Genomic DNA, 71,061 nt, shown 5'->3' with positions numbered 1-71,061 from the left:
GACACAGTTTGAGAGTAACACATTTCTTTTCATTAGTATATTTTTTCTAATAGATGTACAAGTTTTTTAAAATACTTCTCTTGCTTTTAGGGACAAACATCTCCCTTCTCAGAGCTGATTTCGGTCAGAGGTGGGGAAAGGGAAATGTGTACTTCCTTAAATAAATACCTATATGTGTTTTTAGTATTTCTGGGTGTTTTATTTTTCAAGCAGAAGCTTAACTTTATTTTATAACCATCGTTTAGTACTATGGAAAGTGTACAGAGTTGTTTTGGCTGGATGGAGCAAAAACAGCGGGTTAAATTTTAGCACATTTAGTAGCACAGAGATCTCTCTCCTGTGAAAGACAGGATTGTATTATGTAACAGTCCGGCTGCCAAATACTTCTGCTGGCAGCGGTCAGCCTTCTATGCACCATTGACATCAAAACCTAATGAGGTTTGATCCAGAGAAGGGATTTGAAAGGACGTCTTGTTTTTCTTCAGTCTTCACAAACTGAACTTGTTTAAAAAGAGAGAGGAAAAAAAAAAAGATACAGAGTCTTGTTTGATAAATGAGGAAAAATAGTAGTTTTTCTCTGAAGTTTTGGCTGTTTATTGCTTTAACAGCTATTGCTCAGAACAAGTCGTTTCTATTTACAGTGTTTATCATATCAGCTAACCTTGTGTGATGGATTGAGGGGCCTGGAGGTTGGGCCTGCATGCGTTCCCTCCACAGGGGCTTCCTGACAGCTTGCCTTAGTATCTCCCGTGCCTAATATTTATACATAGTCATATTGACCATTCAACAAACATAGGACCAACCAAGTGTCCCACTCCCTCTAATGTGCACGCTAAATAAAATATATCAGCAAGTTAGTGGGGACAATAAACACAGGAACATAACAAGACAGTGTGCAGGGTGCCCAGCTTCATGAAGGCTGCCACACTGCTAGAAGCAATATAGCATGATATTGTGTCAGTGATAATAAGCTCTTGCTGAAAATCAGGTCTTACTAGTTTACCTAAAAATGTAAGGGATATGCTACTGGGTGAGAACAAATGTTTATCTAGCCTGACACACACTCTGATAATGGCTGGTAACAAAGACTGAAAGGAAGAGATCAGGAAGCAGGCCATGTGTTGAGTGGTCTGTCCCCTGATACAACACCGACCGGCAGGTTAGCCGTATCCTGAGTTGGAGATTTAATAGACTGTGATTCTGTGAATATGCTTAATCCCATTTTGAACTAATATCATGTGGTCACAAGCTCCACAGTTTGTGTTGTGTGGAAAACTTTTTCTGCTGGTTTGTTTCAAACCTGCTCTCAGCTTACTTGGACCTAGGCTACTTTCTCTACGTTGTCGTGTACAGGAACATGGGAACACACCAGCTCATGCAAATGTGGAGCAGTGTTAGATCAGACGTCTCACTTCCATGTTTCTATTGCAGTGCAGACATAATACAAGGTTTCAGCTTATGAGCTTGCTTTGTCATTGTAAAATTTTAGGTGATTTTGTGGCAGAGCTGCTTTTAAGTAAGGATTTAAATCAAGAATGAGGTAGCTTTAGAGATATTTATTAGAAGCAGCTTCCCATGAGGTGTAATATAGTTCGTACATTTGTGGAAAAAGTAATATGAAGCTTCTCATTTGAAATAAATAGCAGCATTGCCAGCACTAGCAAAATAGAGGCAGGAATGAACATATGGGTATTATATTGGATGTTTTATGCAAGTATAGTGCTTGCTTTGGAAACGTATGGCAGAACATACCCACTTACCTTAGCCTCACCCAGGAAGTTCAATATCCTTTTGTTCCTTTGCCAGTAGGGAAGGCAGTGTAACCAGGGGTTAAATACCCCAAAGGAAATCACTGAACAAGTCAGTGACAGAGCTGGAATTGCAGTTCAGGAGCAAAGTCTTTCAGTTACATATTTAGTGTCCTGCCTGCATTTCTCTGGAAAACTATTTCTGGTTGCAATGCTAGAGGTGTTAACTCAGATGAAGTTTGACAGTTATGCTTGTATTTCTGCTTTCATCTTGAAAGTTTCAGGGCTTTCTTGCCTGTTCAACAAGTCCTGTCAAAGCTGTTCAAGAAAAAACTATGGAGGCCATGACTGTAGTGTAAGTTTTTTTCTTGTTCAGTGCTTCAGCTGTTGCCAGAGCTCTCTGATGATGGTTGCATGTGTAGGAATAGAAACATGCTGATAAAGTCCAACTTGAGTGTCTTTGTGTGTTACCAACGGTACAGGAGTGGAATGTGAATGATAAACAGCATTGCCACGTGACAGGCTGCATTTTGCATGCTGGTCTCAGCATCTGCTTCTCTGCCCTAGAACAGCTCCCAGTCTGCCAGGATCCCGGGCAGCTACAGAAAGCTGGTTGCTTATAAGGTAACCTGTTAGAGGAATGAGGTTGTTTTCCCCTCTCTTTTTCTCTCCCCCTAGCTTTTCCTTCTGAAGGCTCAGCATGTTTCAGATCAGTATTATGCCAATGAAAACATATCTGCCTTTTAAAGTGGCATATGGTAGAAGTAGTCTGATACCACAACACTGGAGATTTCTCCTGTTAGGAGGGAGTAATTATGCTGAAAGTTTTCTGATCTAGCATGGTAATGTAAAGAGATTTTGGGACATACACTCAGAAAGAACCAAGTAAGACCATCAAACCCTGACCTGATTTGGATTTTTTTGAAGTTGCATAAGTTTGCTTGGCTTTCACGGAACTGTAAGTCTCAGCATCTGTGAAGAAAATTTAAATTAATGAAATAGTCTTCAGACAGCATCTCGGAGGAGGGACTCTAATGATAGGCCATAGAGCAGTGACAGATCACAGAATCAATCGGGTTGGATGGGGGTAAGAAACTGCTAAGTCCCTTGGAAAAGGCAGGATGTGCAATCGTATCCATTTTGCTATCACATCTATATCTACTTTGCTATCCTAATTAAGATAGGGATAAACAGAGGGATTAGCAGGTTATACTTGTATATCCTGAAAATTTCGGGCTTAGCAAGTGTACCCTTATTTTAACAGCTCCTGCACTTTTAGGAATGGGTTGTTTTAACAATGGATATGACTGAAAGCCAAGACCAATTTATTTACCTGAAGATCAAATCTTAAAGTTTTCTTGTCCCTTGAGAAAGCTGACTGGGGACACAGTTCTTAAACCCATCCTCATTTTGAGGCTGCATTCAAAGCAGAAGATCTTGGGGTAGGGAGGCATGCTGCCATTCATGCCCTCTTTGTGTTTTTCTTGGGTTTGTGTGTGGGTTTAGTACAATCTCAAGGAATCCACTCTTGGATTGTGAGAGTTTCACAAATAAACATCATGGAATGAAATAGTTCTGTAGTTCAGTATTGTCGTCTTAGTGAAAGTAGAAGTTGCTTAGAGGATGGACTTAATAAAAAGTGTTGCTTAAAAGCCTGTTTTAGCACCCCAGTTTGGTGTGACTCTATTGATTGTGGAGGAGTTGTATTCACATCAAAACATAGTGACAAGAGGACGAATCATGTTCTGGAATTTTTAATGCAGAAAATAAAACCACACAATTTAAGTTGGAGAGATTTATAGTAAGAATCTATTCCATCAGGGGCACATTTGAAGAAATAAGGGTGTCCTCTTGTTTACAATACATGGGTCAAAGACAGAGAGCATGATGTCCAAATTGTTTATCACAAACCTGGCATGACACTGTATTTTTGATGCTGCTTGACAACTAGACACTGCTGATTGGTTATGTTAATGTATAGTAAGGCAGAAAAATTGTTGGCTTTTGCTTGGTAATTAATCCAAAAATGTTAATGTTTGTAAAGCCTTTACAAGTGGTTATTTCAATACATGTATTGCAGCAGAACATGAGAGGACATTTGCATAACACCTTGGATGTGCTCAAACTTTTCTCAAATACATATATTGATGTGGCTTGGGAAAGTGAAGGAAAAGCACCACACTTGGCAAAGCCCAGAATACAGGTTTGGTTTCCAATATCTGCAAACTAGCTTTAGACATTGCCCAATTTTCAAGCCAGGCGGTGTGCCTAGACCCCAGTATTTTGTTCTGCCCTCATTCTGGGAACATAGCACATCCCAGAAGCCAAGGCAAACATGGTGTTCACTTTTGCTAGGTTATGTTTGGCTGACATTTCCTGAAGGAAAGAGCTCAGAAAAATAAAAACTTAATTTTTATTGGGCATCATAATAAGAATAATAATAGCAACTCATTAAACAGAGCAGTTGCATTTCCCCCTTTTATTTCTGTGAGGCTAGTGGGAGAAACAGGCAATGTGCATTGTAGTGAGGAGCAGAGATTAATTCTCCATCTATCTAGCAGAAACTACTAACAGTTTATGCAAAATTGTTTTGGAAACAAACTGCATATTTACTTCAGTATCTAAAAGCCTGGCTCGGTAGCCCAGATCCTGTATAGCTTCTACAGGAAAAAACAACTTTCTGTTACTTAGTTCTGCCCTTCAACCATTTAAAATGGCCACTTCATAGCATCTGGCTTCCACAGGGAGCCAAATGCAAGCAGGGTTGTTTCCAGCACCTAGGGAAGTCAGTAAAAGGATGCCATTTGTTTTTGATTTGTGCCTCAGACAAAGCAACTGAGAGGGGTACGTTATGTGGCAGTGTGGCACCTAGATTTTGTGGTGATTTGTTTATTGTAAGTACTGCAGAATGAAAAGAATATAACAGTGGGCAAGGTCTGTGGCAGCTGTAAATTCACGTCTTTCAACAACACGGATACAGTAGAACAGCTGGAAAGGACCATGTGTTCCACTAGCAAGATCTGTCTACCTAAATGTGGGGTGCAGTGTATCAGTCAGCCTACATCTCATCAGGTGAATTCTCAAGATCAGTTCAGCAGCTGGAATTATCTGCCCATTGCCCCAGATGTGCTCTATGTTTGCTTTTGCAGTACTATCTTTGTCATTTAGATGCCGCCAGTTTTTACACAATAGACTTACCTCTCTGAATTCTTTGTGCCTACTATGTGAGGAATCCTGGATGCAAAATGAAAACCAATGAAAACAAAATTGAGTCTTCAATAATTAATGAGTATTTTGAGATATTTATTGCTATGGTGTCTCTAGAAGCGTTTGCACAGAAAAGGGATTGGGAGCTAAATCCAGTAAAAGATGCAAACACCTTTGCATCTTGTAAGTGTCCTTGTAGCTATTTAAATCCAGTATTAACAGCTCCCTAAGGGACAAAAATTAAGTAGTTATGATTTCCTATGAGCTAATGTAGGCAATTCTGCACTGAGCACGGTGGCTTTCATAAATCTCACTCTTGTATGTGCATCCATCTAACATCTACCCATAAGGTCCCCAAAGGTAGGCACTACAGTGCTGGCCTTTGGTGTTGGGAAACAAAAGGTAAAATCTTCAAGTTTAGCAAATGTAAAAATAGGCAGGATAGTAGAACTGCATTCTGGCATTGTGTATTCTGAAAGGAATCACAAACTGATTAGGAAAGCTGGTTTTTTATTATTCTGGGGATCTGCCTTTAGCAGTTAAATACTATGCATTTATTCTTGGAAAGGGTGCTCTGTTATGATGTTTCAGGTTAGATGCACTGAAATTAAGTCACACTTTCCTCAGCCATATCTTGTAATTTTCAAATGAAATATCGATGTATTTATAGTTGGGGGAAAAAAAACCCAAACCCAGCAGCAAAAATTGTTCCCTTCATGATACAATGAAGGATAAACTTTTATTGATTTATGGGTTTGCTTCCCCCTTGTCACTTGGCTGCATCTCAGAGTTGTAATCAGTACCTTTTAACACCAGAATGAAGCAGATTTGCTCCATATGTTTCAAACTGTACATTGCTACGCTATCTGCTCTAGCTGTGCCCATAGGCCAGTGACTCCCATGTCATGCTGCAAGAGCCAGTAAATTGCAAGCTCTTGGCAATAGCAGCAACTGTTCCCCCTGAAAATATTGCATTATATTCCCTGGCAAAAGAGAACATCTAATGGAGTACAGATGATGTGAATTAATCTTTGAATAAGCATTTAATTTGTTGGCCAAGATCTGATTGCCCTTTTTTTGTAGTATTCTCATAATGAACATAAAAAGATTACAAGATTTGTGAATGTAGTCAGTCCTCTGGAAGCTCTGGCAGCTGGCTCAGCTGACTTCATTTTTTTTCCCGTAGTAATTAAAAACACTTCTACAAACTGAGAACACAACCATCATTAAGGGCACTTCCAGAGCAAGACGTAAGATTCAGAACTCCATCACCTCACTTAGCCCCTTCTAGCCAGAGATGCTGAAGAAAAGTATCCTGCTGAGAATTTGTTTGAAAAATGTATTTCTTGCACAGGTCATTAGAATTGAACAGGTTGGCTTGTCTACAAACATATGGATTAAAAATATTGCTATAGCTGAGATCGAGGACACTTAAATTAATCCCTCCTCTTGGGTAAACCCTGCTTTCATTAGGCTCAACAAAGAGCACACTGCAATAGCTTATAATAAATCTCGCCCCCAAACCATTTCCAGAATGAGGTACAGGATGGCAGAGAATAGATGCTGATAATTACATAAAGCTTTGGTTAAAAATACACAGAATATATTTGAATATTCACAAACACATTAGCAGAAGATGAGAAGAAGACCCTGTGTCTTCCTGGACAATGGAAGAGTCTTGCACCAGCAGTGCATTTGCATCATGACAGAGAGGAACTAAGAATAGAGGGAGTGATGAGAGAGAAAGAGGAGTAGAAAAAATCCCAAGGGATTATTTTGAACTGGATTCCCAGAAAAACAGTGAGATAAGATATTGTGGGCAAGGCTTGTCTTGGATCAAAGATTTACTGGTGAAATCAGGAAGTTATGGGTCCTGGCCTGGATCCCACTAGCACTACATTAGGTGCCATCCTGTAGCATATGGGATCTCACATTCCTGATGCAGTTGAATCTACAAGGCTACATGCCTGCTCTGGTCATGATGGGTCTAGCCCTTGTCTTGCCCTTCTGCATGGGGCAAGAAGGTGGGAAATTACATGCTGCACCTGATGGGGTTGGTGTCATGGGCAACTAGGGAGGGTCCATGAGAGAAGGTGAGTTTGCTGTTCTCCATGGCCAGCAGCAATTGTGGCATGAAGGAACGGGGATGCAGTCCAGGCCTTGGCATTTAAAAAAGGAGGCGGTGACAGGAAGATTTGCAGGCAACAGATGTGGAAGGAGAAGGAGAGTTCAGGGACAAGGAGGATGGTGCAGTTGGTTCAGGTGCAGAAAGAAGGTGGCTGGAGACAGGGTGGCAGGCACTGGGCCACATTTGAAAGTGAGCTGCTCGAATGGCTGTGGCTTTTTTTTTTTTTTTTTTCATTGTTAGCACATGTGGCAGGTTGGCACAGCTCAGAGCTGCGTTTCCAGCTGGGGGCTCTTGGTTGCAGGGGAAGATCTATTCTTGAGCATGTTTTCCGCAGGGTTTTGTGTTAGGGAGGAAAAATATGGTCTTGGGCTAAAGCCAAGGAGTGGAGCAAAGATAGCTGGGGTTTTATTTCTGATCCCAACACAGGTGTAAGGTTTGCAGGAGACACTTACCTTGCATTTTCCCTTAATGTAAAACAGAATAAATAGCCTCATTCTTATCTAAAAGGATATAGGAAGGCTTAATTCCTTAGTAAAGCCACTTCTGAGGTAAAAGGTGCTGGTGAGAGGTAGAAAAACATTGAAAGCAATGTTCACACATCTAGGAGTTCTGTCTTTGACTTTTAAATCTGCCCCAAAGGGCATCCCCCTTTTGGCATCTATACTTCTGTTTTACAATGTTTGTGCTAGTGTTGTGTTTGCTGTTTTCCTGGTTAAACTCACGTGACAAGGTCAGATGGCTTCTTGTCTGATCCAGAAATGTCAGACTGACTTTGACAGCAAACTGCAGTGGGGCCCAACCATGGACATCAGGTGCCTTGTTACAGATTTCCCTGCTTTGTTAGCAGAGTGCTCACAGATGACAGAGGTAGATCTGGATTTGGGGCAGTTCAGCTGACAGGTAACTGAAAACACTGTAGAAAAGGAAAACAGAGCAACTTCTTTACAGCAATTAGAGTAACAATTTACCCATTCCCCCTGGGATTCTCTTATGTCAGAAAAATTCCCAGAGCATATGCTGCATGTTTTCAAGGATGCTGGCACACTCGTGTTTCCTTTTCTTTCCAATGGAGGATCAAGCCATTAATTTGTTTACTGATAGACTGACTTCTAGTGCGAAACTACAAGGAGGAGAAATGCAATGAGACCGTGACTTTCACAGATTGACATGATACAGGAAAACCTTAAACCTTTTGAAGACCTTTTTTTCTGTTAGAATCAGCCTTTTTCATGTTCATTAGTGTCCTCTTCATTCTGCAGCATTGTGGGCAGGAAAAAGTAAGGTCAATCCTGTTTACATTATGCACTTTGCTTTGTGTACCTTGCAATGTTATGTTCACCGCATAGAGTCTCGCAGATGGCTATCCTCTCCTAAATGTAACAGCTTCAAGTACTAACTAGGCACTGTTGTGTGTTCAGGAGTGGTCAGTGTCCTCCTGGGCTGTTAAGTTCAATAGATAAGAGAAGCAAATTGAGCCAGAAGGAAGTACTTTTGTTCTCATTATATAAATGGGAGAGAGAGGCCCAAAAAATGGTGTGACTTCCTTGGGATTGTGCTGGATGTATGTGGCAGAGCTGCACTGTAACCAACTCAGCCACTGAACTGTACCTGTTCCTCTCTGAGATCTCAGCAGTGGCTGATAGTTTTAAATTATTACTTAAAAGGTTGATTAAATTCCAGCTGTAAGGATCTATTTTGCTATTAGTAGAGCTGGTGAGTGTTTCTCTGGGATTCCTCTCCTCTCTTCACCCCACTGGGGTTTGCTGTGTGCATTTTTGTATCCCTTAAGTTTTCCTTGAAAACTCGGATTCATTCAGTTCCATGAATGCACGATTCACAGTGGAGCTGACACATTTCATTAAGCTCAGCACATTGCATAGAGGCTTGGCAAAGGGTTCCTGGGCTTTATTCAATCCAGACACACCGTGTGACCAGCTGTCACAGATTGTGTTGTAAAATTAGAATAAAACCATAAAACACAGTTGAGGGAAGGGAAAAAAAATGTCTCTCTCCGGAGACAGCGCTTTGAGCTGTGACAAAAGAGTCAGAGAGCACATCAGACAGACACACACAAAAGCTTTGTGCAAAATTTGTCTGGTTTCATTTTTCATGCTTGAACATTAAACCATGGGTAGGTACCACTGTATATAGGATTCACCTTGTTCTAGTTTCAGCTTTTAACTTTTCTGTTCAGAGCACATACAGTTTTTGGTGGAACAGTGTATCCTTTTAACCAGGCCACAGGATTAAAAGCAACCTGTAAAAACATTGTATGTTGCTGTGCTACGTTAGAGAACTGCATAAGAATGGAGAGTTGTGCAGCCCTTTTCTGTAAAGGAACTATAATCTCTTTGTATTCATTAGATCTGCCGGAGTCTGTGTGAGGTAGACACACATACTGGTTGTCCCTGTTTTGCAGAGCTCTTTTCCCCTGCCCCATTGCATGAGGCAGCACACTGTGAGATTCTTTACCGTACAGATATATTGGGGTATGTCTTTTTGGGGCTCCTCTGGCTTCAGGGCTGTGTCGTGGTTTAACCCCAGCCAGCAGCTAAGCCCCACACAGTCGCTCGCTCGCTCACTCCCCTCACAGTGGGTTAGGGGAGAGAATCAGAAGAGTAAAAGAGAAAATTCGGGGGTTGAGATAAAGACAGTTTAATAGGTAAAGCAAAAGCCACACGTGCAAGCAAAGCGAAACAAGGAATTCATTCACTACTTCCCATCAGCAGGCAGGTGTTCAGCCACCTCCAGGAAAGCAGGGCTCCATCACGTGCAACGGTTACTTGGGAAGACAAACGCCATAACTCCAAACGTCCTCCCTTCCTTCTTCTTCCAGCTTTATATGCTGAGCATGATGTCATATGGTATGGAGTAACCCTTTGGTCAGTTGGGGTCAGCTGTCCTGGCTGTGTCCCCTCCCAACTTCTTGTGCATCCCCATCCAACTTGCTGGTGGGATGGTGTGAGAACCAGAAAAGGCCTTGGCTGTGTGTAAGCACTGCCCAGCAGTAACAAAAACATCCCTGTGTTATCAGCACTGCATTACCAACACTGTTTTCAGCACAAATCCAAAATGTAGCCCCATACCAGCTACTATGAAGAAAATTAAGTCTATCCCAGCCAAAACCAGCACAGGCTGTTAAGTGGCCCAACCCTAAGCAGTGCAAAGCTGTGACCTCTCCTCTTGACTCCACATAAGAAATGTAGCTGGGTGGCTATCACTGTGCATTTAATTCCTGGGGTGCTGAATCAGGAGAGAAGGATCTGCACTGCAGGTGTTTCAGGCATCTTTTTGGGGAACATCAGGCAGGGATCAGCTGGTGCCTGAAGCTTCTTGTAGCTGATTAAACAGCTAAAGAATCATTGCCGAATTGAATTCTAGGACTCTACTGCATTTGAGGGCTCACTTGGAGGCACTGAAGGATTGATTTGTTGAGTATCTGTGTTTTCTCTTGTCAGATAGAGATCTTGATTGTCTGAAACAGGACTCCACAGATTAGTGGAAATGAGGAAACTGTGGCCTAAGTGAATTGGCCACAAACAGCGAGTGAGTAACAGAGCTGGGACAAAACTCCTATTCCCTGACTTTTACCATTGCAGTTTAACTGCCAGGTGTCATTTTTATTGTCACTGTTAGGTAATTGAATGATGTATAAGTAGGCCATAACTTTGGTAGAGAAATAATTTGAGACCTCAAGGCACTGATAGATGACTACTGTAGATGCTAACAAAATTAGTTAATCAACAGTGATGAAATTATATCATCATCCAGTAAGTGAAGCATGTAACACTGCGACTGGAATCTCTTCAACGCCTGCTGTTTACCTTGATTCATGCCAATTTACAAAATGGGTTAAGCTATTTCAATTCCAGCATCATGTTCTCCATGTGGGAGAAAGCTTGCCTAATGAAATGCTTCCAAGTGAAAAATTCTGTTCTGAGGCTCATTAACCTCTTTCCTCTGTGATAATGGTTTTAAACTGAAAGAGAGTAAATTTAGATTAGATATTAGGAAGTAATTCTATACTGTGAGGTGGTGAGACACTGGCCCAGGTTGCCCAGGGAAGTGTGGATGCCCCCTCCCTGGAAGTGTTTAAGGCCAGGTTGGATGGGGCTTGGAGCAACCTGGTCTAGTGGAAAGGTGTCCCTGCCCATGGCAGGGGGGTTGGAACTAGATGATCTTTAAGGTCCCTTCCAACCAAAACCATTCTATGATAAGGAGGTGCAGTTCTATGTCCATGCTGAATCCTGACCCCTCTGGAGCAGAGTTGGTAGCAAAAATGTATACAATGTGGAAATTAAATATATGTTAAATTCTCATATGTTTATATTTAAGAGCCGCATATAATCTTGGCTAGAACAGCTCCTTGAGGGCATTTACAGGCATCTGCAATGACTTTTCCATGCAATGCCATTAGTTGCATTCATCTCTTAAAATCAGGTCAGTATGTTGAAAAGGCAGAAAGATGAGGCTGCTGAGGTGCATCAGCACAGCAAATGAAGTTTTCTGTTCAGGTCTGTGACTCTGACTCAGAGTCACATCAGGTCCCTGTTCTGGACACTGACATAGCCCTAGTACTGGAGATGGAAAGCTCCCACAAGCTTCATGATAGCACTGGCTGTGCTCTGGGATGGATGGATTTGGGCCTGGAAAAGGCCAGGCAGCTCAGTTTCTGTGGGTGTCCTGCATTTTGCTCTTCCTAAGCATAGTACAGATGCTTTGAGTCTGATTTACAGCAGAGCTTATTTGGCTAATCCTGCATGATGCACTGCGTGGGAATAGATGTGGTTCTTTGCAATATATAGACAGAGATTCCACTTGCAGCATTATTTTGTTCTTAAATGTGTAAAAAAAAAAAAAAAACAAAACCCAAAACCAAACCTACCTCTGATATTGGGAAGCAGTAGGCTGGTACCTGGATCCAAAGAGAGCATCTTGAATGTGAATGTGGGGCTGATAATATGAGGAAAACTAAATTATGATCTTGGGGTTTTAACTGCTTTATTCATAAGGAGGTGGCAATGTTCAGGGTTTCACAGGATTTAACCCAGGAAGGCATATCTGGCATTTCCCCTTATATATACACTCTGCTTCTATAAATCCGCAACATAAGATTTTTTTTTTTTAATGTATTTTTTTATGGCCTTTATAAAAATAAATGTCAGGTACAGCCCTTCTGCAAGTCATGAGGCACATTGACACACACAGAGACACTTTTCCATGAGGAGCTATGGGATTTCACAGCCCTTTTTATTTTTTCTTTTCTTTTCTCCCCTCCTCCTCCAGCTGGGGATCTGAGGAACAAGGCTGTTTGTCAGGCAGCATTTTTGTCTAAAGTGGAATGTGACCAGCCTTCCCAATGAAAGGCTTTCAGATGGGCTGCCTGGGGGGGATCTTACAGCAAACTAGCCCTCACTGCAATAGTAAAAGAGGGGCTCTGGTATAGCTGGCCTGGCAAGGCAGATACAGAGGAGCGAAGGCCTCTCGAGGGAGCAAAGCCAGCTGGAGTGTCCTCTTGACTGAGCAAATTGTAAAGGGAGTCCTTATTCTGCTGGGAAGAAGTTGACGGATTGGCTTTACTCCCAGCCTCTGGCAAGAGGGTCGTGTCTGTGGCAGGGAAAGGATTTTGTCCCTAAGCACTGTGTGATATGGCCATGCTCTGTCCTCAGGATAGGGCTTTCTTGGTCCTGTAAGGAGACTAGGGGAGACAGACTTGAAGTGAGAACTGTCCTAAAATTGCTTCAGTGGTAACATGAGCTCAACCAGGCCCCAAATCTGAGGAGGATGAATGTACCTTTATGCTATTCTCTCCTTTGCCTGTTCTTTGCTCTCCCAGCATTTGCAGAAAAGCCCTCAGGCTTTGCATCTTACTGTCCATTTGCTGCTCTTTATTTTTCCAGGCAGGTGTTTTATATTAATTCTGATATAATCAAGTGGATATTGTCATCCTCAGGCCTGCTATTAAGCAGTTTTAAGTGCATAAAACTGCCTGCCTGATGGATGCAGTATTGCATCGCATGTAGATTCAAGCATTTTGTTTGCAGCTTCTGAAGCATCTTCACCAAACAGGTGATAGACACGTTTTTCCCTTTAAACAAACAATACCTTAAAGAAAAAAAGAACATGCTAGTCCTGCTGTTTCCTTGGGTTTTTATATCCTGAAGGGCCCCTCACCAAATAAACTACTACCAGGCTGGGCAGTAGGGTTGGATCTTCAGAAATGTGATGGCTTAGGCCTTTTTAATGCAAACCCAAGTTTCTGGGAGCTTATTTAACAGAAAGAGCTCATATGGAAGCAACATCTTTAAGTGCGTGCAGGTTTTTAAAATGTATTAACTTGAAAGGTAGTTTAGCTTTGGTAAATGGCTGTTGATATGACAATTATCAGGTTTTCCATGTTAATGGCTATTTTCTTCAGACTGAAAAAAAAAAAATCATACTTCTGTTAAGCAGGGACACCCCAGACTCAATCTAGTATATGTGAACTTACTGATTTTTAATGGACTTTAGAAATGGACTGCCTTCCGAAGTAAAAATTATCACTAGCATTAAGAAGTACTTAAGATGAAATTCTGCTCTCAGTAAATTCAAGGTTTGAATATAGAGAATGACAGATAGCATTTGACTTACCAATTGCTGTCTAGGTAATAATCCCACAGGGCAAAAATCATAGGCACAAAAGCATTTGCACAGGCCTGCTGTGGGAGTGAGGCATCCCTAGATATGCAAATACCCCTGTAGCCCCCTAAGGTGAGAACACAAATCAAGGTAGGGCAAATGCATGGGAAGCCATGAGCTGCATCCATCATTTTGCTTACTGTTTCTGTACCTCAGTCTTCCCATCTGCAACCTGGGAACAAGTAGCTTTGTGCTTCTCAAAACTGTTGTGAAACTTCATGGATGAGAACTTATAGAATGATTTGAGGCCCTCTGGCAGTGGGGCAGGATATTATTAGAGTCAGAACTGGGTGAGATATTGAGTTCATACATGGAACCTGGGGATCATAGCTTGACTCAGATACTGTAGGTAAATTTAAATCCATGCCACAGTCGCTATGTCTGCAGAGAATGGCTGTTTTCCTTTTAATCTGCTGTTCTTCAATGGGTTTCCAGCCTTTGCTAGCCTGTCTTTGTGAAATGAATTTTCTCCATTCAAAAGCAGCAGTGTTTTATTTTTGTTTTAGCTGTGCTTGGGAATGCAGAGCAATTCAATCAAGAGGAAAATACACCATGAAAAGCTCTGAAAGCCCTGAGGTCAAGGATCTGAAGTTACCCACAATATTAATGACAAACCAGTGGCTGCACCACGGCAACGGACAGAAGAATATGTGGCGTGGAAACCATAAGTAGTGTGGGGCTTTGAAAGAGCACAACTGGGAGAAAAATGGAAATTACATGATGTACTCTCTGTTCTGTGCTAGGACAGCCATGTACAGTCTAATCCCTAATGTTGGCAAGTCCAAAACTTTCAAGAGGGCCCTGTAAGAGATGGGGAAAGAAGTTGGAGCTGGAATTAAACTGCTGAAAGGTTATATTTAAAGGGCGAAAGGTTTGGGTGGGAGCAAGTTAGATGAAGTTACTTTAAAAAAAAAAAAGGATGCTGATGCTATGGGATCTCCATGACTGGATTCTCCTCTGGGGTTCCCTGCTGGGTCCAAGTGAGTCACTCAAACCAAACGTTGGTGGTGGACTTGATTAGAAATATGAACCTCAGCTCCTTTGCCAGAGCTGGGAATTAGTGGCAATAGGTTGTGCTGTTGACTTCAGAGGGTGTTGAGTTTCCTAATTAAGAAGTGAAGGGATTGTTTCCAAAAATGTCTCAGAAACAATAGCTTGTTATTATTTGCTTTTGCTAAAAGGTTATGTTGCTGTGACCATCTCTGCTGGCTTGTGGTATGTGAGGCAATAAACAGCTGAAGACATGGAGGGTTGAACTGTCCAGCTCTTGCATCATATGGCAGTGCTAGGGAGCAGGGAATGAGGCAGGGAGAGACGCAACTGTCTTCTCCTGGGGGGCCCGGTGAAAACTGCAGTTCCTGTGCTTGTATGTGTGGGAATTAAACCAGAAAAAAAAAGCCAAATAACCTCTCTAATGGTGGCCCTGCAGTAGTCCTGGTCCTACTGTCACCACCTTTCTTACTAGCTGATGAGGCACTGATGGAAGAGCTCTCTCTCGAACATGGGATGCTGTTTTATCTTGCAGAAACTTGCTTCTACGGACTGAGCAGTGTTACACCCATGGTTAGTCCACACGAATTTGTACTGGTTTAGTTCAGGCTTCGACAAACGTTGTTCACTCGGCAGCAGTGATGCAGCAAGTAGTTGGCAGTGGTGAAACCAAGATCCACAAGCCGGTGGTGATCCACATTACCACGGATTGGCTACCCCAGTCTAGAGAAAGCGTGTTTTTGTCATTGTATTGCACCGTGTGCTGAACCTCTGCCTAATCCTCAGGTGGCATATGTTAGCATTATGGCTTGAAATCAATGCTGGCAGTTGCAGCTCTGCATATTATTTTGCACAAATGCCTTTTTTGCCCTTTTCTTTAGCTGTGTGAGCACTTCAGCCATATAACTATGCACTGAGCTTTGTATACATGTGGGTTTTTTCTTTTTTTAAATCAAGCCCCTACTTTTCAGTACACCAGTGGCATAGATAGCAACTCAAAACCGGGTCATGGTAAACTGGATCACTGAACAGCCTGCAGTTCTGTGTTGCTGTAGCATCTGTTGCTGTAGCATTTGTTGTGTACACTTGCAATCAGATGACCTAATTCTCTTTGTGTGAACAAGGAATGCACTTGAGCAGGGAGAGGGGCTGAGATTTGAGGAGAACCCTATGCAGGAATCTGTCCAGTGAATCTAGTTGGCTAGAGGAACTCAATTGCAACAACCGAATGAGAAAAGGGAAGAGAAGCATATAAGGCTTAGGGGGGAAAAAAGGAGGGTAACTTCACTTGGAAAAGGAAATGAGCAACAGAGGAGGGCAGCATGACGTTGTGGAAGAACACTAAACATCAATGAGGGAGTGGGCAAGGGAAGGAAACCATCTGAAATCAGAGAAGGTTTTTAAAATAAAAAACAAAGTTCCCTGGATAAAGGTGAGAACTGGAGAAGCAGTGAGCTTGTTGCAGTGAATGCTGCAAAGGATTGCTCAGCGCCTAAAATATGCCCATAAGACCCTTTTAATAGTATGAAAATCAGTAGCTCAGGAGGGGTTGAATTTGGAACAAGAGGGCTGTGCATCTTCTGGGCACTCTGGTGAGCAACCTCCTTTGAAGCACTCTGATTACTTGGGAAAAGCTGGGATTAAATGACAGAAGGGAACAGAAAGTTCAGCTGGGGCACGTGGCTGAGAAATGTGACTGTGTTTTCATCAGTTGATTGGCATTTCTTGGATACCTTTTAATTTCTTGTTCAGCAAATTGTTCAGTGGCTACTCAGCTGACATTGAGTGTTTTTACTTCTGAACATGTGAGAGCTGCATCTTTCCACATCTTCTAATGCTTGTGGTGTTGCAGCTCCAACCATATGGCAAACAGAAATGTGATGAAACTGGCTAGTCATTAATACTGTTATTTCCTGAGGGCATTCTGATTTCCAAAATAATCTTAACTGTACCAATTTAGCTAATTTTTAAGTTAATTTTTTAACTGCCTCCTTTGCATGGATCCTTTTCTCCTCATAAGTAGTTTAAATGTTTAACACAGTTGTAAATAGAAACGGCGACGAAGAATAAGTGGAAGAGTGATGGTGAAATGTGTGTGCATGCACTAAGTGTGATCCAGACTTCAATTTCTGTGGAATCATTTTGTTGACTAGTGTCTCCAGGGCAGGGGCATGCTCTGGGTTCCTTCTCCCTTTATAGGGTGGCCAGAACTGGCTGGCAGCAGACTTAGTGCCATGGAAGATCTGCAGGAATTTAGCATCTGCCTTAGAGTGAATGAGCAGGACAAGGCTGATGGTCAGGTTTGGTGCAGAAAAGAAGTGTTTTCTCTCCTGTTTACTGATGGAGGAACCTGTGTGGGTTTTGAACTTTTGTTGCTTCCAAAAACTTTTAACAAAGAGATCTGCTAGGAGAATTTGGTCCCATGCAGGGGACCTGGTGGCAGAGGTAGGTGGAGAGGAGGAGTTGGGTCTGTCCATGCAAGACTGGTCTCTCTGCCATTGCATGTGGTTAGTGTGATGGATGTCCCTATCCTTTGGACACTCTTAAGATGGTCTTGAGGTCTTTGAGAGGTATTTGGACATTCCTGCAAAGCTGGGAGTTGTACAAATATCTGGCTACATTGAGGGCTAAATGCACTGCTGATGTGATGGAGGGAGGAAGGTAGCAGTAGTGGGTGTCTCCCTAGACAGTCATAGCAGGCAAAGTGGGGAGGAGGTTTGTGTAGCATCCTTGTCTTCTTGTGCTAGTGCTTTGTCCGAGGGCTATTTTGCTAGTCAAAACAGATATTGAAAACTCTGAGCTACTTTCCCCTCAAAAATGTCCCAGATGTTGCACTTGGACTAAGGAACTACAAATCTGCCTCTCTCTGGCTGCTATCTTGACTCCCCTCATTAATGCCTTGATATTTCGCAAGGTGGCTGTGTGGTTCTGGAGCCACAGCTGCCTCATAAGTACAACTCCTCACGCACTGGCTATGTCACATAACCAGCAGTGGGGGCCTGTGGGGCTATGGAGGCTTCTCTGTGACTTCAGATATATCTGGAAGTAAACCAGGAGGGGGCTAATCCTGCTATCACTGCACGCACAGCCTGGTGCCAACACGCACTACAGCAGTAAGACCCCAGTGGAGCTGCTATCCTTGACTGTGTGTTGTATTCCCAGGCTTGCAGAGTGATATGGTGTGTCTTGTGGGTTTTGGCTGTGCAAAACTTTCAGTATGCAAAGGAGGGTTGGCCACTGCTCCTCCAGCTGTTCATGAAGTGATACGTGTCAGTGGTAACCCTGCGTGTAATATCAGAAACAGCAGCTACAGATGGAAAATCACCAAAGTGCAAGTTGTACTGACATGCTCAACGCCTGACATCAGATTCCTCGGAAAAGATCCTGAGGAATCTGGGAACTGTGGCACATGATGGATTATTTCTGGTTTGGCCTGTCTCCTCCATGCAGCTTATTTCTGTCAGTCTCTGCTCCTCTTGACAGCTGGAGGGTTGTGGAAATGCAGCTCATCTCTCGCTGCCTTTACTATTCCTGCTCTGCTAACAGGCTGGCATTAAGTCTGAGTGTGACACACATGAATGTTGATCATATGTCCTAAGGTGACGAAGTCCTGGAGTACAGTCTGCTCTGTCCTTTCCAGCAAGGATGCAAAAAATAATAGCACATGTTTGCTGGAAGCAAAAGACATGCTAAAACTCCAGCCGTTATGTTCCGTCAGAGTTTGTAAGCAATTATGCACCAAGAAAAACAGCTTACCATGGGTTATAGAGAAGAGGCAGATTTAAATCCCATGGCTATCTTCTGATCCCTGCCAATACAACCTGCAAAGACTGCTTCCAGCTCTTGCTAGCTCACCAGGGGGCATATTCCAAGCTCTTCCATCACAGTTTTTGCACTGACCCTGTTGTTGCAGAATCAGATGTTAATAGTCTGCCCAGGCAGAGTTGAACAGGACTTGCAAATCATGGAGCATGGCGTCCCCTGGATGCCAAGCCCTGTGCAAGGCTCTCAACACTGTGCAAGTGTGGGGTGAGACACAGGGAGAGATGTTCTGTGTAATCACGAGCATAGGGCCCAGCCTGTCAAATGCTAAGTGCTCCCGGCTCCTCGGTGTTGCTAGTGGGATTCAGGATATTCAGTACATGGTGCACAGAGTGACTTGCTCAGATCTGACAAGAGAGGTTTTTACTCCAGGCTTGGGTGATCCTACTTTAGTGCGGGAGACATGGCTTAAGAAAGCTTCTTTTCTTTCAGCCTGTTTCCAAAAGCTCAAAGAACAGTACTACCAACTCCATGAAGTTCTTGATATTTCAGCTTTCTCCCTCTAAGGATGTCTAACAACGGGGAATAACCTCAACCAAACCTCAACCTGAAGCACAGATTCAAAAAAAAAGCAGAGCCCAAGCAAAGCTGCTGGATGATTCCACATCTGTAACGGGTCAAAAACCAAGGCTGAAACCAAGTTTGTAGTGGCATTTCCACTCCGGATCCAAGTTTTCTTTTAGAGACTTACGTTTGTATAACCCGAGTACGCTGGTGGATAGACTCACACAGTCTGTGCAGTAATATGTTACTGAGTAGCTATTTTGTATAGTTAATGCTGGTATCAATATTAACTGGTCAGTCCTCTTTAACAACACTGAACTCCCATTTTACTCTGCCTAGTAATTTATGTCAGGGTCTAGGCTCAACTAAGGAGTCAACCCCTCTTTGGGCTCATTCTCTGTATGACAGTGCTTTTCTAGTAGAGATCCCAGGGAAACAATGGCACTCGTGGGAAGGATGGTTTCACCCTCAGGATTGTATGAATCCCACTCACACAGGTAGAAGGAGCAGAGCAAAAGCTACGGTGGCTTCCTGCCTTGGAAAAGGAGGGGAGCTCACTGCAAAGACTCTTGTTTTCTGGGCACTGGGGCCAAATTTGTTCTGTTAGGAAATGTGTTCTCATAACGCATGAGACCTTCTAGCTATGCAAAGGGGGCAAGATGAGCCATTAGCTCTTGCAACAGTTCCAAAAAAAGAGCGAATGTCCTGCGCTGCTTGTTCACGGCGTTCCTGGTGTTTGCACAGGGGAAGTCTAATGCCATTCCCCTGCCATATTGTTTCCCATGAGTATCTGCCAAAGAATGCCTGATGCAAAAAATAAACCATGGCAAATGCCGTCTGTTTCCATTACTGTCTGGGGAATGACTGGCTTATGTAATGTGCAGTGTGAAACCACTGCAGAGATCAAATATAAATATTGCTCTATTGTGGAATGTACTGGGAGCATAGTTGACATTTTTGTGGCTGATGAAAAATCAAAGCTCATTATCACTCCTGAGGTTCACCCTCTGTGTGTTTGTGTGTGGGTCTGTCTATTTCTGTATATTAAAGGCTCTGGGTCAAATCCTGATATTCTGAGTCTATTTTTACATGGTTGCTACTCAGGCAAAACTTTCATTGACACTAACTGGAAAGCTGCCTAAGTAAAGGGCGCTGAGGGAATTAAGAAGCTGGCTGTAACTCAGCTTGATTCTTATTTCTGAAATTTCCTTTCTTGAGATTTTTCTTCATATTATATATACTTGCTAATACAAGTTTAAGGCCAGTGCAGATTAACACTGCTCCACTGGAGCCAAACGTTGATTTTATTCAGCTGGGATCTTTTTTGCTCTGCATTTGGGATAGGTGTCCTGCGTGTCCGTGGGTCTGTGCTTTGTAGGACTTTCCCCATGGAAGGGGTGGGGGTCTGTGGGTGAAGCCAGCCAGATGGCAGCAGAGCTGTGCTGACTTGCACTGGCTGTAGATCTGGCATGCAGAATATTTATCTTTTTTTCTTTTTCCCCTTCATCACTAGAAGCATTTGGAGTTTGATGGCAGGGATTCAAACAAGTCCCCTCCAATCTTGAAGCTCTCCCTGCTTTTTTCCTTCTAACCTGCTGCTTTCAAGCTTGTTCTCTCTGAACTGCTGCTACTATCTCGCACAAAGGCCGGAGGTTGTCATTTGGCATGGAAGGCCCCACATGAAAGACACCTGGTGAAGAACTGTCTTTGTGGAGTGAAATGCATATCCAGCAGACGAATCAGTCCTCTGGCAATGTGTTGAAAATGTCTGCCAGGTGGGAAATCTGAACCGCGGGCAGTCAGAGAGGAAGATGTATTTCCTTTTATCATTAGCTTGGTTTTTGATTTTAGACTCACTAAAATCATGCACTTGCTTCTCAGGAAGAAAATGGTTTGAGGAAAGCCAGACAATTCCATCCTGGATGGATGATGCTGCAAAAAAAGGGTGGCAGAGAGGTGTTGTGATAGGAAATGGAGGAGTGGGTGTGAAATGAGGATGGAGAAGGGAGTATGTGTGATACAGGCTCAAGCAAGTCTGGGAGGAATGATGTAAACCAGCCCCTGAGGTCAGCAGGGCAGCTTGTGGTACATGAAAATCGTGTCAACAAGAAGAAACTTGTGTGATTGCACAGGGGCTTTCTGTTTCCTTCAGAGGCACTAATGAGTGTTGTCAAGTTGCAGCTACTTACTGGACACAGTCAAAAGCTTTGTTCTCTTCTTTCTTTCCGCATCCTGAGCTCCATTTTCCTGGTGCCACCACTCAAACTAGTTTAGAGTTTGGGAACCTGGGACCAACCCACCCAATTCCTTTCTTACCACCCTATGATCCAGTCTGTTTTAACTAATTGGGTTATCTTCTAGCTGTTCCTGGAGAGTGTGGGTGAGACCATGCTTTGGGCAACAATGCTAGTCATGGAAAATAAGCTATGTTCTGATTAATGCTATGTTTTGCTGTTAGGAAAGCAGTGGTGTGAGAGTTGCCAAGGGCTTATTGCTGTCTCTGCAGAGAAGAGATTCCTGAATTGCACTGTAACACTTAATGGAACCCACAGTCCTATTTGCTCACATCAGCCCTCTGAATCCCTTTCTCCAGAAAAGGGATATATACACATTATGCTCCCACACCCGTTAATCATGTGTACAGAGAGGTGACATCCTGCCAGTACAGCCTTCGAGATGAGCTAGTGAATAGGTTAGGAAGTAAACAGGTTGGTTGTTCTCAGTGGTATATGAAGCTCTCTGGGCATAGCAGAAGGAGGACCGCTATAATGAGATATGCTTCTGATGAACATTAATCAGCACTAACATAATATTCTGCAAACTGAATACACCTTAAATGAGTTGTATATAGTGGTCATTATCTGGCCCAACAGTTTACCCTAAGAAATATGTTGGGTCAACTGCTGTTCATTTCGATGCTTATCAAGTTTAATTAAGCTTAAAACGCATACCCTGTGTAAACCTCAGCTTACATTGATGATGTGAGTAGAACAAGAAATTTCCTTTTTGTCAGGCAGCTTTAAGGTCAGATGTCAGGTTTCTTACCTTCTGATATGACAGGTTACCCCAGCTATTGGCTCAGACAGCTGATTCAGCTGCAAAAAAGATAAATTTGGCTTCAAATGCTCCCCTGAACTTCTGGGGAAAGCGTGCTGCCTTTCTTGGGATAACTGCAGAGGCAGTAAAATGCAGAAATCCCTTGTAATACAAGCCTTTTTCGTGAGGTTGCTGATTGACTATTTAGGAAACCAAACGGACTGAGTAATTTGGGTAATTTTTGCATAAGAAGCCTCTCATGTTTCTCAGCTTCATTCATTACTATACTTAATATGTAATTGCAGTTAGGCAAAATACCATTAGCCATTAATTCCCTGTTACTGATGAAGATGGAATTGAGTTACTGCTTTTAAGTGTCTTATTTCATGCTTCTTAGCGCCTGAGCCTCCAGAGGAGCATCTCTGAAATATCCCTATAGAGCAAGTAAAGCATGACTTTCCCAGAGCTGGGCTGGAGTTGTGATGCAACCTGAACAATCAGTATTTAGGACTTAGGTTCAGTTTCTCATATTTTGTGACATTTGAAAATGTTTAGGAGACCTCCAGAAGGCTCCCAGGATTTAATGAACTCCCCAGCCAGGTGGTTTTCCTGGTGTGGGGTTGGTAAGCATGACTTTATATGTAGCTGACAAGCTCTAAGGGCTTTCACTGTTGCGTGATTTTGCTCCCTAGTTCAGGGGGGGAGTGATGGGCACTCCATGCAGCAGAGAGCTAAAGCGTTTCATATGGGATGATGTGCACATCACAAGGTCTCTCTTATAATCCTTGGCTTCCTTCTTTCCAGGGCATATCTGTGCAGATGGGAACAGGCAGAGCTAAGCTCTGCGTCCCGATCCCCAAGCTGGCCAGACACAAACTGGTCCTGGTCCAGGTGCTATGTAGGTGCATTAGCAGAGTGCAGTGCCACAACTAATACTCCCTGCCCTGTGGCACAAGGATGAGCAAAGACAGAATGCACTTATCTCTGTCCATAGACATTGGCACACCTAACCCCTTTGCAAGGCACAGAACTGCTGGAGAAGGGATGTCCAGGAGTGTGGGCAGCCCAGGAACATGCCCAGAACTACCTTTGCTCTGTGTTTTTACTGCAGAGTCCTGAATCATTTGATGTGTGAAAGCACCAGTAAATAAGAAGGCGTCCAAAGTGAGTTTCTTTGCTTCCCTTTAAGTTCTGGATCATTATGACCGACCTTACAGTAGTATTGAGAAGCTTCATTTCTTAATATTTACTGGCTAGGACAAGATCCCAAAAGGAAGGTGTTAGACAGGAACACCTTTGTGTGACTCCAGCTTCAAATACAGATTTTATTGTCCCTGAGGAAATGTAAGGGAAGACATGCTTTGTATTGTGGGGCAATGACTGGATAAATCACCCACAAGGAATGACTTTGCCTTTTTAAATTACCCTGTTTAAAGGGCTTCCTGATAGAATGCCAGGGAGAATCTTACTGACTGGTGCTAGAGTAATAGACTCGATATATATGCGTACATCGATGATATACTTTACACATTCAGGTGTAAGGAGCCCCATAGAGCTTCAGTATCCACTGAGTCTGAGTGCTTGTGAGCTCCTGTTCCTTGTGATTTGTCAACAGAAATCATGACTGTGTCCACAGAGAGTTAATTATGATATATTTGACATGCCTTATTATAAACCACAGCTGCAGGCCTCAAAGTATACAGCAGGCTTCCTCCAAGTCTATCATTTAGAGAGATCAACCCAACATTGCTGCAAGGTCACAGCTATTCAGGAAGCTACATTAGCTACACACTGACACTTCAGCTGAATAAACTCACTTCATCTAGTACTGGAAAAAATCACCAGTTGTCTTTGGATAATGAGGTGTACTTGATAACAGGCTTGTAACTGCCCCTCCACTATCTCATGGTCTTTTCGGCTTGGTTTTCTGTTCCTTCCATTCTGCAAGAGAAGATGGGCCCCTTGCTTTGTTTTGAAAAGAGCTAGTGACATAATGGAGAGCAGATCACAGGACTAAATGAAATGATTCATGGATTATTAGATGTTAAGGCCAGAAGGGACCATTATGACCAAATCCTCTGACCTGCATAACATAGGCCAGAGAATCACATCCAAAAATTCCTGGAGCAAGTCCTCTATTTGTATGGGAGCTATGAGGTTATCTTTTAGAAGGCGGCTCTTAATTTAAATTACTATGAGTGATGGGAAGTCTCTCTGACTACAGTAATTGACATGAAGCCATGACATCCGTCTGCCCCCAGCCAAAGTGCTCAGGGCTCAACTATAACATGATCATTTTACACTGCACACCCTTTCAGGAGAAGTTCAAAGCAGAAAGCAACAGCAGAGTTTCAGAGAGGAGACGGCTATGAATTGACTGTAGCTCAAGAAACCAATGCAAACTGCCCATTGAAAGGAAGGGAAGGAGAGGGATTAAGCCAGATTCTACGGAGATTCAGGAGGCTGTTTGAAGTCACCTAAACCAGGCTCTGATACAAGTAGAATAGCATCCTGTTGGTCTTGACCTGCAGGCAGTGCAAGGGACACTTTGAGATTGCTCCAGTCCAGCCCAAAGTCTAGCAAGTGATCCACACGGGTGCACTAGAGAGTAAACGCAATGCATAGCTCTCTGCACTGAGCAAAAAAAGGCTCTGTGTTTTGCCCTGGAGTGAGCTTGATCCTTTTTCAAACAGATGTGTGACATGTTTAAAAGCAAAAGAAGGACTGGACATCAAATGCTTCAGAGCCTGACCCTGCCAGGGCATCTGTTCCTGCAAAATACTGGATATTCTCAAGTCACTGATGAGTGTGAAAGCTCTCCAGCACGTAGCAAGCTCAGCTCCTTAATAAGAGTAGTGGTGTGTGTGTCAGGCAATCTTCCCCTGCCTGAGCAAAGAAGGAAAGCGAGCATCTTCTCTAGGCATCTCTTGTACTCTGAGACACTCATTCTGTATTTCTCTGTGCACCTACTTCGATCATCTGGACAAGAAGCTTCAGACTTAAAAGAGACAGAGCATAAGTTCCCACAGTGCTTCTGTTCACAGCCTGGTTGCTTTGCAAAGCATTTATTCCTCTCGCAGGCTGCTCAGAAGCGTGGCTTTTCTGATTGCTCATTTACTGGGAGTGCGCCTGACCTTTAAAGGGTTCATGTTCAGTTACCCCTCTGTGCCACTTTCTGGTCACCAAGCAAATATCTCAGCCAAGAAGGCAGTGCAGCTGAGGAGGATGTTTCCAGCCAAATTCCTTAGCAGGAGGGAAAAAAGAGACATGGGAGCTGCTCAGAAAGCCACATGTAAAGTAAGAAGTGATCTCTTTAGGAGTATCCATTCACACCTCCCCTCCAGCTTGCCTCTAGGTCATAACAACACCCCTTTTAAAAAAGTTTTTATTACCACTACTATTGTGGTTTGGAGATCTAGCAATAATGGAGTCTTTAGGGCAAAATAAATATAAATGTACCTATTAGCCCCATTGACTATCTTCATATGTGGCTTGCAAAGATATTGCATGAATAATTGATGGCATGGTTCATATTGTGCCATTGATTAGCTAGCTGCTGACTGAACTATCCACCCAATCCTTTGAAGATGAAGTGCTGAATATTTATCGTCATCATCATAATTCTGGCTTTCAGTTCCATGGAGAAGAGCCAGCACTGAAGCTCCAGCTCCAGCCACCCCAAACATGGGTGGTGTTTGGAAGCTGATCCACAATCGGGTTCCAAGTTTAGCAAATCTTTATCATGGAATGAATAAAACCCCAGGTGTGACCATCTTGGGGTCAATCTCTGGCCTCGCTGGAATCAGTGGGACTTTTGCCAGTGGCTAGAGTTGAAGCCAGGAGTGCAGACTTCTGAGATTACAAGACAGGATTGTATTTAGAACTTGATCTTACCTCCTTACTTATGCTTGGGCAGGAGGAGAGAGTGTTCCTGAGTTTGTACACTTTCCTAAGGACCTAAGTAGAAGCAGCTAATTAAAAATGTCTTCAGTGTCTTTTTCTCAGGTGATGGGGAAAACTTCATGATCTCCTGCCCCATCTTCTACCCCTGTGGTGTAGGACGTTCTCTCTACAAGCAGTTTAGCATGTTAGCCCAGCATTTCTGGAAACTTGTAATTAATTTTTTTCTCTGAAGGACATTTATCCCTGTAGCCAGAAATGTCCCTCAGAGAGCAGACTCTCACTCTTTTGGAAAACGCATGAGATCAGATGAGGGTGGGAGTCCTTTATGGAGCTGCTTTACTTTGAGGACCTCAGCCAGAAGCAGTTTCTTCTCTTGCTGGCTGTAGTCAGCTGTATTGGGCAGCATCGTCCCACTGAGGGACAAGTCAGGTTTCTCTGAAGAGTCTTGTATTGAGGTGAGGTGGAAAGAAAAAAAGAGCTGCTTCTTGCAGTCACCCCAGTTCTTTTGCACCTGCACTGTGGCAAAACTTAGTGTGTCTGTCAGCCACACACACTGCCAAAACACACTCTCACCTGCTGTGTGCTTGGGAACAGAGGGAGCCGAGAGCCAGCCCTGCACCAGCTGCGGAGCAGCTGCTGCCCGGAGGCGCTTTGTGCGCTGGCTGCCGTGGTGATGCTCGCTGTGACCGCAGCTCTGGGTTCTCACATCCAGCTTGCTCTCTGCAGCACTGAACCACATTAATCTGCCCTTTTCCAACTTTGTACACCATTTCCAATGTTTTTAACTTCTGATGAATTCTGAGCTTGAGAATTAGTTTCTGCAGGCATAGGTGAAGGAGAAATAATACACTGAAAAATCAGTGTTTTAACAAAGTGTCTGTACTACTTCTGGAGAGGATGGACTGCCAGTAGGCAGAAGTAGGCAGAGCACTTTCTCCTGCCTGGAACAGGGCAGGGTGTTGGGCAGATACTGGCAAGCAAAACAGCCAGGGGACAAGGAAGAGTAAGCAATCTATATTTTACTCTGGCAAACTCTACCGAGTCGTATTACTATATCTCATTGTGTGCTTTACTTTTTCCTTGCTCTAAAAGGATCTTTGGATTTAACATTGTGAGCTTGGGGAAATGAATGCTTAGCACTCAGATTTCAGTGTCTCCCTGCACAGCATCTGTTGGCACATGCACTAGACCTAGTGAGCTGAGGCACTTATTGTACAAACTTTAAGGATTAAGGTTTTAATGCAGGCAAACACTGGACAGATTTCCCTTGAGCAGCAATCCCAGTGCTGCTGTGAAATGCAAACCTACCTGCATAGCTGCAGTGCTGGGATAAGTAGTTATGCCAAAATAGTTGTTAACCAGATGAGAAGAAACCCAACTTGGCCCATAGGCACAGGCTCTGCTGAGAAGACACTTGGCTATTGTGGTCACTGTAGTCTGCAGTAAAAGCCTTCCTCATGTATGAGCAGAGAGTTGGGCAGTGGTGCTTGGCCCCATCTGGAATATTGTGTCCAGTTCTGGGCCCCTCAGTTCAAGAAGGACAGGGAACTGCTAGAGTCCAGCGCAGAGCCAAGAAGATGATTAAGGGAGTGGAACATCTCCCTTATGAGGAGAAGCTGAGGGAGCTGGGTCTCTTTAGCTTAGAGAAGAGGAGACTGAGGGGTGACCTCATTAATGTTTTTAAATATGTAAAGGGCAAGTGTCATGAGGATGGAGCCAGGCTCTTCTCAGTGACATCCCTTGACAGGACAAGGGGCAATGGGTGCAAGCTGGAACACAGGAGGTTCCACATAAATATGAGGAAAAACTTCTTTACGGTGAGGGTGACCGAACACTGGAACAGGCTGCCCAGAGAGGTTGTGGAGTCTCCTTCTCTGGAGACATTCAAAACCCGCCTGGACGCGTTCCTGTGTGATATGGTCTAGGCAATCCTGTTCCGGCAGGGGGATTGGACTAGATGATCTTTCGAGGTCCCTTCCAATCCCTAACATTCTGTGATTCTGTGATTCGTTTAGTGCTGGATATTTTTTCTAAGATTTGTATTGTCTGATTACTGCCCTTTAAAATTCAGTGTTTAAGGCAGATTCTTTCTGTAGTCAGCAGAGAAAGATAAGTGCTTTAACTGGGTCCCACCTGAAGAGAAGTGTTTAAGATGGATTGGGTGAATTGTACCCTGACTCTCTTACCTGCCTAATGTTTAATGGGTTTGATCTAGCGTGTTTCAATTTTGACATATGCAGTCAGGGGCTTTAGACATTAGTCAAGTTACGCTGAGTTAACTGTGATCACAGCTCACATTTTCCCTCTTATCTGTGCAAAGCAGAGATTTGTGTAGCTCAGCTGATGTGCAGTAGCTCAGTAAACCAGAGCAACTCAATTGAGTGTCCAAGAATGAGAACTGCAGTTAGCTGCAATTTATAAAATACCCAAGGATGTATCTCCAAGTGTTGATAGTTTGTCACTTTCAGGAGGTAACTAGCCAATATTTATCATAGCTAGTTAGCAAATTGTGGAGTGGGAGGGGAACTCTGAAAGCCATCTCATCCATCCTCTGCTGTAGCTACCTGTGTGTAGGTGTTTATGCCTTTAAAGATCTCCATTATTGGAGGCATGTTGGCCTAATGCTTCATTAGCTCTGTAGTTTGAAAGCTCTTCCTAAGCTGAAGTGCAATTTCCCATGCCTTTTCTGCTTGTTGAATACTTATTAGCATTTCAACAAAGACAATTAAACTAGTGTATTAATGGACAACAAAATAAACCAAAAATTCCCCAAGGATGTTTAAGTGGGCAAGAGAGGAGAAGGGAGGCTTATAGTACATCTGCAGACATAGCTAGATTTCGTCAGTGACAAGATAGTGACTGTCTGCAGTATTAAAGAGATGTTTTACGAGGTGCTGTGTTTGTGGAAGTAAGGTTGAAGCATTTACCTTTTTTTTAAGCTAGTTTGCTTAAAAAAACTTCATAGGACTTTTAAATGTCCCTCCCAGCTCAAGTTAATGAAAAATATTTGATTATATAGTGATTCAAAAAGTAAGAAGAACTTCAGCAAGATCTATTTTTGCACCTGTACAAGACTCTCTCTGGTCCTTTTTTTTTTAGCCTTGTGACCTGGTATTTGTTCAGCTAGAGTGATAGTCCCCTGGTGTTGTAGATGGGAAGGAAGTTGTTTTAATACTCATTCACAGCCAGAGTTTTCTGGGAGAGTGCAAATTCTCCAAAAGCTCATTAAATTATTACCTTCATCCCTGACTGCATGCTGCAAAATATTTCCCCCCGGTCTTAATGTCACCATCCGTTCAGGCTTATTATTACAGAGCAGATCACAAGACATTATGTACTACTAACATAGCTGCTGCAGGCTCCAAACAGACCGTCACAAATATGGAAAGCTCAGGGCCTACATACCTATTATGGTTCTTATTACTCCAAACCACTTTGCTGCCAGCTCAGAGTTTCCAGGAAGTGCAGGGCAGGGTTCATTCACCAGAGTGTCTCTCTCTTGTGACACAGGGCAGTATTAAACGCGTGGTGCTCAGCAGATTGGTTCTTGTTATTAGCCAGGATCTCCAAACAGAGAAACCTCTTTGTCCATCATTTCAAGGACTCTGTTTTTCTGCTTATTGCACAGATACATATATAGATCTCGACTTAAGATATCAAAGCTGGTTTGGGTCCTATTTGTGGCAGAAGCTAGCTACTAATGGAATAAAAATCCGTAAATGCAATCTCTCATGTGTCTGCAGCTTTTTTCACCCAGTGTTTCTGAAAGCTGAATCACAGACCATGCTCAGTTGTTAATTGTAATTATCCTGGTAGCATAGATGAGAAGACTGAGATACAGAAGACTAAAACACTGCTCGAACTAGCAGCACATGTAAACATAAGCTTTGCCTTGCCTCCTCCAAGCTTTCTTTTCCAACAGCTGGACCACGCTGCCTCTGAAGTGTGCAGCAGTGCCAATATCCTTCAGGGTCATATCAAAGCTTTTGGTAAACAGTTTAAATAGCTATTTAGCATGTATCACATGCTATGACTTCTCATTGTTTCTGAATCAGAAGGGCTTTGAATCTAATACGAACCACTCACTGCTAATAGAGGGAAGCAATAGTTCTGTTTATGGCCACAGGCACAGAGAGGTTTGGGTAATATTGAGGGTACAGATTCCTGAAAAGCCAAGGCATGTGATGGCTACTCTCAGCATGTTGGTATGAGACTTAGAGGCAGCACGTGGGCTGTAAGCCCATGGGCAGGCTCTGGACCCACGCTTGCAAAACTGACACGTGCACTTCTTGCATTCAGGAACCGAGCGTTTCCATGCACAAAATGAGTGGTGGCAAGCAAGCAAGAACATACTGCCTTTTCCCCTTGTCCAGGCTGCAAGTGAAAAAACACGATTTCCTAGAATGATATTTGTCTGTGGTGTTTTAATGTTACATATATACACCTGCATGTAATCAGAGTTCTAAGCTAGTTTGATGGAGTATCTGGGCAGAATGAGATCTCCTTGCATGGTGGCATATATGAACATTCCAGGTTAGAGTCTGAGCCTGGAAAGATATTCCTCATTATTAGGGAGAAGAGACTGGACAAGAAGAGATCAGGGAGTAATGGAAGGTGATACAATCTAGGAGTTACAGAATTTAAACAAGGAAGATGTTTTTCCTGCTTGGAGTCTTCTGCTGGTATGTCTGTAGCTTTGTATAAGTTAGATAGAACTCCTTGTGTCTCAGTTTCCTTAAATGTACCACAAGGGGAATGCAACTCAAGGTGTAAAGGGAGAGCTGTGTATATTTTTTAGCCAAGTATCCCCAAAGTCTTTCACAAATAGAAAGTCAGGTTCAAAACAAGCTCAGCTGGTTTGGGTAGAAGGAAGCACACAGAAATAGTGTCCCCTGCTCCTGGAATGTACCCGTGTCTGGGACTCAATGTTACAGCAGTGCTTTTTCACAGCCTGGCACAGCAGTTCACAACAGGGTAGAGAGATCAGGCACTGCATACCTTTGAAGAAGCAATGGAAATGCAAATATGAAGAATGTAATTTACGCAGGCTGGAGCTGGAACATCATCTGCATAATGAGCTTTATTCCTTCAATCTGCACCCCTGTTTGACAGCCCTCCTCTCACAGTGTTTTGTGCCTTTGTGCTATGGTGGCAGAAGACTGATTCCAGAGATGCTGCATTGCATTGTCAGGGCAGCTCCAGAAGCAGCTGTGAGTAAAGTGTCTGCCTGCGTCCAGCTGTTTTCCGCACATGGTCATTGTAGCTACTGCATCACCTGGATGGATGCATCTAGTGACTTTACAGCCATGGGAAATACTTAGACAAACCTACTTTGAAGTGTGCATCCCCCAAGAGATCTGATGCAATATTCCTAACCTTGCTGTTTAGATGGCAACATGCCCTTGAATTTGGCCTCAAAAGGCAGAAAGGTCTTGCTATAGTATCATAGGATGGGGGTTCGTCTGGTACCTACGGCTGCATCACACAGCATCAAGAGTGTATTCAAACACTGATTTCCAAAGTTAAAGTAAGACTCAGCAAAACCTTGGAAGTTCCTGTCTTCCTTTCTTCCAGACTGTACGATTCTAAGTCTGGATCTTCTGAGGGGTTGAGAATAAATTAACCCCTCTCTAAACAGTGAGTAACTGTGCTATCGAACCCTACATCTGTGGAGGATTAGACCTACATATGGTAAGTGTAGTAGTTCATACTCAAAAAAGAACCCAACAAATCCCCAAGCCCAATACTGCCAGGGTTAATCTGCTGGGAGCACTTTCTATTAAATATAGAAACCAGTTTTCCATCTCACAAGCCAGTTATAAATAAATACCTTTTTTTTTTTTCTTTTTTTTTTTTTTGAGGAGGGACTGGCATGGCCCCAAATGAACCTGATCAGCCTCTGTTGCAAAGCTATAACAGGCAGCTGCAAACCTACTTAACACATGAAAAGGCTGACAAGCTGCAGCTCAGCTGCAGAGCAGGGACACAAGTTTTTCCCCTTGATCTCTCTTCCTGTAGGTGAGATGCTTTGAGCAGGGCTGCACAGGCTAAGAATGAGCTCTGCCCAGGACTTTAGTGTTTGTCCCCTTCTCCTGCCTCTGGAGGAATATACACTGATGGTGAAAAGAAACTAGAGGGAACTTGGTACTTTGCTCGGTGTGTGGGAGAAAAAGGAGAAAAGTTGTGGCTGAAATAAAACTGAAAGTGCTGAAAAAGTTGTTGCTGGTGGTTTTCAGTAAGGAGAGTTTGTCAGATTTGGGCTTGCACAAATAAATGATACTGTGAGCAAGAGTTTGCAGGTGTGCAGGCCTACAGCCAGCTGTGAAACCCAGGGAAGGAGCATGTGAGTGCATGGTAACTAATGGGGAGAAATACAATCTCTGTGTTTGCACTGTCCTGCAGTTTAAAGGAGACTGAGTCTGGATCAATAACCTGCCTTTTTGGGCCTAATAACAGCAGAATCAGGACGTTTATGCAACATTTATCTTCTTTTCAGTACTACTTAACAAATAACCTGCTTGAGGAAGCCTGTAAATTGCTCGAGGATCCTTGGATAGAAGGTATTACTGAGGGAGAAAATATGTCTCTATTATTCTTATGCTACTAATACATCTTCTCCGCTACACAACTCACAAACAGATTCTGCTCTTACAAGCTAATCTATAACAATTCCATGTCTGTTCTACAGCAGTGGTAATATGTTGCTCCCCCAGGTGACCGAGAGTTGGCTGAGTAAAGAGCATAATATTTGAGGATGTTGTCAGAGATGTACTCGTGTGTGCCCTGATCTTCTTCAGACATGGAGTGGAGAGGAGAAAGGCCACATGCATAAGAGTGGAAACTGGACAGTGGCTGGTGACACCCGTAATACGGGCATAGGCAAAGGGCAAAATCCTCCTTGCTCCATTTCCCTCGTTGCAGCGTTCTTGCAGGACACTAGCAAGGAGAGCATGCCTCCTGGCACAGGGGTGTACTGGGGACAAGTGACCCTGTCACACTAGCCACAGCAGGAGACCTCCTCTGGTTAGGGAAGCTATAGCTACATTCCTCTCCAAGAAGGCTTCTGCTCGAGTTTTTTCTCTGATCATCTCTGTCTCAGAAGTACAAAGCATGCTATTTAGTCAATCATAAAATCCATGGAGTTGGGTTGAACTTGGTGCCATGGTTTCCAAAAGGTCTAAATGCTGTCTTATGGGAGTTTTGCATTGGGATGTTTGGGGATTAAAATGTATTTGCATAATAACTATGTGTAGTTTGCATACACGTTTGGCAAATCTTGAGGAAGGGTACACAAACTGCACTTGCCATGTTAGACAATGACTTTGAAAAGGTGCTCCTGAAAGTCTGTGGCTGTAACTATGCTTTTTAAAAGCCTCTTTTTGTAATGAATGTGTCCATGCTCAGTCTTCATAGTCCTCTTTAAGCCCTGTGTTTTCTGCTAAGACTTGTAGGCTTGGGCAAAGCTGAGGCCATTTCTCATGGTGATCTCTGGAACAGCGGTAAAGCAGGAGCTGGACTGAGACCAGCAACTCATTTCAGATGCCACCAAGCAATCCTCAGTTTCTAATGACTCCTAGCCATTACTGCTCTGGATACAACTATAATTGGTAACTTGGGATTGAAGGGGTTGCTTCGTCCCTTGACTAATTTCTTCTGCTATTTAGACCTGCCCAAATCACTTTGCACACCTTGTTTTGCTAAACAATATTGCTTAGACTTCCCAGATCCCTTCTCTAGAAAGATTCAGGTTTTCTGGAAAGAGTTCAGACAAGAATGTTTGCTGCTATTTGCAGCAGCAAACAGCTAAGAAATCAAACACAAAGATTAATAATACAGATCAGCAAAAGGCAAGAATGAAACAGTTGCCTGAGGAAATATCCTAACAAACCAGAAAGACATTTCAAAATGATCATTTCTAAGTCACTTACTAAAGTCACTTCAGCACAGCTGTGCCCTGAGGAATAACTATCTAGATTTAATTTCTCTTAAGTAAAAGGCATTTATCTGTGGGGAAAGGATGGTGGATGGGAGCATTGTTCCTCTTTCTTGGGGGCAATGATATGGCTCCAAATATATTCAGCGGTGCCCAACATCCTGCAAAACTGAGTGTTTTTGAAAGATGGTTTATTTTAACGGCTACAAAAAAACATACAGCAAAAGGATCACTGCCTCACTTTAAGGTACCATTGCCAGGCAGAACTGAATGGCAGAAATGATACTCCTGTTATCTACTTTTGGAGCTGCTCCATCCCAGCAGAAAGATTTCCTACTGCCATCTCCATCATACCCAAAGCACCTAAAAAAACAGAGATGAGTGTTACCGGTCATAAGGCTGTGTCCTGTATCAAGACACTTCAGGTGTAATGTATTCTTGAATGGTTCTGCAAGTCACCGTGAAGTGGTCACTACAAACTCGGAACCAGAGGAGGACTGAGTACTGCTGGTTTTTACCTTATGTTCTGTTGTGCACTACAGGGAACTAATTTCAGCTCTTAGCATAAATACAGCCATCTTGTTTCTTAGCAAAGGTGCAGTTATGCTAAATTAAGCATGCCGAGATGAGTAAGAATAATCATTCATGATGATATCTTATTGAATTTTCAGGGGTCAGGAAGATGACTCCCTCCTTAATACTAAAAATTACATTAGCTGAACAGAGCGTATTTGGTGCTGCCATGAGTAAATTTTGGAGATGAAGCAGACTGAATAGCTGCTTCTTGGTAGCTAGGAAAACTCTGATTTTTTTTTTTTTTTTTTTTAATATTCCTCTTACTCATTAGCCTTAGCTGTCAGTAAAGGTGAGAAACAGACCCTGCAGGGGCAGCGAAGAACAGGGATGTTCCAGGAGAAGAGGAAAAAGGCTGTGCTACGTGTCACCGTTTAAGAGAGCTGATAGTGTTACTAGTCAAAATAACGGAAGAACTTAGAGGTGACTCAGGAATGAAAATAACTGAGTATTTAGCAGCAGGGAACATGTATTTAAGAAAAACAGGTCCCTTCAAATTAACCTAGTATCCAGTTAGTTTGACAGGTTACAGGCAGTAATCTATTGATTGGCTGACAGTGACACTGTAATACACTGATGGTCCCTTGTTGTACATGCAGCCACCCAGCACTTTATTTATGAAAACCCACGGGCCAATGTGCCACTCTTTAGAGGTCTAGAAGTGCTAAAATGGTCACTTGATTGACAAACAAAGTCTTCTGCTGGTGCAGGTAGGTTCAGTTCTCTCTGGATTCAGCACTACTTCCCAATATTGGGCCCCATTCAGTAACACACTATTTGGATAGAAGTTATTTAATTGGGATGAGTTTTGAGGAGAGCCACATGAGTGAGTGGAAGCTGATCTGCTTGCCTAAAGGTGAGGGACTCAAGGAGAACCACAAGAAGGGAAAGGGCAGTTTGGAAACGAGCTTATATAGTCATAAAGATGTAACTGCACTCGGGGGCTGGAAGCTGAAACCAGTCAAATTCAGCCTCATAAAGAAGTGCACACTGGGTGAGTTCTTAACCCTTGTGGCTGATTCTCCTCCATCACTGGCTGGTTTTTTGTAGGTTGGGTACTTTTCTAACAGAAATGCTGCAGTTCAACCAGGAGTTAATCTAAAAATGTGCTATGTTCTTTGAGTCACACAGGACAATGGTCCTTTCTGGCCTTGCAAGGTATCAACCACAGATGGTCCGAAACCACAGGGTTCCAGTCTGGGATCTGAGCCTTGTACTCAGGCTGGTGAGGTTTGGGGTTTGGGTTAAATATAATACAAAATGAATGCACGATAATGTGTTTGTTCCTTTCATTTTGCCTCAGGACACTAACTGAGAAAACCACGAAGTGTTTGGCTTCTTTCCGGGCTCAGCCAGTAGCTCACATCTCAGAGACAAGATGGCACACGAAACATTTCCTGTTTTCAAGCATTCCCTGTTGGGGTCCCAGGTGTGTCTTTCCTGCAGTCATATAGAGCTACGCTGCTAATTCCACGTGGGTAGCAGTCTAGCAGCGCAGGGCTTGGTGAGGAAGGTCATGTTCCCTAATGCATGTCTGTGTTTCCCTTACTATATTGCTCAAGATACCTGAGAAAGCCCAGTGGTGTAAACATGCCCAGAGGTGGGAAACATGCCCTTGGTCTCGTTTGCCATCCTGCTCTGGGAGTGTTGTGAAGCATTCCCATTCTGTTATCAGTTTCTGTGGGAAGGAGGCTGTTTGTGAGAATAATAACCACGTATGCAGAGGGCCTGGGTGCGTGTCCTTGGAATGAGGCAGCTGGATCCCATCCCTGGCTCACACTGGCATTTTCTGTTGTGTGGAGGCATTGGCACCATGAAATGTCAGGTCTCAAAATGGAAATGGCCCAGCATTGTTTAGGACTGATTCCAGGAAATGCCTTTTGGATAGAAGCACTCTCTCTTGCTGCCCCTTCTCCATGACCGCGCCAGGAGAAGTATCTAAAATAGGTCATTGTTATGCATAGAGAGAACCCTGTTCCCTAAGCTCCCTTGGTTTCCAAGTAAACGAGCTTTGGAGGTAAGTTAGCAAAAGAGGCTGATTCATTAGCAGCAAGGGAAATCTGTGCGTTGGAGAGGTGCCCAGCTGCCCAAAGGGATTTGCGCAGTGACATGCTCCTCAAATCTTAACAGAACGAGCTGAGTGATACACACACAGGCTTGAACTATATCACAATCACATGCTTGCTACGCTCATTTCTTATCTCATGGGTTTCTCTGGAGAGTATCTGTTGCTCCAGTCCCTCAGAGAGTTTTAAATTTGTAAAGGAAGGAGTCACAGTGAGGTATCTTCTAATGTGAGAAATTCTGTATCTGTTTCTTTTCCAAATTAGGTCACCTTATAAGGCAGTTCTGGATGGAGCTTGTCCCTGCAATTATAGAGGCTGTAAATAACATAGGTGTTACAACATGTTTGATGGGATTTCATTGCGCCATCACTAGTCTATTTGAATATCATATCCCAAATTAATAACAAATTAATTTTATCTGCTGAAAGACCCCAACTGTCACCCTTCTGTCCAGAATGAGATCATTTTGGGCAGTTATTCGCTTACAGGGGGAACAGGGCCAACACATTCTTCTGGCTTCATTACCGAAGGCAGGCTTGTGCGCAGAGATCAGTGCTCCCCTTTGTCGAATCATCTGGAGTGCAGCGAGGAGAATTCAGTCTTTTTGGAGCATCTTCCGCCTCTTTGTTGATGTGTCAAGCGGGGGTGCCAGTTAGTGCCAGTGATGAGATGGGCACTTGTCCACAAGATCAGAAACGGTAACTCGCAAACTGCTCTCGCACAGAATGCTGAGCAGCTGCCGGATTATAAAGATCTCTGGCCCCTCCTGACCTGGGCCAGATTTGAACCATTGACCTAGAAGTGAAAAGCTTGAAATCCCTGAACAAGCCACGGGATAAATAGGACTTGCAGAGCTGCGCGCCTTCATTCCGCATTCATTTGCTGCCATCTAATGGCAGATGGGGAGTGGAAAGGCCTCATGCAATATAAATACCTTGTCCTTGGGAGGCCTGTATGTGGGAGAACCTGTGCAAATAGTTCTCATCAGCCCCTAAGAGTGCTGGGGAAACGCGGTGGTTTAGGCTGGCTTTATTCCTTTATAGAGTAGTTTTACAAAGGCCTGCTGTGCTGCAAGTCAAGTAAGATGTGTCCCACTACAAAAACAGCTCTTTGTGCTGTTTTTGCTCTCCTGTGCTGGATTATTTCCATTATATGAAACCTGAGTAAAAGTCTGTGATTGTAACTGGCTTAACAACTGTCCCAAGGGCAACGATAACTGAGTTGCCTGTGGCAAGGAGAGGTGGCAAGAGAAAGTAGGTAGGAGGTGGCACTTTTAATTTCTCTGAATACCACCGGTACACACAAAACATCTGCACTTTCAAGAACTTTGATACAGAAAGAGAAGGAGGTGGAGGCTAGAACAAAATTAACTCGACTATCTGGAAATTACTGGGTCCAAAGGCTTACAGACAATAAAACTCATTTTCCTTCAAATAATACATAAAGAAAAAAGCAAAGGAGGAGAGAGATCTTCTTCTCCCTCTTGCCCAACTCCAGGAAGTTCCTGCTGTATTTTCTGTCTCTAAAACCACAGATTTATAAGACAGTAAGTATTCATCGTGTATCAGTTTTGCACTGCCTGTTTCTGTCTACATACAGATCTCCAAATAATACTTTTAAGCCACACTAGCTGACACTGTCTTACAGTGGAAAAAAGGTTAGAGATTGCATATTTCTTTATGCATCCCTGCACTGCAGCCTTTGGGTGTCCAGCAACATGTCCCATGATGGCACTGCAGCCCAATGAGCCGTGGAGCAGTCCCCAGCAGCCTTAATACAGCCCCAGGGGTGATGTGGGATCTTGCATGGCCCAGCAGTCAAACTAAGCCTGTCACCAGGGCTAAATGAAGTCATAAATAAAGATTTCTATTTGAGAAATATCTCCAGCAGTCCCTAGTTACTAAAGAAATGCCATTTTCTAACAGGAAACTGGGAAGAAAAAGTCATACCTCCAGACAGAATCCTGGAAAAAGCTGTAAAATCCCTCTCTGCTTGGCTGAAGGAATAGTTGTTGGACAGAAAGTCCAGGAGAGAAGCAACATGGAGGAGAGGAAGGGAATACCAAACTTATTTTCTTACTGGAGGGAACAGTCTTTAAAAGCACTGTGGAGGGAAACAAACAAATGCAATGAGTCCTCAAATGCTGTTGTAACTGGTAGTACTACCTGCACATCTGGGAGAGAGCAGAGAAAAGCAGCACACGTGAATTCTAGCTCGGTGGGGAGATAAAACATGTTAGCATGAAGTTGCTTGGCGTCTTGCCAACAAGCACTTCCTAGACTGCAGAGAGCAGCTGAGCTATCCTATCTAAAGAGTCACAGGAGCTCTACTTGCAATCAAGGTCCGGCCACTGTTCTCTTACGTCAAAGCCAGGATCTATCTAAACGCTGCTGCTGCACTTCTGAGAAAGTGCAGCTTTGTGCCGCTGCTGAAAGTCAGCCTTCTCAAATACGTACCCACTGGTGATACACCACGGATTTCAGACTGGGATGTGGGGATGTGGGACAGGAGCCAGACAGTTTTGTCTCCTTCTGCATATGCAGGGAGGTCTGGCAGGGTGCTGGGAGCGCCTGTTGTAGCTGATGGTTGGACCCAGGTGGGAGATCCCTTGTAGAACGGTGACATTCCTGAGCTGGAACCATTACCAAAATGCTCTTGTCAATCAGGTTCCCTAGGAGCCTTTCCACTTGCTTTGTAGATATTTTTCTTTAAAGCTCAGCGGTAAAGTGATAGCAGAATACATTTAACAGGTCTAAAAATGTCTTGGCAAGGTTGCTATTTTTTAATGTGCGTCTCTTCTCTTATTTCTCAGGAAAACACCCTCTTCTGACCATTCTCTCAGGGAAGCATCAGGTGCAAAGCGAAGACATAAAATTACACCAAGTGAGCTGAAATTTAAGCCTCGCCATTACAGCAGTGACATTCAGCAGTTAACGCGTACCCTCAGCACGCAGCAGCTGCAGTGTTTCATTACTGTCACTTACAAAAACCTTCAGCTCCCTTTGGTGTGCCCTGCTTTGAGCCAGAGCTCGCAGGCCCAGAGACACCGGTTTATCAGTGAGAGCCCTTTAGCGTAGCATGACATCTGAGAGACTTCAGCAGGATATAAGATTGCTCTGGTACTGAGGTATGATTTAATATCCTCAATTGTTCTGGAAATTTGAGCTGCATGATTCAGGAGACTTGCATGAGTACTGTTACTTCAGTGCTTAATGAGATTTATGTGCTTAAATGTGATGGATGCTGTAATCACATTTCTAACATGCTGATTCAAGAGGGGAGGGGGGGAAAAAAAAATTCAAGTCGGTGGGAGTTTCGCTGTGATTGCAGCGGAGGCAGGCGTTTGCATGGGAAGCATACGAGAGCAGCTCTTGCAACTACCAAAATAAGAAAAAAAAAAAACCAAAACCAAACCCATAGAGGAAACGTCTTTCCTCAGCTCTGTAATCGCAGCCTCCTGTTCGCCCCGCCTGTGCTGAAAGTTGTCACCCTTTCCGATAGCATCTGCCACGGCTTGGGGGGGGGGGTGGCAGGAGGCCCGGAGGCTCGGGAACGTCCCGGCGGGGCAGCAGGAGCTACTCCTGCACCCCGAGTACCCCGAGCTCTTCCTTCTAGGGGGCTGTTTCCCAAGCAGGAGCCGTCCTTGCTGGGAGCCCTCCAGCCCCCCCGCCCCCTCTGGCTGCTGGGGACGGGAAGGGGTATAATAATAACAACAATAACAGTAACGATAGCGTAGCGGTGGTCGCAGCAGCTGCCCGCCTGCAGGGAGCGGCCTGGGCGTGCTCCCCGGTGCCTGCACGGCGCCGGGGCCGGCCCGGCGGCTGCCACTCACGGCGCCGCACCGCCTCCGCCGCCGCGGGGCCGGGGGCCGGGCTCGAACCCGCGGCCGCCGAGCAGGGCGGGCTCCGAGCCGCGCCGCCGCGCCCCAGATGTGGCGGGCGCCTCCCGCCTTTGCATCGTCGGAGCTGCGGTCGCGGCCCAGCGGGCAGAGCCCCGGGCAGGGCAAGGAGCCGGTAAGCGCTGGGGGGGGGGACCGGGGGCCGGGTTTCCTCCTCCCGCCGAGGGGGACGTTGTTTTGTCCATCCCTCCTCCCTCCCGCCCCCGTCCCCGCCATGACTGGGGCCTCCTGGTTGTTTCCTCTGCTCCCCAGATGTTGGGCAAGAAGAGGATTAGTCCTACCTGTGGTAGTGTAGGGGCTTAGGGCATTAGGGGCCCCATCCTGAAAATGAGAACGTCAGAGAACATCTGCCAGCAGTTAAGTTATCTGAGTGCTGGCAGGAGGTGATGGGGAAAAATCTGGGGCACTGCCTGGGCCAGAAGTGGGGCAGGCAGGGTGAATGAGAGTTATATCCAGAAATGAGATGTGGTGGCAGGAAAAGGGTGACTGGTAAAAATTTTACATGTTTTTATTTTTTCTTGGAAGATGCTGTGGGGTTATGGCAGCTTCTCTGTAGATAATGAGTCACATACTGCATGCGTGTCAACTGGGGCGCAAAAAGGAGAAAAGCAACCAGATGAGAAAGAAGATCAAAGAATTATCCTGTTATTGAGGAGTGGTGGACAGCTAGCTGTACTGCGCTAGGTGTGAGTTGTACCCTTTGCTGGATGGCAGGATGCTAGGATGGGAACTGCTCCCATTTCATGGCGAGGGGTCATATCCTAAAGAGGGCTGGGTTCTTCTGGGCTCCTCAGTTTGAGAGCTGGTGGGTCCAGATTCAGGCTGTATGCAGCACCCTCTGCATCCTTCTAGGCATTCTCAGGGTGGGAGCCAGGATGCACAGCAAGGACTCCAGGATGAACACAGGCCTGGGAAAAGAGATGTAGTTACAGAAGGGGAGATTGATTTGATGCTATGCAAAGTTGACGGTAAACTAAGTACTATTATTTGGGTCAGCAGGGCATCTAGGGTTTTGGGAGTAGGTGGTGGTTTGCCTTCAGGTTAGTGGAGTGGACAAAATACCAAAGGGTTTCCTGTCTCTGACCCATCTGATGCCTCCTTTTGTTATACCTTTGTTTCTGACTTTGTTTTTCAGAAAAACTTCTGTGATTCAAGAAAGCCACCATGAAAGGTGAGGAAGTTCGGCAGAGGAAAAAAGAGGGCAGGACTAGGAATGGAGAGCGATCCAGGCACAAAGCGAAGAGCAAGGGTAAACACAGAGAGAGCCGACTTGGCAGCCAGGAGGCAGAGGATGTCTCTTTGCCTGCACAGCAGAAGCTGTTGGCTGAGGAGAAAGCAACCATGTCAAAGTCACAGGAAGAGTCAGCCGTTGCAATTTGCCTGCAAGTGCTCCTGCCATACCTCCTAGCTGGGCTTGGCATGGTCTTGGCAGGCATGGTTTTGGATTATGTTCAGGTAAGAGAAAGGAACTGATCTGATGTACCTGGAATGGGATAGGTGGGTGACTTTTCTTCAGAGGCAGGAGATTTGCTCTGGGGATTGCAAAGTAAAGGAGGATTTGCAGTAGTTTCACATGCCAACGTGTCCTTCAAAGTCAGCTATTAGGTACTTTTGAGTGGCTCTCAGGAGACAGCCTGTGGTGTTTTTCTGTCCCTTTTCCTCCTCTGGAGATAAAAGACAATATGGTACTGAAGAGCGCGCAAAGGATCTGAGGCATTTATGCAGGAAGGTGCAGTCCTGTGCAAAGATCTCCCCTTGGTCCTGGGAAGCGGGTGGCTGAGTTGCAGCCCCAAGGGCTGTGGTGGCATAGCGCTTTCCTGCAGTAGATACAGCTGTATCACTCCTGGACATAGCACTAGGAAGTCCTGCATCCCCTGCTTCATTGCGCAAGGCACCAGCCAGCCCAGCACTGCTAATGCTTCGTACAGGAAGCCCAGCCCAGCCTGTGCACCACATCCTTTTCTAAGGCCTTGTAGCAGATGACTCAAATCCTTGAGTCTTCTTCCAGTCTGATCTCTGATTCTGTGACAGTCAGGACCAAACCTTTCCTCCTATGGTGCGTCAATACAGAGCTTTAAGGTAGCGGTGAGCACCTAATTTTAGATACTTTAAAGCTGCAGTTAATTTCCAGATTATAAATTGCTATGCCTTTGCACTCTAGGTGACTCTCACTGCTGTGTGGCTTTTTGTTAACCCTTGTTATTTGACTAGCTGGCTGTTGGGTTAGACTGCCCTGACCTATCTGATACAGTGATACTGAAACTACTGTGCTTGCATTAACAACTTTCACAAATCTGGAGCTGTGTTCTTTTGCTATTAGACCTGGCCCGATCTCCCTAAGCTAGAAGAGCTATAAAGGCTTAAGAGTGACACGGTATCCTTAACTGACCTTAGCATGTACTCAATACCCAGCAGAATGTCTAGTCATATCAGAAAACACCGAGGCAAATCCAGAACCCAGTGACAAACTACACTTTGTCTCCATAGATGTCATTCTGAGAGTCTTGAGCCTTGAGCACCCGCTTTCGTTTTTATTTTTCAGACTGTTCAGACCTGCCCATTCCTATGGATCTCTGACATTAAATGCATGTTACCTCCTGTTGTGAGATAATTAAAGTGTGAAATAGGTTGCAGATGGGTTTATGATGTTGGAGGATTGTTTTTCTTTCTATGTTCTTCCCTTAGAGTATTTTTATTTCTAGGAAGGACTAGGCCACTAATATAAACAGAATGTGAAGCAAATCTCATATTCCTCTGAAACCACAAAAGTCTGGTTTCTGTTTTACGCAAATAAAGAGCTCACAAAGAGCTTTCATGTTAGTGCTTAGAGCCTGGGAAATAACCCATGCAACATCTCATAGGAAAAGCAGGCCTGTGGCAATTAGCGCAGTGACTGTTCATGCGTGATCATGGACCACTTGAGCGCATCTCATTGTGGACTCGCTGCTGCTCAGAACTGCCCTTCCTTTCTAAGCCAGTCCTGGCCTCTGCCCCTGTGCTGCTGTTTCTGTGGGGCAACAGGAGATGCTGCAAGGCTTTGGGAGCCAGGCACTCTCCATCTGCTTGCTCTCTGCCTCTCCACCTAAACTCTCTTCTCTGCCCCTTCCTAAAGTGGGGAAGAGTGGAGCAAAGTAAGAAACAGGAAAAATACACAGCCTGATCTGACAGAGAGCTAGCAGAGTCAGGAGTGGTAGTACTGCAACAACTGGGACATACGGTCCCTGAAAAGCATCGTCCTCCCATGTGTCTAAGGTGTGAGAATAGTGCTGTCTGTTGCTAACACTGCCATGTTGTAAGAGCACTCACTGGTACCCCTGTCCCTTCTTTGCAGGGATGATAAGGTACGTCTGAAACTGTATTCTTTGGCACTTGTCATCTTTCTGTTCTTTTTTTGTAATGTGGCAGTGGATGGAGGCCCTACATCAGGGTCAGGGCCCACCAAAGAGGCTGTTCCTGCTTTGGCTCCTCCAGAGCAATGCTACTAGTTTGCAAGTGTAGGGATACAGCATGTTTGTGTGCAGAGAAAGGCAGCAGTGTACCTCCTGGGTTTTGCCGTGATGAGTGATGCAGCCATGAGGAGTTTTGGGGTTTTTTCCCCCCCAACAAGTTATAATTTTTTTCCCTCTGTTCAGCAACGCTCTCTTTCTTCTCAAATCTGATGCATCTCTTTGTGGACAAATATGGTGTATCTCTTTGCCAGGAAAATATGATGCATCTCTTTGCTGACGAATATGGTGTGGATCTTTATCAGAGGCTCCTTAAATGCATAATAAAATGACCCAGTGTACACACGCAGGTCACCTGAACCAATTACCTTCTTTGCATACTGATTCATCGGTTGAAAGCTTTTTATGGTGCTTGCTTAGAAACAGAGGGAGCCGGAGCGTAATAAACTCATAAATCCTGCTGGGCTGATGCTTCAGTACAGGATGTGTTGCTGCTATGTTTTTTAATGGCATTTGAGTCATTCAGGCTTATTAATATTTCCTTTACATTAATGTTTCTGCCTGTCAGCAATCCAGTTGGCAGATACAGTGACATATGGGACTAGGTATGCACATTATCAGACCTTTGAAAATCTGTGGTAGTTGTCCAGAGATTGTCCTTTATTTCCTCGAAGCCTCTGTGAGTTTCTAGCCAGAACTGGGCCTTCATGCTGTCACTTCTCAGTTCCTGGATGGTATAAGGAGGTTGGGTCATGTGTGGTTATTACAGGATTTTTATTAACCTCCCTCTTCCAGCTATTGTGGGCTTTTTTTTCCAGTTAGATTAGCTGAAATGTACTCCCTTGTTAGCTTTCAGCTAACTGGACCATTGTTATGTGGAAGAGACACACGTACACGCCAAGGTAGCCGGGAGTAGAGAAGGTTTCAGGATATCAACCTAGAAAGCTGCAAAGGACAGAGTCTCCCATCTGTAGGTAGGGCTTGTTTTCCACCCTGCCATGCTTGCAGAGAGATCTGCTGTGCCATCTCAGCCCATTAGGCCTTGTGCTTTTGTTTGCATGAATTCAGACCAAAAGAAACCCACCATCCAAATGGCTGAGAACTTCCTCAGTTCCCTATTTATCTTGTTCTGTCCAATCCTGCCAATGCATTTAGCTCCAAGCTGGGGACCCTGTCACAAGGACAGAGTCCACAAGTCATTAATCTTTACGTTCCTCTGCAGAGAGTGTCAGGGAGGGGGCTGATCAGTACAAAAAGTGTTAGTAAGGCAATGTAATTTAAACATTGAATTTGAACTGGACCGAGAAACCTGATTCTTTCATGCCTACCAACGAATACTTGCTTTCGCTCATTTGCCTTCACTGGGCCATGGCTGGATTTTAACCCATGGTTGAATAGTGAAAAAGCTCAGCTGCCAATGTACTAAACCAATCCTATGCCCTTCCACCCTAAATTGTGCTTTTAAAGCTTTTTAATCCTCTGGTCCAATTAGTTTGTCCATATTAATTATCAGAAAGGAGCCCCAGCAGAATACCCTGACTCCCTTCCCCACATACATGACTTTCAGCTGAAGAATACACTTCAGTCTTCACTGAGCAGGATACAAATTCTTTGGCTGTATGTGGCCATGATGCAGCTCCAGTTCTTGAGCTTGTGTCAGCTGTTTGACCACGGAGACTCGGGGGTGAGACCCCCTCTCTCAAAGACAGTATCTTCCTGGGAGTATGCAGAAGCAGAGTGTTTCTCTTTAGGACAGAAAGGGAGACCAGCTCACAGCACGCCACGAAAACGTTCACCCTTTCTCTCCCTTGCCTGCGGTGTAGTGAGATTACGGAGCTACCTTAAATAAGCTCTGGCTATGACTCTTATCTTGGCCTTTGCAAACTAGCAGAAAGTTGAAGTGATGACAGCAGATAAGGGTGTTCGCTTTTGAAGCTTATTGGCTGGTTGTCTGGATTTTTTTTTTTCCCCTGAAAGCCAGTCATTCAGATGTATAGCTGGCGTAGACGGATCCTTACATCCTGTGGAGACCACGGAGGGGACAAGAGGGGCTGGGATCTAGAACGGCAGATCTTCTCTCACCAGCCGGCTTAGCTGTGTCACTTGCCTGGGGACGAGACGTGTAATATCGTCAGCCGTGAGAAATGTGGACTCATGTTTTCCTTGACCTTTCTTCACCTTGAAGGAGAGCAAAACGGGTCCTGGTTGTTAACTCCCCACCTCCTCGGCCTTGGGACAGCGAGAAAAGTTGAACGTTGCTTATGGTGGGAGTGAGGGAACCGGGGGTAGTTCACAGCAGGATTACATATTAAACCATCGTATCAAAGGCGAGCCGCAGTCTGACAAGAAATGTAACCCGAGGAGAAAGGACACTAGTACGCTTGAGCACACTGAGGGATTCTTGCATGACCTGTCACTCTTTCAGTGCTGTAGCCTGAGCAGGTCTTACTGGTTTTTACCGAGGTGGTGGGAGCTGAATGGGGTGTGGGCTCATTTCTATTCATCCACAGACACCTCCACAAACTTCTTTTCTCTTTTTTAATCCCCCTCTGGATATAACTTGGAGAAATAGTGTTCGTCAAGTTTGCTGCCACCTGGGCTCAACCCAGCTGAATCAATTTTGGAGGATACCCTTGCTGCAACCCTCTGGACGCGCTCCTAGGAGGAGAAGAAGATAAAGCAGTTTGGCATCATTGCTGTAGTTTGAGGAAAAACATTTCTTTTGACTTTGGAGAGAGCTACCAGGAGGATCTGTGTGATGTCCTATCTCCCCCCATTTGCCCTGCTGAGCATGGGGTAATGGTGTTTGACCATGGTGGTCACCCAGTTACAATTAGAACTGTGCTTCCATGGCAAGAAGCTGAGAGGTTTCACCTGCAAGTTGACCAGGTCAGCCAGTGGATTTCTCCCAGAGACTTCATTCTCCATTGCTTCCCAGATTTTCATACCGTTCCTTCTGGCTGGCTTCGGCATGGTAGCTGCTGGCCTCTTGATGGATGTAGTTCAAGTAGGTACCTGTGGTTAAGCAACATTGTAGTGAGTGGGTGGGCTACTTCACTGACCTTGAATATTTGTGCGTTTTTGTTTTTAATGTGTGTGGTCCTAGCAGCCAGTCAGCAGAATGGCTGTAGGCTTTTCCTATGCTAGAGACACGCTATCCATCTTCTTTAGATCGGTACATGGGCTCCTTGTAAAGTGGGATAGTGGCCTTCAGACAAGCTGCCTGACACTGCCCTTGGTGTGCTAGACTGTGTGTTCCCTTTACTGTTATCTAGCTAAACACTTCAGTGATGACTGCTATGAAGCAACTGGGATCAGACTGTGGCATATTCTCCTATTGCATGATATTATTTATTTCCTTCAAAAATTGCTGATAAGGAGATCTAGGTCAGGGTTGTTATTAACTACCTGTCTCAGAGGCAAGTTTATGCTTTCAGTTCTTTGCAAACAGCCTAATGTAATCTTTGGTCTAGAAGGCATTTAGATACTGTGATGAGAGGCATGCCGGCATAAAAAGATTAGCATTGCCTACAAACTGAGTGCTTCTTGGCCAGATTCTGAGATGGGTGTAAATTTGGAATAACTTCCACTGACTTCCAAAGAGTGCTGCTGGATTTACACCGTTGTGACCACAACCAGAATCTATCCCATCTCTCTTTCCTTTGTTCCAGTGGCACAAACAGAAATGCAAAATTTGATCTCGTTTGCGCATGTCATGCCAGTGGATTTACAAATCAAAAGGCTAGCAGAGTTTCCCAAGGATATATCCTGCACTCTGAGCTCACTGGAGTACATTGGATTCTCTGGCATTAGTACCACAGCAGGAGCTAAATATGGATACTTGAGTGTTTGGAAAGACAATACCTTGCTGTTCTTTCTTGCATTGGAAGGAACAAAGCAGGCAGAGAAGTTGAATTGAAGGGAATATGAGGAATATCAAAGAAGGGTTAACTGGAATGGCACACGCTGTTGCTCTGCTGTGTTTATCATCTCCACCTTCTGCTATGCTTAGGCAAAGACCTGTCTTGCAGCATTACAGAAGTTCTCAAACTACCCAAGATGTTATGTTAATAGTTAGCAGTTATCTTTGGTCAGATATCTCGGAGAAGGATAAAGACACAATATATGCCCACTCCATCTCCTTGTCAGGTGAATAGGTCTTTGTCTAAAAGAAATCGAATGCACCTGCTAAGAATTGGACTCTGTTCAAAAACGTAGCTGTATCCAAACTGATGGAAAACATAAGCCACGTAGACCTACATTGCTTGTGTCCTTTAAATACCAGAGTGCAGTCTACTTTATGTATTTGTTCACTAGACTCTTAGAAATGGGGTCATGCATGAAGCACAATAATAGGAAGTGTATTTTTTGCTGAAGGTGTTTTCAACTATGTTGAAATAGAAGCCATCAGTCGGTGGGTTCAGCTCCCAGAGGAGGGAGCTAGTGCATTGAGAGTCACAGCTGGCATAGGAGAGATGTCAGTGAGGTAAGCTGCCGTGATATCAACAACCCCATATTTAAAAACAAAAACAGTAGCTGGGAAAATCCAGAGGTCTTAGCCTTTAAAGGTTTGGATTATTCTTCTGTGCCTTTTTTGTCTTTGAGCTGCTTATTTTCAGCTTTTCTTCCTGCAAGTGTGAGAGCTAGAAACTCACTGTCCTCTCCAACTAAAACCTGAGACTGAGTTTGTTTGCTTGAGGCCAGGTACCATAAAATTCATATTGGTAATCACGAGGGCTCACGCTGCTGAAACTACAGGTTTTTCTGGTCCAGGAGTCTGCGATTTGCCCTTTTTTCAGGGGATGGTCTGACTGAGGAACGCTTTGCCCTATTTGCAGCCACTGCAAAACATTCGTAGGAAACTCAGTGTCTGCCTTTGACAGGGAGATACATAGGCAAGCTCAAGGATGGCATCTAGAGCGTACATGTGAGTTTAAGGGTGCTGCCCTTGTTTTGTTACATACAAAATATCTTTGAATAATGTGGTTCTCTACTGGGAGTCTGGCTGGACCTCTCATTTTCAGGCCTGATGTTGTAAAGAGGAAAACAAAGTGGAAATTGCTTGTTTGTGTCCTCTCAAACTTTCAGGATTCTAGCAGTTTCTGATCTGTCCTGAGATGAAACCAAGAACTGTTCATATTACTGTTAAAAAAAAAAAAAAAATCAACATGAGAGCTTTGTCTAGCTCAGTTGACTCCAAGGCTCAAACCTGGGTGTCTCATACTGTAATAAAGGATGTCCACAGAAATAGCCATTTGCCATTTTCTCTTCTTGGTTGTGCAGATGATGCAGTCTGTGCAGGGCTGGTAGCATGGCAGGGTCTTTTCTTGCTCGACATTTCTGCCTCTGCTCCAGTGATCCCTGGCTGTCTGGTCAATCTGGATTCCAGACAGGCTGGCGTTGATGGAGACCTTGCAGGGCCCTGCCAGTGTTTGACCCACTCTTTTACAGTAAGGTGAAGAATCAGATTGAAGCTGGACAATTGGATTTCAAACCAGAGAATTCAGGAGGAAAGCTTCCCTTTCATTCTCCCCTTCCACGCCACTGCAGTGGGACACAGACCAAATAAAAGTCACAGACATAAGATATCCCTGTATTTTGTTGATAAAAGCCCATGAGATGATTAGCATTGAAAAGGATTTTGAATTGGCTTGTGTTTTATAGTCCAGGATCTTTCGATCTTCCTGTTGACTTGTTCAGGGCAACGTAAAACCTCTGAGGTTTCTTAGGTGCTGCCATGGGAGGATGGATGCCCTGGAGAGGTAACAGGACATGGTTAGGACTGCGAGGACGGTGTAAGGAGGGACAGCCGGGCTCGACTACAGCTGGGGAGACTGTCTCAGTACATGATAGCCTCTCTTCCTCTTTGGGACCCCATGAGCAGATCCAACTGGCACGAGGACCAGCTGCAGTGGATCATGGGGGTAACCAAGTTTCTTCAGAGCTGAGCTTTAGGGCTGTAGCTCCATTATGGGGACGTGAAGTGGGAAAGAGTCTCTTTCTGGCTTGGGTGGGTTTGCAATGCTGCAGGGGATGTTTCTGTTCCTTCTAGGCCACTTTTCATCTCGAAGGACAGAGACACTTCCTAGGCTTAAACCAACTGTCTTCATTCAGGCAGCTCCTTGCCTGCACAGCTCTAAGCTGCCATGTTCACCTGCTCCTCCAGCTGACAGGCCTGCAAGGCGATGGCACAGGGATCATCTGTTCATTCTGTATTTCTGCAGTCTCTAACACAATTGACTCCTGGCTGCTGTGGTATAAAGCATTATGAATCTGTCCTCAGTCTCTTGATGAGTCACTAATGAGACTCAAATGGAGGCAATTAAGTCAGTTTTTTTTATTAGTACAATTGTGTGATTTTTTATTAGTTGTTCAAAACCTTTCAGTGTAATTATATGGAAGGCAGAGTCCCAAAAAATCATACCTCACATCCTGAAACTTCTGTTATGATGGCTTGAGACCTGCAAAATTCATTACGAACACAAAGGTTGGAGCTTACATTGATGTGACAGAGTCATATTTCCCAAAGGTGACCTGCACAGAAAATACACGCAGTTGAGGTTTTCTGTTGTTTTTTATTTATATGTCTTTTCATTTGCAAAATATGCAAGATCTTAAACATGAATGTCTGCACGCCTGTGGATTTAAATAATTGGATTTTTTTACATTGTGACTATGAAGTCTGTTTCTTCTCCTCTTTCTTTTGAAGGTGTCAAAGATGTGTTTGGATCTTTATTCTTAATTAAAGAGGGAGGAGAGAGGGGGATTTGAATCTTTAAAAGAGTTGTCCGCCCCTAGCTTTTCTCAGGTATTTAAGTTCCACGTTAACAAATACAAACAAAATTGTAGTGTGTCAAATAGGTGACTATTCTTGTGTTGTCTGTTATTTACTCAACAGTAACTTACCTTTAACATTTTGAAACGTGCCAGTTTCCAGGTCACCACTGCCATGAAATGTGCCTTTTTATATTGATGATAATGTTTTGCCTGTTAGCTGCACTTCTGAGGGGTGTCTTGCACCACACACTCAGAGCTGGCTCAGCCCCACTTTCATTCATCCTGACTCAGAAGGAAGCTGTGAGGTTTTCCCAGCAGACAGCCACACCACTGGCTTCCCACGGCTTCCCATGGCACAACCAGAGCAAAACACCAAGCCGATACACCCTGTGTATGTTTCCCAACAGGCTGACAGCTGAATGCGTTGACATTTACTGAGTCTGTCCACCCTCCTGGATTTTCAGGTTTATAGAATCCCAATGGATGTGGAGGAGGGCAGGGATCTGTTGTTTGTTTTGTCCTCTAGTGCCAGAATTCAGGACCGTCCTATGATACTAGCCAGTGACAAGCTAGAATTAATGAACAAGTTGATCCTTCACATGACGTGTAGCTAAACTATGGAAATTTTTGCCACAGGGTGGCACATGGGTTGGAGCGGGGAGATTGGATGAGTACCTGAAAGAGAAAGGCTTTGAACACTGGTAAGGGTGCAGAAACACCCCTCCTCACCCCCAGCTCACTACTGTGTGGCAGATAGTCATAGGCTGGAAAATACACAGAAGAATTGTCCTGTCTACTTGTCATATTTGTAGATTCTTGTTTTATACATCTGAATTTGGCTAGTGGTGGAGATAAAGATAGGTTAGATGGACCTTTGGTTTGACTCATTGCAGCTGCTCTTTTTTTCTTATATTCTGCTCTTAGATGTTGAGCTAGTTGGTTTTACTTCACGGTGAGCTGCTCCGTTCTGTGATTCCATCCTGATGTGAGCCTCTCTGGCTACAGCGGGACTTTGCCAACATCCTTGAATGCACAGGGGGTGAATGAATTATGTTCCAAGGCACTGTATGATAGATAAATTAGAGAAGACGCGTTAATCAACAAAGTTTCCTAAGGTTTCAGATCATTTCTAGTGTTGCAGCTGATTCAACAGCTTTGTACAGTTCAGCTTCAGAGGAACAATGATAATCAAGATATTGGCCTAGCAGTTCGGCTTATGGAATATCTTAATTCAAAATCCTTTTTCCAGCTGTGCTGGGAGCATACTTGGTAATGGGAAGATTTAGGAACTGCCCGTGGAGAAGAGATACAAAAATCTCCTTTCCTCCCCCTGCCAGTCTTAGATGCTTAGTTAGAAGTTTGGTAAAAAAAGACAGACACAACTTTTTGTTGTTAGATTGTTTCCAGATCTTCGTGTTTGTTCTTATGAGCCTGGATAGCAATAGGCGTTGCTGTATCTAGTGTCAGTACAAAGGATGGAGATCATGCTGTATTTCATTTGGCTTGTGAACCCTAATTATTTTTCATGTTGTTCTTGGCTGATGCTAAAAGTGCATTTAATTTGTGGCTTTCCAAAATCCGCTGCTGCCCTCAGGAAGAAGGTTCCTTCCCTGCTAGCATAGTGCTTTGCTCTGCATGAGATCAGAAGGAATATCACAAGCTAAAAATTCCTTCCTTCCCTCCCAAAATACAACCAGCCCAGGGCAGCATCTGCCCCCACATGCACAGCAGACACCTGTAAGGCAGGTGATGAGATGAGAACCCACTGCCCTTTGAAGCAACAGCATTGGAGTGGTCAGCATCACAAACTGAGGTTGTTGCCTTTGTTTTCTTCCTTCCAGCACTGGGATGTGTTTCGGACGATTACAGAAGTTTTCATCCTGGTTCCTGCCTTGGTTGGCCTGAAGGGTAATCTTGAGATGACGCTGGCATCCAGGCTCTCTACTGCTGTGAGTGTTAACAAGGTGGTGGTGGTGTGTGTATGGGGAAGAGGGGGAATTAGCAGGAGATATCAGGAGATTCTGCTTTTATATAACCACACTGTGTGTATGAGACATGCCCTTTTCTGCTAAGTAGAAACTAGTGGTGTGTGAGTGTTAAAGTAATGTGTTTGACCTCATTTTCGAACTGGAACAGAGAATTTCCATCTGCATTTTGAAGGTGAATTAATCCCTGGGTGGCCAGTTGCTGATATTTGGGGCCCTGTGACACATGAAGGAGACAAAGCCAGGGCTCCACAGCTGTCAGCTTCAGTATTGGATTGCTTTTCTGTGGGTATTGATCCTTGAGAGACCCAGGGCTTCCCAGCCATCCTACCTTTGCGAGAGCAAACCGAGGCTTCTTGGGACCTGCAGTAGCTTTTGCTGCTCCGGATTTGATCTCTCCTATCTTCCTCAGCAGTTTTGTTTACTTTGGGCTGTTTGTATTGCATGTCTCGTGAGAAATTGGAGCTTAACAGAGCAATTTAGGGCAAACAAAAGAGGAAAAATGGTTTAATTTGTTCAAGTTTTGGTCTGTGCAGGATGTGGTAGATTTGCCCACTGCATCTTTAGCTGGGTGCCCTGCAATGCCTCTGCACCTCCGTGTGAGCCTCTGATGCCCCTGGGACACTGGGCTGAAGTATGATGGACATGTGTCAAGAAGGAAGTGCAAGGAAGGCTGGGAGATGCCAACCTGCGCTCACTTCTCTCTGGCTTTAGCAGCCCCTTTCCCACAGGGACCAGGTGAAACTGCCTTCAGCAGCCACCTGTGCTACAGGAACAGGTTTTCAGGGTGTCTCTCTTGGCTCCTAGGCTAACACTGGACAGATGGATGATGCCCAGAAGCAATGGAAAATGGCCACCTGCAATTTAGCCCTTATCCAGGTGAGTCACTTCAGCTGGGAGAGGAAGAAGGCCCTTTTCTCTTACTATGCTGCAACCCAACAGCATCTGTTCCCAGCAGTGCTGGATCCAGAGCTGTTGATTTGGGGCAAGTATTCTCAGCAGAGCCAAGAAGAGCCCAGGACTTAACCTTCAGTAAAGCTCTGTGTGGCCCCAGAGCTTGTAGTTTATCTGCAAAACACATCTAGACATTCATTGCCTTTATGGACAAACTGAAATAATGAAAAGAACCTCCTTTTGCAGGAGGAGCTGCGGCACAATCCCTGTTTCACAACAGCCCCTAGATAAAGCCTGTCATTTACTGGCAGTGTTTGGGAATCAGCCTTGGGCAGGAGGGGAGAGATGGGAGAAATGTGCCTCTTGTAGCTCTTTCTGCTTGTTAAAATCCAGCAACCAGCCTAGAGGTTGCACATGGCAAGGCCACAGGGCTTGCAACATGTGTCTTTCTGCTTTCCCTTATCTCCTTCCACAGCTTTCAGCTTGCTAGGAGTGCTGTGTTGATGGGGAGCCCATTTTTGTGTTGACCAGGGCTATTCCTTTGCTGACGGACTCAGTGTCCTTTGCTGAAATGTTATCTGCCCTTTGCAGGCCTCCATAGTTTTTCTCCAAACTGTCAGGATTTTTTTATAATGTAGTGGAGCCTTACAGGGATGCTGTTAAATACATAAGCAATCAGCGTCTCTGCAAGGCTTTGCCCTCCTAGCTGTGTGGCAATGCTGCGGTCACAAGGAGCCAGGACTGCCTGGGAGCAAATGCGGATGGTTGCTCACCAGCTGTCTTCTGGCCTCCAGGTCCAGGCCACCGTGGTGGGACTTCTGGCTGCTGTTGCTGCTGTGATCCTGGGAGCCATCTCCAAGGGCTCTGTGGAGCTGAGCCAGGCTGCCGTGCTGTGTGCCAGCAGCGTGACCACGGCCTTCATAGCTGCACTTTCTCTCGGTGAGTCGTTTTGGTTCCTCAGGTGCAGATAAAAACTGTCCCTTCTGCCAGGGAGGCCCAGCTGACGTCCCTTTGGTCTGGCACAGGGAGGAGGGATGCAAGAAGCATTAGTCCTATGTCTGCTGCTTTCACCCCCTCTGCATCCTGCATTTGCTTCTCTTCTCCCAGGGTCTGTCATTTGCTGGGCTCTCGGCATCCACAGCAGCAATCAAAATGTCCCACTTCACCTGACACGTGAAAAATGCCACATGCTATGCGTGGGTGTACACACACGCACACGCACTTTCTCCATGTGTCTTGGGTGACACGTTGGCCATCTACACTGACCCTTTCCTAGGGGAGAATGAACTAATGCCGTGCACAAAGCAGGGTATTGAGAGTCTGTTAGCAGACAGCTCCAGACCATGCTCAGGATGGACTTGGGTCACCCAATACCCTGCGGAGGATTGTGGCCAGCCCTGTGGCTTGCATGCTGTGAGCTCTGAGCCAGGCAGTCCACTCCCCTGGCTATTCCCCTTGCAAGGGAAACGCGTTGGGGTGGACGGGTAGGAGCTGCTCTGTGTCGCCTGGAGATGATCAGTTTGTAGGTCTGCCATACGAGGGCAGCACGACACCCCGAATAGAGGGAGCTGGCGGAGTCGGGTAGAGCAAGTTTTCTAAATGAAAGGGACAAGTTAGAGCAAGTGCATATCCTGAAGCTGGAGTCAAAGGGTGGTTGCAGATGCCTTTGATGAAAAACATGGGATGAGGCAGTTGTTAAAAGAGAAAAACAGCAGCTCAGCTTTCATTAAACTCTTGCCTTCAATCTCCCTGCTCGGTGTGATACCGAGAGGCCTTGCTGCTGTACCATCACAGGCTTTCAGCTAGCATTAGTTTCTTCCCTGGACATGGTCACGGGCGGCCTGTGTGTGGGTGTGCATGATGGGAAGCTGCTATTTTTATGACCAGGGAGGGAAGCAGCATGAACTGTGCTGTGGAGAGGGGAGTGTGGGTGTCTGGGAGGGCTTTTGTGGAGAATGCCATGTTGTGTGAGGATGTATTTCTGTATAACGGATGTTGTATGAGGGAAAGTGTGCACGTGGCATTTCTTAGGGGAGAGACGGTGCCCCTGTGAACGTTCAGCTTTGCTGGGCCTGAGCGAACAGGCACAGAGGGGTTGTGAGCTGGAGGGAACCACCATTTCTCAGGCTTCCTTTGGTGCATCCTGTCAGTCACGGAAGGACTTTGAAGAGATGTCATGTGTCTTGTCTCAAGGCTGCCCTTGCTAGTCACACAGCAGTGGAGGCTGGCCAGGCAGAGTTTGTTCCAGGTGGCTCTTCCATAGGCCTGTGAAAGATCTTATGGCTGAGGGATTCCCACATGTTCATCAGGGTTTGGGGTTTGTGCTCATTAACTTACCTGGGCAAGCAATACTTCCCTCCTCTCCAGCAATGCTGAGAAGCAGCTGAATTTTCACAGCTCAGAGGACAGGGGAAGAGAGGTGATGTGGGCCACCTCCGTAACCCCTTGACTCTGGAGCTGCTTACAGCGTCAACATCCACCCAATGCAAATTAAAGCAGCCCCATAGACTCTGGGACAGGAGGGGTCAGTCTGATGGCTGGGCTGAAAGGCTAATTCAGGCTACTGTAAGAAAGCTCATTCCTCCTTGGTGGTTCAAACTCAGAGAAATTTTGGTCTAATATGGAAAATATCATTGTGCTGTGGAATCCAGAGCGGGAGATGGCACCAAGAGGCTGCTGCATGCCTGCTGTGTGCTTATCTATGAGCGTGCTTGTGCCTGGTCCTGCTTTAAGGCAGCAAAGATTAGGCTGCTCAGGAGGGGAGCTTCTACATTTGGGCTGCCTGCTGGTATCTCCTTTGATCCCTGGAATTTGCTTATGTGCCTCTGGGCCTTTGGTGCAGTTCATAAGGGCAGAGTCATGCCCTTCAGGTTGGTGAAAGCAAGAGTTCAAATTCCTGGGGATGTCCAATCTCCAGCTGCGTGGTACCCCTCCGGGCAATCTGCTTCTTGCTTTTCCCAGACCCCACGTCCCTCTGGGAACCAGAACAGCAGCTCTGGGGTGAAACGCAGCAGGATGCATTGTCTGATGCCTGCTCTGTGTCTTCTCTAGGTCTGGTGATGATTGGCGTGATCATCGGAGCAAGGAGAGTTGGGATCAACCCAGACAATGTCGCCACACCCATAGCAGCAAGCCTTGGAGACTTGATAACCCTTTCCCTGCTGGCAGGAATCAGCAGTACACTCTTCAAATACATAGGTACAGTGTTTAGCAGGGATTTGCAGCTCAGCAAGGGCCGGATGAATCCTTGTGAAATTATTACAAGGCGCTTACCCATTTCTGGGGTGTTTCAGAATAGAGGCTGTCATGCCACTGGGGTAGAAAAATGACCAAAGAGGCTTTTTCCAGGCTTTCTTTTACTAGCAAACTGGAAGGCAGAGCCTAAGAAACACAACTGAGATTTGTCAAAGAAATCACTAATGTGTATTGCATAGCTTTGGAACAGAAGGTTGACATATGTGACACTGACTCTGGTCCTGCACCTGTCGCTAGCCAGGCATAGCTACTTTCTGTGCATATATAAGAGCAGGTCCTTCCTCACAAAGCTATTTAAGTGTTTTGGCATCTGTAAAATATTCTTGTATCTTCTCATGTGGAGAGTCATGGATGAACAAGGTATTATCAAATTGGAGGGAGGGAGGCAGTGCTGCATTGTTTTATGTTCTCAGGACTCTGGGTAGGAGCTGTGGCTATGGGGTTAGCTGTGCTGCTGGTTGGCAAAGACTTTGGGCACCTTTTGACACTGAAAAGCTCAAAACATGTTGCAACTTGGTGATATATATATGCCTGACTGTTGTTTGTAAAGTGCTAGGCTATTTACCATGAGCCTAACCTAGAATAGAAACAGGAAAATAAAACAGCAAACGCAGTACTGTTTGAAACCCAAACTGTTGCTTCAGACTGTGAGCAGAAGCAGTGAGGCAGCTGTTCTCAGTTTGCATAACTCGTTCCATATGCCAGCAAGAAAGGGAATGAAGTAGCACACGTTGCAGGGAGAGGCCCACGAATTGCTTCTGTCCAGTCCTGCTTGAGCTTCAGAGGTGCATTTTTTTAGTAGGCTTTTTCCATGACGCCATCACACCTGCCTCAGTAAAGCTAGTTTGTCTTTCAATCGCTACGCCTCTGATAATATCTCCCAGGGAGCACATGGCAGAACAACATGATAACCTCTGTGATTGTAACCAGAAAGCATTTGTCATGTTTTCAGAGTAGTTTAAATAGCCTCTTGAGGTGGAAAATAGCACAGACACCTAGGCATTGGGAGCATGAAGTGAAGCAGGTAGGAGGAAGGCACTGTTGATGGTGGTTGAATAAATCCATTTCCCTCCCCAGCGTGTAGTAAGGGACAGGTCATGCTGTGACAACTTCTGGGTCCTACCAAAATGTATCCTTCAAAAATACCAGCGAGACTGTAAAGTTCGGAGTACTATGTGCCATTTGATGCAGCACTGTCTCCTTCTGCAGAATACCGTTTTGCCAATGAAGATTTTCAGTTTTTAGAAAATCAACCCTGGTCCTTCCCAGTCCTGCATAATGGAGATACAAACTGTGCCAAAGGGTTGCAGCTTGCTTATGGGCTGTATGTGAGAGAAAGTGGCAGAACTGGAATGTGGAGACTGAAGTCTGTTCATCCTACCAGGAGTCTTTGTGGGCTTTGATAAGGTTTGGTAGACTCCAGTGTTTGCACTATTTATGAGGGAATGAATTGCCCGAAACAACAAGGGGTGGAGGTAGGAGATCCAGTACAGCAGCTAAGTCTGTCATACAACCCGTCTGTCCTAAATAACTCCAGGTGGTAAAGTGCACTGACAAAACAGCAGCTATTTACACGCCAGAAGTGGTTGCATTTTGGTGCCCACTAAAGCCACGCGTAAAGAGTGTACCTCTTTGTGTAAGAGCCCTTGGTTCATGGAAGATATCATCACACCAGTGCTATCTCATCCAGGTAGCCCGAGGCCTTGGCAATGTCATTTTGAAAAATGTACACTTTAGGCCTGCTTCATCTCCCAGATTACCTGAAAAATCTGTGTTGCAACCCGCTGGCTTTGGCCCCAACACAGAGACCAGATGGAGAGCTTTGTTGAAGAAGATTTTTCTATCAAAAGGGTTGGCATCATCCCCATTGCTTGAAGGTGTTTCTCATGCTTCTGAGTCATGTTTATTTTCTTTTAGTGCTGCACATCTACGTATTTTTTAATTCCTTTGCTTCTAAAGGTCACTTGAAGGTTATGTCCCTACCAAATGGAAAAAGCACCTAGTGGAAACACATGTAAGCTTGCACGAAAGAAACCCTGGATCTTAACTGGTTTATATGTGCAAGAAAGCATTTGTTCCTATAGAGCAGACCAGCTGCTCAGCAATTCTGCTAGCTTGTCACCAAAAGTACCTATTACCTCTTGTTTTAGGCGAAGACGTGACGTGTCTGTCGTGTGATACAGCTTGCACACAGGAGTTTCCCCCTTGCCCTGCTGTTTGATTTCTATCCTGAAGCCAGAAATTTTGTAACTTCTTGTCTTGCTTAGTTGGAGATGGAATTGGAGACTTGCTCATCTTCAAATATAACTTGCTTTGAATCCTGCTGATTTTCAAATAACATCCTCTAGCAGTGAGTTTCAGAGGTTAATTATGGATTTCTGTGGTGGAGTGAGGTGGTTGTGTAGGGAATATCTTGGTTCATGTGATTTTTCTGCTAACATAACTCAGTCGGAGTGAGAGCCCTGCTGTCTTTCTTCCAGACTTTGTGCAATGTGGTTTTGGCAACCCGTGAAGCCAGGGGCATTTAATTCAAGATTTCTTTTCCTTGCCAGATATGAAATACCTTTCTCCTCTGATCTGTGCTGTCTTCATTGTCATGATCCCTCTCTGGGTTGCTATCGCCAAGCAAAGTCCTTCCCTTGCCGAAGTCCTGAAGTCTGGATGGCAGCCGGTCATTGTTGCGATGAGCATCAGCAGGTAAACTGAGGAGCTGCTCGCGAGCCCACATGCGTACACTTGCTGCAGAGAGACCCCATGCTCATTTAGAAAGCCATCAAAAGTGAAACTGGAAGGGACAGCAGAAAGATATTTTTCCAGTGCTTCTCAGCCATTGGTGGCCCTCCAACAGGCTGTGAAGTAGCAGATAAGGAGCTCCCAAATGACTGAAAAAAGCAAGTCATCATTTTAAGTCTCACTCTCACAGTCATGCACCATGTGGGTGCAAACCAGGAAACTGAAAAAGGAGATGATGACCATCACAAATACTCAGACTTTAACCTCATTTTTATCCATCTGCAAAGACGGAAGACTGGTGAGTGTAGAGCCAGGTAGTTCGTTCCACCTGTGCTGCATCTTTCAGACCCAGGTGAGATCTGGGACAGAATTTTAAGAAAACTGCTAAGACCAGTATAGAAATGTAGCAAAACTTTTGGTAAGGATTATAAAGCTTCCCTGGCTACTGTCAGTTTTGCTCAAAGGTGGGCAAGGAGGTCTTCCTGATCTTATTATGCCATTAACAAAAACTGTAAGGCTATCTGTTGGTGAAAACTGAGCTGTAAAAGGAGTGAATGGGGAATAGTCCAGCCCTGGCAATGAGGAAGAAGTAGTAACTCATCTCAGTGTACTGTTTTCACAGCATAGGAATTGCCCTGGGAAGAGAGATTGATCCACCCTCATTGCCTGTCCTTTTTTAACAGCATTGGTGGGCTCATCTTGGACAAAACTGTAACTGACCCAAACTTTGAAGGCATGGCAGTTTTCACACCTGTGATCAACGGTAGGTTGGGCAAGGGGGTTATATACATGCTTTTATTTGTACCTTCCCAAGGGTTACGGTATCCACTGTTGCCCCTACACAGAGGCTGTATTCAAGTCCTTGATCTCATCACAAGTGGAAGTGAAGTCACTGGTCCCCATTACATCCCTGCTTACTCATATCTTGAAGGGTCTCTGGAGCAAAATAGCAGGCAAGGCTGAAAAATACTGGCAGAGCTGTGGGAAAGGTTAACAGCATCTGATAGGTGTCTCTGAGAGCTACGTTGACACCTTCACTTTCATAACATCAAACCTACTAAGGATGTCACAATAAATCCATTTTCCCTGTCTCTCTCCACTCAGCAATTTGAGCTGTGCAATCATCCCCCTATACAGATTGTTGATAGATTAATATATTAAGATTATATGTATGTGTGTGTATATATAAAAAAAGATTTTATATATATCGATTATATCTCTCAACATCTTTTGTGTGTATTTATATTTGTTTGAAGCCTCACAGTACTTTTATACACACACATACCAGGACAAACTGCTGGGGATCCTGGCATTGCTGAGGATCCACTGGGTTATTTTTCTGCTATTGTAATATTCTTGCAGGCCAGGCCCATTCCAGGGGAAACCCACGTTCCTAGGGCAGGCTTGGCCTCATGCCATACTCAAAGCGTGGTGTCCTCTTGCAGTGTCAGAGGGTGTCACCCAGCTGTCACCTTACTGGATCTGTGTAAAGACAGCCACCCTGCTGATAAACTCTTTCCAGCATGGTTAGCCAAAGAGCCTGATTAGGAAAGTACGTCAACAGCAATTTAGTTGAACAATGATTGACCCAGACGTCACTCTGTGGGGGCAGGCGACCTGTTTGGCAGAGCCAGTGGCAGACTTACGCAGTGCTCCGTGGCTTTGCACAGGTAGCTCTTCACTTTGCACGTTCAGGGGAGTCCTGCAAAGCGTGGCAGCGCACGATTCAGAAATGTCCCATCTTGAGCTATGTTGAGCTAGTCTTAGTATTTTCACTTTGATTCTGCTCTGGCAAATCTCACATTTAATGATGGAGCATTTCCTTCTTCAAGGAAGGGAAAACGTGAGAACACTGTAGCATCTGGCTCACCGTTATCTTTTCTGTGGCATTTCTACACCCTGCAAATACTCAGGGTGGTGAAGGTTTGCTCCATAGATCATCATCCCTCTATTTTCTGCTGGAAAACATAGCTGCTTTTTCATGTTTGCTAGAATTAATCAGTCTGGAAGGAATTAATTGCTTTTTAATTATCTAACATACTTGGGCTCTGATTCATTCTCATATGATTCCTTATAATTTAACAAGTGTGTTAGATGCCTTCAAACAGACATATAATCACTCTCTGTGATGTTTGTTGTCTTTTAAACAATAATGGCTCTCTGGGTGAGTAAATCCAAGAAGTGGCCGTGAGCAGCATCTGCCATTGCTTGCGCTGCTTTCCCCAGGTGTAGCTCACAGACTGCGTCAAACCAGGTGCAATTACATCATCTTCAGAGGCCACGTGGCATTTATGTCTGGTGCTGGGAAGCAAGGTAAAATGTTTCCAATAAAGGAGTCAGAAGGAGACAATCACTGCAGCCTTCCTGATTTTTAAGAGCTGTTCCTACCAAGTGAATAGCACAGCATCACCGTGACATGTAGGCTCAGGTTTTCTCTTTCTCTCCCTGTTGCTGTCAGTAAGTGGGGTTGGACTCGATGATCTCCAGAGGTCCCTTCCAATCCCTAACATTCTATGTTTCTATAAATGCAGGTCGACTCACCTTGGGCTAGGTTTTAGACTGATGTTTCCTGCTGCAGTGAAGGTGGTTTACAGGTTTACTGTGTTTCGTCCTTATAGGTGTTGGAGGGAATCTGGTCGCCATCCAGGCCAGCCGTATTTCCACATTCCTGCACTTCTGGAGCATGCCTGGAGTTTTGCCATACAAGATGAGGCAGAATTGGCCCAACCCATGTACCACATTCTTCTCATCAGGTAGACCTTGAACCCTAGGTGTCCATGTCTCAAGGCCTGTCATCACAGATAGCTCCTTTATCAAGCCTGGTTGGCGAAGGACTAGGTGGGTTTCAAAGGCAGAACTCCCTTTCCCCCTTACAGGGAAGATACTCAGATCGGAGAGGAAGCATCTTTGCAGTGGGCAGCTTGAAAAAAGGCTTGGGCTATACTTGCTCACTGGCATGCAAAGAAACTGGCCTTCAGGGAGCAGTAAAGAAAGTAATTGAAAAAGAATCTCAGATTTGATCTAATAGAAAGTCATTTTAACCGTGGCCAGCCTAGAGCCATCACCTGTGGACAGAGGGGTGAATAGAGCATAACCTTGCTGAAAATCAGCAATTCGTCTTCAGCAATGGATAAACCTAAATATCAGCAAAACTAGATTTGGGTCTGTTGTCTTTTTAGATTGCAGGTTCGTCTTGATTTTCCCAGCTAGGTTGGGAGTTACTGCTAAAACAAACTAAAACTGGGAAAGTGGGTTGCAGCAAGGCAGAGCAGAAGCAGTGGGAGGCAGAGAGCAGCTGAGAGGAGTGTTTGGAAGAAGTGGAGTGGATCAGCATGGAGCACGTCTTTGGCACATAGTTTCAGTGCTAGACAAAGCTGCTGGGCTGATACTGCAGATGCTCCAGATTGCTGCATGATCTATGTGGTTAGCAGTGTCATTGGTGGGAGGTGACAGCCCCAAGTCTATGCATTAAAATAAGCAGCTGCGTCCTGTTCTCCCCCCACCGTCTGCAGCCACTGTCTTCGCTGTTTTTGTCTCTGTCCTCTGCAGAGGTGAATTCCAAGTCAGCTCGAGTCCTGTTCCTCCTGGTTATCCCAGGGCACCTCGTGTTCCTCTACACCATCCATCTGCTGCAGGGAGGCCACACGTCTCTGTCCTTCACCTTTGTGATGTTCTATCTGACTGCTGCTTTGCTGCAGGTAAACTCCAAACTCTCATCCAAAAGAAACCTCTCAGATACTGTGAAAACAAAGCAGCCTCCAGCCTAAACAGGAGTCATAGTAAAACTTCCAACAGCAGCCCACATTTCCAGTAATTTCAGGTGTGCTTCCTACCAAGCATCATGTATCTCCGATGGGTCCAGTAATACTCCACACAAATTGCCAGGGTCTGGTTTTCCACATGAGCATGACTACCTTTAAGGGTGAGTGAGGGATCAGACATGAGGAAAAAGTTAATCATCATCTGCTGAGTTGCAGTAAGTGTGCAGACACACTCTTAGCAAGGAGATACCTCTTGCTGTAGGTGGTACCTTGTTTTATCATGTTCACTCCTTGAGTCTCTAAGCCCCAAGTATTTCTAAACTGCCACTGCTCATCCCAGTAAGGGGCAAGTGAGAGGCTGTGAACCCCAGCCGGCAGGTTTCCCCACTCATTTTGGAAACCAGTTTCAGATATCATGGTGAAGACCTAGGGATCCCTCTGGTGAGGGCCACGTGGGACAAAAGCGAAGGGAAAACCCATGCCTGAGAAGTTAGTCTTCAAAAGTAAAAGTTCTGGGTAGGCAATGGGCAGTTCATCCAGTTTGTTCTGCCTGTTCCCTTTCGCTGTTTTTCCTGCCCTGTAAACTTTGTCGTCTCACTCAGAAATGCATGAGGCTGTTGCTTGAACTCATAGAAGCTCTGACTTCACTTGCCCTTTTAAATCAGTGATTCATTAATTTGCAGGGTGAGGTAGCTGACTTCTCACTTTGCCCTACAAGCAGCCTCGTGTCTGTGGGTGAATTCCTTGCATGTGTAAACAATCAGGTTTTTCTTGACCTTTGCACAACCCTAAGCCTAGCAGCACAGCCATAGTTGTAAAGGAAAATATTGATTCTTCTCTTTATGCATTGAGGTAACTCCTCAACCAGAGCCAAGCGTGAAAATACGCAGAATAAATGACAGCGTAAAGAGCAGAATCCCAGCAACGCCACTGACCCTGAAAGATTCCCATGGAGGCCAGCAGAGGAGAAATACGCTCAGCCTGGTTCTTTCTTCCTCTCCATTATACTTTATAAAGAAAGACAGAAAGAAAGAGAGGGGGAAGTTTGGGTCAGCTGGAGGAAACCCAAAGAGAAAGATCAGAGGCCTAGAAAACATGACCTCAGAGGAACAATTGAATGGACTGGGGTTAGCTAGTCCAAAGAAGAGAGGCTTGGGAAAAATCTGGTTAACAGCCTTTAAACTACCAAGTTTCTGTAGGGAGGGACAGAATACCATCTTCTCTATGGTCACTAGGGATGAAACATGAAATTGTGGGTTTCAAATGGAAAAAGGCAGATTTATGTTAGACCTTGGGAAAAATAAGAACAGAAAAAAAGAAGCCATGGGACTGATTGCTTAGTGTGGCATCTCCATCTTTGAGGGTTGTTTAGCATAGGTTAAACAAATGACCGTCAGGAAAGATGTGGGCATATTTGATCCTGTATTGAGGCAGAGGAGTAGTCAATGTAAAACTCTTGAGTTTCTGTCCAGCTTTCTGTGATTCTGTTACTTAGTTTGCTTCCCCCATCTCTCCTTCTCTCTCTCCCCCCCACCCAGCTTGCAGTTTTCACCTTTAGAAATGCCGCCTCTGGCTTTGGTTCCTGTTGTGCTGCAGTCTCCCATGGAGGGACCACAGATGTGGGGTGCAAACTCTCTCTCCCTTCTTAATTCAATTAACTAGAGAGTCTTTAATCTTTAAGTGAAGTATTTTTTTCCTCCATCTGTTTATCAGAATTGGGAATGAAATAGGGATTAAAATAAAACACAACAAAGATTTTAAAACTGTTGAGATGAAGAAAAAGAAATTATTTTCTTTTTTTAACATGTCAGTGCTGCTTGGGATAACTTTGATGTAAAAACTGCCTCAAACTCTAGTTGTCCACTGAGACTTTTAGGAAAAACAAAGTAGACGCGATCTGAATTTCTAATGGCAGAAAGAAGGATGAAGAGAAAAAATCTGGCTACAAACTTACCCTTTGCGGCTGCCTGCATATTCACGACAGCCCTGTTTCTGGTGGAGTGAATGGGAGCACTCCCATTCATGGCGTGGGAAGTGGGAACTGTACCTTTGGGAGATGCTTTTGGTGTGGCCAGACTCCCGTTTTGGGCCACGCGATGCTGGTGAGCGGTTCGAGCGTGGTCCCCGCACTTGTGGCTGGCAGCACAGGGCTGTGGCACCATGGGCAATGCCATCCAATGCAGTGCCCAAGGGCATGAACCAGCTACACCCATCCCCGTGAGCTCCATCCTGCAGAGAGACAGCAGTTCTCTGGGGAAGGTGTTAATTCTGGGCGATCCCTGTTAGCTTTGGTACCTTGGCCGTGGCCATGTCGTTTTGGCTGTGAGCTGAGTCAGGCTGTGCATTAGCTTCTTGCTGCCTCACAGCAGGGCCTGTCTTGCCTCTCCTCAGGTGGGAATCCTGCTCTACGTGGCTGACCTGATTGTGCGCCTGATGTGGAGGAAGGCGCTGGATCCGGATAATTTCTCCATCCCCTACCTCACTGCCCTTGGGGATCTCTTGGGCACCGGATTCCTGGCCGTCTGTTTCCGTCTGGTTTGGCTTGTTCATGGTGCAGATATGAACCTGGGGAACTGAGAGACTACGTGCTGCTCCCCACCACTCGTGCGACATGGTGCTTTCCTCTGGGACAACAGGGTACTTGGCGATGAGTGTTGGGTCACCCGGCTGGATTGGCCTCCCATGCCGCCCCCGACGCCCCATCTCTCCTCCCCATCGTGCCTTACAGCTGGGCTTGCCCAACCCACAGACTTGCACCCTCACAAGTGAGCAAGCTGGTTTTAAGCAGCGCCTGCTGCTGACACTGGTGCCCAGCAGACAAGGTGTTACGGAGCATTTGGGCCATTTGTAATGAATGAGTGTTTTGATTGGTTTCAGTCCCTAGCACCGACACAGCCCGAGAGGGCGCTCCAAAGCCTGCCGAGGTCACTGCGTCCAGTCCTGCAAGTGGATGTCACCACCTCTCCGTCAGACTCTGACTTTTCATCAAGGGAAATTCTTTGTTCGCCCCCCTTTTCTCTCCCGTCACATCCCTGGAGGAGGAGAGCAACCAGGTCTTTAAACTTTTCTCCTCTCCGTTGCTCAGACGCTCAGGATCTGGCGCAGTGAGCTCCCCACCAGCTTGCGCCCGGCGGGAGGTTATCCAGGGATACTACCTACCTGCCCTGGCAGCGTCACTGTTGTCTGGCCAACAAGCTGTATTGATTGCATTTTGGGGGGAGGAAGGTTCGTTTTTACGGTTCTTGAAATGTCCAGTAGTTAAAATGTTTATAGAAACACACACACAAATAAAGTGGTTAAAAAAAGGTAATGCTGTGGATTTGGGGGTTGTTTTTTCTTGCCATGACTCTGCCTGCTTCTAGTTTAAACTTGTCGGATAGAACTTCTTGCTCGCTTCTTTCTCATCCATTCAGGGCTGAACAACAGAATTTTAATAGTGCTTCAGGAAAATCAGTGTTTCCTAACCAAGAGCAGCCTTTTGCAGCCCACATGTTTCAGGTTAGAATTAAAGCCCCTTCCCTCTCCCACAGTCACCATCCACTCATTAACAATTGTTCTACGATGAGTCTAGAATCTGCGTGTGTGCATAAGGACCATGTTGGGCTGGGTGAGGGTTTGGCACGAGGATTTGGCAAATGACTCCTTAGGTCCTCACTCCAGGGTGGCTATCTTGTGCTACCAGGAACACATCAGGAAGGTTTGCAGGGCTGAAAGGAGACAGTTCTCACTGAAATCGAAAAAGCAGTAGGGTCCTCCAGATAATAAGATGCCCAAGAGTCAGGAGTTGAGGATGTGGATCAAATATTTGAAAAATGCCACTAGGCCTCAAGTTTAATAACAGGCTGCCTTTGTATGTGTTGGAGAAGGGAAAGGGGGAGGTCATGTCCCCCCAGCCTGCCAACAGACAGATGACTTTTTCAAGGAACTGCCAGCTCTTAAACACTTCAGTTTGAGCTCTGTTGGGTGCCTGCTGGCCTTGGGTGTTTCTTTGCTCCCGGTGCTGCTCCTGTCTCCCAGAGCTGCTGCAAAGCTGGGGCCCCTGCACGGGATCAACACATGGCTGAGGGTCCCTGACAGCAAAAGCTGTTCAGCTCTGGGCAGCCAGGCGTGGGGAAAAGCGCTCCCTGAAAAAAAAATAAGCTGTCGCCTCCCCCTTCTCCAAGCCTCCTCTTCCTTTTTTTGTTACGAAGGATAAATTACCCCGCGCTGGCCGAGCTGGAGAGTATGTGCACACCAGCTTTGTGGTGGGGGAGATTTCAGCGTTCGAGGCACACGCTCCCCCCGTCTTGGGCCTCGCTGCTTTATCTCTTGCTGCAGCCCATGTGCTGTGAGCTCTGCGGGGCTGTGCTGCCGTCAGCCCCCAACATCCATGTGTGGTAGCTGCAGCAGCGGCAGCTGAGGGGGCTTGCGGGGAAAGCAAAGCAAGCGACTCATTGCTGGTCCCAGTTTGAGCGGGCTGCATTAGGAGATATTTACATATATATTTTAATAACTTGAGCTTACCGTTTTATTTTGTGAACCTTTATTAGCTTCAATTTGGCACTGGCTTCAGCAGTCCTGGCAAATAACTCCTACCTCAACACCGTCTTTTCTCCTCCTTGCTGCATGTCCCCCCTGCCTTGGAGAGGTACTCTCCGGACCTTGATGCTTTTGCTGCTGGCATGGATCAGGTAAGACTGGTCCTAAGGCCAAGCTGCTGAGGACATCCCAGCCCTCTCCAGGGTCCCAGACATGTGAAACTCTTTCTTTTAATAGCACCGATTTGCCCCTGCTCCCTCCAGTCGCCCAAAAGCCCCAGACTGGAGCCCGTGGCTGGTGCAGACAAGGGACCCCAGTCACCTTCCTCCAGCATCAATTGCCAGTGCCCAACACGCAGCTGCTCTTCTGCCATGTGATTAAAATGAAGCCCTGGCACACCAGTGCTTCATCGGGGGATCATCCTTCATTGAGGGATTTCTGGGCAGAACTTGTCTTGTTCTGATTGTCACTGTTGACAGAGGACACAGATGGGAACACGTAATGGATGCCATCTGTGTCCTACTTGTGGGACCCAGCTGGGCTGGGGTGACCTATGCTCCACCTTGCCCGCAGTGGGCTTGGGCATTCCTCCCTTGCAGAAGGCACTGGGGCTATGAGCTGATGTGGGGAGATTACAAAGGGGACAGCAAGACGTGCTGTTCTCCAGGGTACCCCTTGGTGGGCAGCCAAGCATCAGCCTTGTGCCTCTGCACTTAGTGCAGGGAACGCACTTAAGACTGAAAATTGCCTCCAGACTCAAGAGAAATGATATAACCAAAGGAAATGGTTTCAATAAAAAGGTTTTTCTTTTCCCTTTTTTTTTTAAGGGCAGCGAAAGGCTAGTTATTTGGCTGTTCAGCCTGTTTACTCTTTCTCTTTCCTCCTTTTCTTTCTTTCCCTGTGCAAATGAGAAAGGGCCTTTGCTAACAAAGGTTGTATGTAACCCTGGGGCATGGCTTGGATCAGTGTTCCTGTAACTCCATCTGAACCTGCTCCTCCAAGACAGCACCCCCAGCCCTTGGGTGAGCGGGCAGCGCTGCGTGGGCAGCACTGCTCCTTCCCCTGGCACCTGCTGCCTTGGTGGCACCGGCTGCAGCTGAGTCGTCCAGGCATCGTCCCCTTTCCCTCCCCTTAAAGCAGAGATCTCGTGTCAAAATGCCTGCAGGATTCTCAACTTTTAAGAGCTTTCAGTCCATCACAGCAGGCTCTAACTGTTTTTATGCTCCCTGTGGTGGTGTATTGGAGTGATTTTGTTGGGGAGGAGATTTGGGGAGGGGGTGCTTTCCTACCTTCACAAAATTCACGTGGCTTCAGAGCAAACATGTGTGGGTAGCAGAGCCCAGATGGGGTGTGGACATTTCACAGCGATGTCTGCCTTTAATCTAACCCAGCACGAAAGTCCCTGCCGGCGGTGGGCCTGGCTTTTCTGACACTGTCTGTGTCATTACTGTGCCCAGCTTTTCACTGGGTTGTAGCCACCACGCCACAGTCACCAGCACGTCCAGTTGAGCGGACTGTGGCTTTTATTTGTATTTATTCTTCACGGCTCCCAAATAAGCACCTTCCTTAAAGAGGAGGAGGTGGGAGAAGAGAGCTCCTTTCTTGCTACTCTTTAGTCCTTGGCTGCTGACCTGCCCATTTGGGCTCAGCGCTTGACCTGGACTGACAAACCCATCAAATGCTACAGGATCCCAGTCAAAGGCTTACCTTGTTTTAATCTCTAGGGGGAAATAAAGCAAACATAGAGTGTGGGCAGAATGAGCCTGGCTATTTTTTAATAAAGCAGAAATAAATTTTAAAACCCCCTGCTATGGGCTGGATCCTCCAAGCCTTGTGCAGCCATCAGCCTGCTGACCCAGGCTGTAGTAGGAGGCAGTGAAAAAATGCAAAATGTGTTTTTTTTAATCTCCCTTGTTTTTCCTTCACACAGTATTAGCAGCAAGGTTTAGGCTTAGTCCTGAGATCACCCACTAGATCTCCCTGAATAAACTAAATCTCATGTTCATGTCAGTGCTGTGGGATGGGGGACGAGGAAGGCCATGGGAGTTTGGGAGAGGGTGGGTGCCTGCCTTGCACCACCGCAAGGCTGTCGTGTTGGGGTGCTGGGGTGGCTGCTGGGACCTTGGGGAGATCCCAGCCACATCGGTGAGGAAGGTTGGTCAGGGGCTCCCTCATTCCTGATTGCAGAAGGGTTTCTCTTTGCAAGCACAGAAGGGGCTGTCACCAGCCATAGAGAGAGATGGGAGCAGGGGGTTGTTTTCAGGGGCAGCCAAAGCATTTATTTCCTCCCTGCCCCCAGCTTCCACTCACTACCTCCATCCTAATACAGTATTTTTCCAGAAACTCTACTTTGTGTGAGATGCAACATCCTTACCAGGGACAAGTGAAGTGCCAGCCAGCAAACACAAGCAAGTCTGAAAAGCCTCCTTCAAGTGTGACACCGCTTCCAAGACATACTTGAAAACACTTACATATTTTTTTTTCCCTTCAATGGAAGGCTATTTAATCCTCCAGCTGGTAAACAACCCAATCTGTGGTGCACAGCAAGCTCTGGAAGGAAACCTCCCTACCACTGAAGCTCAGTTTTGTTCCACTGGAAGGAGAAACTCAACAGCTTCCCATGGGCCACCAGGGATGGGGCCAGCGGCTCCATAGCATGAAATACCCACAGCACAGGCAAAGTCCCCACCGCGCTCTGAAGACTGGAGCGAGCAGAGCTGTTAGCGGCACTCGGAGGAAGGGGCTGGCTCAACGTTAGCTGCCAAACCACGCTGGACATCTGGCAAGAAAAAGGGATGCAGTGAAACAGTTAATAAACCCCAGACAACCAGGAGCCCCTCAGAGAAATGGTTCAAAGCACCCGAAGCCTGACAGGAAATTAAAATGCTTGTAGTTGGGATCACCAGTCACACGGTGTCCTCGTAACTCCGTTTTGCTCCAGTCCTGCAGCGCTTTTCGGTGCGCCCCGGGGAGGGGCCGCGGTAGGGGCAGCCCAGCCTCGGGGGCGACCCGCCCGGCCCCGGCCCCGGCTCGGCTCGGCTTTGGCACGGGCAAAGCGTTTCCAGGCCTGGAAAGCTCCAGCCCAGGCTGAAGGCAGTTGCTTCAGAAAAAGTGGCCATTTTCTGTTTGCATGGGCAGGCTGTGCCCTGGAAAGCGGTATTGAGGCAGGGGGAGAGCCAAGGGTGTGACCTAAATGGGTTGGATTG

The 71,061-nt window shown here is 45.3% G+C and overlaps 1 protein-coding gene across 3 annotated transcripts; it reads left to right on the top strand.

The window, feature by feature from the left end:
* Window positions 1-39,573: 39,573 nt before the first annotated feature.
* On the top strand, window positions 39,574-66,647 carry SLC41A3 (solute carrier family 41 member 3). 3 transcript variants are annotated; one of them, XM_068408594.1, is made up of 11 exons: window positions 39,574-39,715; window positions 41,622-41,941; window positions 52,551-52,658; window positions 53,502-53,573; window positions 54,383-54,527; window positions 56,640-56,786; window positions 59,396-59,540; window positions 60,260-60,339; window positions 62,195-62,329; window positions 63,126-63,274; window positions 65,729-66,647. In XM_068408594.1, the coding sequence occupies exons 2-11, from the start codon at window positions 41,651-41,653 to the stop codon at window positions 65,912-65,914; spliced, it is 1,458 nt and encodes a 485-aa protein (XP_068264695.1). In that variant the 5' UTR covers window positions 39,574-39,715; window positions 41,622-41,650; the 3' UTR covers window positions 65,915-66,647. The 3 variants fall into 3 exon arrangements, with proteins under 3 accessions (XP_068264695.1, XP_068264696.1, XP_068264697.1); XM_068408595.1 differs by lacking the exon at window positions 39,574-39,715 and adding an exon at window positions 40,523-40,601; XM_068408596.1 differs by lacking the exons at window positions 39,574-39,715; window positions 41,622-41,941 and adding an exon at window positions 46,608-46,939.
* Window positions 66,648-71,061: the final 4,414 nt, after the last annotated feature.

Source organism: Nyctibius grandis, chromosome 10, assembly GCF_013368605.1.
Source record: "Nyctibius grandis isolate bNycGra1 chromosome 10, bNycGra1.pri, whole genome shotgun sequence".
NCBI lineage: Eukaryota > Metazoa > Chordata > Aves > Nyctibiiformes > Nyctibiidae > Nyctibius > Nyctibius grandis.
Note: the sequence above shows the minus strand (reverse complement) of the source record. Positions and strands in the feature narration are given on the sequence as shown.

Coding starts and splice junctions, on each gene's coding strand:
- SLC41A3 (XM_068408594.1), top strand. CDS start 41,651: ATGAAAGGTGAGGAAGTTCGGCAGAGGAAAAAAGAGGGCAGGACTAGG. Junction 52,659..53,501: donor CATCCAGGCTCTCTACTGCT/GTGAGTGTTAAC, acceptor CTTGGCTCCTAG/GCTAACACTGGACAGATGGA. Junction 59,541..60,259: donor GTTGCGATGAGCATCAGCAG/GTAAACTGAGGA, acceptor CTTTTTTAACAG/CATTGGTGGGCTCATCTTGG.